The sequence below is a fragment of the Podarcis pityusensis genome, assembly GCF_964106645.2.
Source record: "Podarcis pityusensis genome assembly, chromosome: 3".
NCBI classification, from domain to species: Eukaryota; Metazoa; Chordata; class Lepidosauria; order Squamata; family Lacertidae; genus Podarcis; species Podarcis pityusensis.
The window spans coordinates 41,949,000-42,021,088 of record NC_138026.1 but is presented as its reverse complement, the minus strand read 5'-3'; the positions used below and the strand labels follow the sequence as shown (position 1 = coordinate 42,021,088).

General features: G+C 43.0%; 1 long non-coding RNA gene across 2 annotated transcripts; it reads right to left on the bottom strand.

The window, feature by feature from the left end:
* Positions 1–27,599: 27,599 nt before the first annotated feature.
* Positions 27,600–57,819, bottom strand: LOC308473992. 2 transcript variants are annotated; one of them, XR_013984443.1, is made up of 5 exons: positions 57,537–57,819; positions 47,862–47,947; positions 44,467–44,572; positions 28,498–28,562; positions 27,600–27,661 (listed from the first exon to the last, which is right to left on the bottom strand). It is a non-coding gene; the product is annotated as an uncharacterized lncRNA (long non-coding RNA). The 2 variants fall into 2 exon arrangements; XR_013984444.1 differs by lacking the exon at positions 28,498–28,562.
* Between the last annotated feature and the right edge of the window lie 14,270 nt (positions 57,820–72,089).

The following is a 72,089-nucleotide window of genomic DNA, read 5'->3' as shown; positions in this document are numbered from 1 at the left end:
TGGCAGGCAAAACCCAAACGGCAACAGCCAATCAACCAAGTGGGGAAAATTCCTGCCATGCCCATCCCAACGACACACGACATACGACACACAACGGCATAGCTAGGTCAAGTGCAACAAGCCCTAAAAGTAGGGTGAGGTGGGCAGGTGTTCCGAATGCACGCACCAAAAGAGGAAGCTCTGGGTCACGTGCATGGGTATAAATAGGTCCCTCGAACCGTTTGGACTGCATCCCATTGGCCAGATTTCACCCAGCTTCGAGGGATCTACCAATCGGGTGTTGTGGCTAACCAATCGTACCCACCCACAACACAGGGTGTCGGTTGTCCAGGTCTCACCGCAATACGTGCCCCCTTTAAGGGAGGACTCGATTTGGGCAGACTCTCCTCTTGTGGAGGCAGGCAGGGCAGGGTGGAGGAACATCGTGTGTCGTCTGTCGTTGGGATAGGGGCACGGCAGGAATTTTCCCCACCTGGCTGATTGGCTGTTGCCATTTGGGTTTTGCCTGACCTAAACCCAGCTTTGCCACTGAGACAGAGATGCTGCATCACCTGAGGCTCCCTTGTAGCTCATGGAGAAGACTCCCTTGCTAGGCTCTTCTACATTTGGCTAGCTTCCCCTCACTGCTAATGCTGCCAACGAGATCAAGAGGCGTGATTCAAACACTAGAGTTTGAAGCTGAAAGGGGATGGATTTCATATAATCATAAAATCATGGAATTGTAGAGTTGGAAGGAACCACAAGGGTCAACTCCCTGCAATGCAGTAATATTTTTGCCCAACGTGGGGCTGGAACCAACAGCCCTGAGATTAAGAGTCTCATGGCGTACCAACTGAGCTAAATGGGCTTCCTCTGCCTTCATATGATCAACACTACAAGAAGTTGGAGGAAGCCTGTTTCAAAGGATACGCTTGCTATGTGTATACAGTGGCATCCATTTCCATGAAAGGAACACAAGCAGAAAGAGATCTGCAGATCTGAGTATTTCTAAGCTGCATGAGGATACCTGCATTTTTAAGCTGCATTGGTCCAACTGGGATCAAAAGTCACTTGACAATGAACCCCAGTTAACACCATAGAAATCCAGTTTTCAGCATAGATACCAGTAAACACATGATAGCAATGCTCTCTGATGCCCCAAGTTTGATATTTCACAAAGTAGTCCCATGAAAAATCAAATAGCCACATTATTTGTTATCCTCCTAGTCATTTGGTCTCTCTCTCTCTCTCTCTCTCCCTCTCCATTTCTCTCTCTCTCTCTGTATGTATTTAAATTCAGGTAGGGAGCCGTGTTGGTCTGACGCAGTAGAAATAAATAAAAAGAATTAAAAAATTGTCCAGTAGCACCTTAGAGACCAATTAAGTTTGTTCTTGGTATGAGCTTCAGATACCTATCTGAAGAAGTGTGCATGCACACAAAAGCTCATACCAAGAACAAGCTTAGTTGGTCTCTAAGGTGCTACTGGACAATTTTTAAATATTTTTATATATTTCTATGTATTTAAAGATTGTCATCATCTGAGCCATGAACTGGAAAAAAACATTGAGCCGAAGTGATTGATTCCCTAAAGCAACAAGCCATCAAACTGGAAAGCCCCAGCAACCCTTGAGATGAAACTTGGATTATAAATTACTTAGTGAGTACAAATACAAAAAAATCCTGCTGGAGTACGGGGAGAAGCAGCATACAGAAACAGAGGTTTAGGCTGCAATCCTATGCAAACCTCCTTACTTCAAAGTGGACATGTCTAGAGGTTCAGGTGTAATTATACAAATCTGCAACAAACAGTTCCATCTTTGTCCAGGTGGTTCTCTGAACCTGGTGGTTCTGGGCCTAGTTCACGTGTAGGATAGCCAACCAAATATTCTTTTAGTGACCTCCGCTTTAAAAGTGTGTCACACCAGCAAACCGGGACCCAAAATACTGGGAGCTGAAAAGCCAAAAAGGTTCAATTTGGTCCAAAACAGACCTGCTGCTTCACTCCCTCCCTCCCTTGACTCTTTCTATGACCCAATTCCATCTTGCCTTTCCCTGGGTTCTGCTTTCTAACCTACCAGATTCTGCCAATCTTCATCAGCCACACACCAGCTTCCATCTGGGCTCTCTTGCTGCATCACTCAGGAGCCAAATGTTGGTTTCCTAAAACATCAAAGTCAACCCAAGTTATGCATGCTCCCTCTGAGGATGGGTGAATCTGTCAATTTCAGTTTCTCTGTTTCATTCTTCCAATCTTAAGTTCCAGTCTCCACATTTCCACATCAGTTTGTTTTTTAATTAGGACTTTTTTTAAAAAAACCAATCACCAGCATTTGAGTGTCGGTTTCTCCTAACAGACACATTTTTGCATGCAATATTACCTAAAATACACATTTTTCTTGCAAAGACATTTACCCGGCTATGATTACTCTAATATGTGGATTTTTTTTCTGCACATCTTAGCCTATTATTTGCATTTTTGCACACATTACTTGGCTGGAGAATTGCAGTGCAAAATTCAAAAAAGTATGAATTTCAAATAATGGCTGTGTTTCAGTTTGTATTTTAGAAAGCGTGAATTAGATAGGCCCACCTTTAATTGCCAGCTGAATTGAGCTTCTCCCCCATTCCTAGCCGCCACTCATGAAGTCACTAAGGGCCAAAGAAAGGTTTTCCTTAATAGAAAACACACAGCTATGTATCTTGTTTTTCTGTAAACAATTACAAGTACTTGTGAGCTCAATTCCTTCAGGGAATCTGTAGGGAATCTGCAGAAAGAAAAACATTCAAAGTAAAGTGAAGAAAGAAGCAGACTTTCACAGCATGCTGCATGCATCTGCATCAATTAACTAACTTCAGTGGTGAGCTTAGTCCGCCGTTCATTCCAATCACCTCACAACGTCTGTAGCCTCTTGGGTTTGTGATGGTAGCTGTGGAGAAGAATGAGAGGGATCGTTTAAAATCTTTCTTTTTAAAAATGTGAATGGGAGAATGTTCTTTGAAAGTTTGGGGATATTTTGAAGCTGTTACAGTTTTACTCAGTTGCCATCAACACCCACAAGATTCTCGAGATTCAATGGCAGAGAGAGCAGACTGTGTACCATCTGCTACAACATTGCCAAAATTAAATTACAGGCTCTGTTCATGGTTTGTGTGTTGGGGGGGAGCCCTCAAAATACTTTTAACGTGATTGTCAAGCTGATGGGGCTGTGCAGTTTCATGGAATCAATAGGAATGGGGACACGTGCCACTGATGAAAAAAAGAAAGAAAACTCTGTTAAAACAATAATACTATATTTAACAGATGCCATTCAGCAGAGCTCAAGACTCTTCCTTTCTCTCCACCCCTCCCCATGACATTTGAAGCAATCCAGAAGTTGTCTAGTATGCTTCGGTTTTGCTTTGGAATGTCTCATAGATTCATAAAGAAATGTCATATTACTTACCATAAGCGACTGATGAAGGCAACCCTAGATATTACATGTAACATTGGACCTAATATAGGGTTGACATATTTAAAAAAGTAAAAACCAGGACACCTCAAAAGTTGATGAGTTATTTTTAGGAAAAACTTTTTTTCAGCTTTTTTTTTTTAGGGAACCACTGGAATTGTTGAGCCCCCCCTTTTTTTACAAAAATGCCAACCCCCCCTCACAATTTTTCAATTGACTTGCCGGAGACAAGACAAAGTGCCACCTTTCAGAAATTCCCTCCAGACATCAATTCTACTTTTGAAATCCTGGTAATGTCCAGGAAAACGAATGGCAGCCCTAGACTAATAGCACCTTCAAAGAAAAAGGATAAGCTTCTTCTGGTGGAGCAGTTGCCCTGCGCAGAACTGGCAGAATTGAACTCTGACCATCAGTTGATGTTACCCACCCATTGGAGTGACGTCAGCTGATTGTAGACCTCCAACCCTTCCGTGCAGCTTAGCTCAGTGAGGACTGTCCTTCTGAATGTCCTTTGGGCCACCATCTCCCCCCCCCCTGCAGCCATCCATATATGGGCAAGCCTGCCTGCCTACAAGGATGTGCAGGGTTGCTAACCAAGTGGCAGTCCCCTGGGCACAGTGCCCCCCCCCCTTGTCCTGCCCATCCTCCAAGATCTCACAGCTGCTGGAGGTGTTGCAGCTTTTGTTTTATTGGTTCCACAGATAGGTTGACATGGGAGTCTTGTTGCTGCCTGTCTTTCATTATTAAACATGCCATTTTAATAGGAATTAGAAATAGATTTTGTTACCATAGGCTCAAGGCATTCACTTTTTGTAAAAGGCATCTGTAGTCATTTGCTATGAGTCATAACATTTATTAGATGTCTCTTAGGGGATTGAACTGCTATTGGCTTTTTAAAAATACTTTAAAAGCATTTGACTGACTTTTTCATATATATATATATATATATATAATCTCAAACATTAGGAAAACCTAATTATAAATTGTTCTTTATTTCACAAAATTGCCTGCTGCAACAGGCACACCAGGAGATGAAGCAGATTTCCAAATTCAGAGATTGTTAAAAAGGTGCTTTTAATAAAACACAACTAAATGGCTGGCTTAGGAAGCAAGATACCAATCAGGAGAAAATGAATCTCCTCTTGGAGACCCATAAAAGCTCTATGAGGCTATAGCCAACAATAGCCTCTATTTGCTTCACTCTGGCATACCATGGAAAAGGTTTGGACCAGGGGGAAGGGAGGCTGCATGGACAAGCTGATCCTCTGCTCTTGTATACTGGGTGTCCATGACAAGCAACAAATGTGGAAAGTGGAGCTAGAATCAGCAGTGTGGATGGAGCAGGAACATTAAGGAGCTCTGAAAGCCCAGCAAAGCTCCAGAACTGACTTCTATGATCACTGTCCCCCCATGGTCATCTTTCTGGTCACTGCCTGAGCCTGGGTGATGGTTTACAGCTAGGTTTTTCACTTTTCTCCTGAGTAGGTCCTTCTTTCCAGGTAGATCCTGTACCAACAGCCAAACAGAGGCTCCTCCTGCGACTCTGGGTTGCCACCATTGCTCCTGAGACCTCGGGGGTAGGGAGAAATAGGGTTCTAGGTTAGACATTTTAAATACCTGTGTTGCCAATGACCAGTTTGCAAATTAAGCTCCTATCTGGAAAATCAGCAGGATTCAAGGGCAAAAGCCTAGGACAAAATAATTGCTATCAAAGTATACAAGCATGGGCATTCCACAAGTGGTGGGGGGCATAAAGTAGAACCTCTCTCTGAGAAAGTTTAGACCCGTTTTCCTGTTTCTGTGGGGACATTAGAAACTCTGTAATCAGGAAAGTTTGAGGTTTTTCTGCCCTGTCTCTCCAAAGGAAGGGGTGGGAAGCTGCATAGAAGAAATGCAAGGATCCTACTTTGAGGCATGATTTCTACTTCCCTATGGAGCCCCCAACACCACCACTCCCTTCTTAACCTGCATAGGTCATTGCAGTCATTATTGTCCTGTAAAATGTTTTGTACGGTGGCTGCCTGTTTCTTAACTACAATGGCATATTTTGGGAACTGGCACTCAAATGTACATATGCCTTCTTCCTTTCTCACTCACAGTTGGGTTAATATGAACAACACAGTATTCGACTTAAGGCCTCTGGGTCTCCTTTCCTTCCAAGGATAATAGTGTTGTGTTGGACAGGGATGGAGACCCTTTAGCCCTCCAGTTGTTCCTAGACTACAACTCTCCATTATCCCTGACCATTGGACATCCTGTCAGGGGCTGGTGAGAGTTGGAGTCCAACCACATCTGCAGGGCCGCAGGTTCCTCAATCTGGGTGCAGGAACTTGTAAGGAAAGGAAGGGGGAGTTCTGTTTACCATCCATAGCACAAGAACCCCACAGAAATGCAGAAAAGTGAGGAGGCCAGTTCTTTGCAGAAGCTGTTTTCTTTTACCGTAGGCACGTTTCCAGCATCGTCTTTTGATGAAGAGAATGAATAACAGCCTGTTCTTTCATGTCTTTTCTTTGATCACATGCCAATTTCCATTATGATAATAGGGGAACCATCTCTCTTCTGCAGAGCAAATGACAGGATAGAGGAAAGGCGGAGGGGACAGGCAGCCCAAGAGGCACTTGAGCAACAAGACAGTCTACTTTGATATGGAGCCTGGTTGACCATTTTAGCAGCTAATGTGTTTTCAGAATTTCCGTACCTCTTGATAGGAATATATACAAGGACCATGCTACTTTAAACTAAGAGAGTTTATTCCAGGGTAGTTTGATCATCTGTATGGACTCCTGAGCCCATACTGGGCATTCATCTCTAATATGTAGGGGAAGAAATGGTGCCATGCTCACTACCCCACCCCCCATCCTCATCTCTCTGGCCTCACTGACTGCAGCCTCAGACCTTCACATGTAGCTTCCATTGAGAAAACGGCATGACAAACCTGTTCAGTGTACCTGTTCATATATCTGACTTTGTGTACATGTGTTGGAAGGCTATGCTTGGTTTAGGAAATTAGTATGGTGTCTTAGTAGTTAAAAGACTAAGCTGAGAACTGAAAAGTACTTGTTTTAAATCCCACTGATGACGACAGTTCAATGGATGGTGTTAGACAAGTCGATGTCTTTCAGTCATAGCAGTTGGTCCCTGTAACAGTGAACTCAGTTGCTGAATGCCAACAGAGCCAAAATAGTGCCACTGAAAAAATGAGAGAGACTGAGAGAGGTAACAGGGTGCTCAAGAGAACCCTGAGATTGCCAGTGTAAAATAAAAATTAAAAATACCAACAACTAAGAGGACCAAAGGTCAATGAGGATTCAGCATATTTAGGAGTTGAGTACAAAACTGTGTGTAGGGATAGTAGGCGGAATGACCTGTTTGAGTGCCTTACATCTTGTGTGCCAAGGCCCGATGACCCGAAGTTCCTAGTGGATAATAAACACACACGGACATGAGTATTTAGGTTTATGGGTTCAAATAGGCCACAACTTTATTGAATACAGATGTAAGCGGTTTGGCTTAGGCATTGGGTGAAGCCAGGCTATATCTTGACTCTGCCTGTCTGCAGGGAGTCCATCTAAGGGTAAACCACCGATAGGGTGAGCCCTATGACTTACATCAAATAAGGGCACTCCGAGGGGTCCCCGTTGGGGTCATGGCATGGCCCTAGCCCACTTCTGGGCATCAGACAGAATCCACACTCCTGCATCCCTTTAACTGGATACCCTTAATGAGGAGGAGCAGGCAGACGCTACAACCTCCCCTCCATACAAACAAAGGCTAACCCAATGCCTAACCACTGAGAGGAGGGCTCCCCTGCCACACGGCCGTTTATATTTCCCTTGGCCACACCTCCCGCTGGCACTGATTGGACAATGGGACCATCCCTGAGTGGGGCCCCACCCAGCACCAGCAACGCCGCCCACCAGAAAAGGTGAGCGGGCTTACAGTGTCCTGAGAATTGAAACAAAGCCATTTTACAAAATTCACACTTCTCTGAACTTCATGATACAGTTCTCTAATCAACCATTGTTTGCAAAAAATCACGTATTAGGGGAAAGTGTGCATAAGAATGCACATGCTAGTGAAAATAGCATTAAAATGCATTATATTAAGGAAAATGGCTTGCAAAAACATTACTGAAAGCTGCATTTAAGAGGTTTAATTAAAAGAAATTTGCACTAAGATGCTGGTGATTTTTTGTAAATAGCTGCAGAAATGTGGAGAACTTAATATAAGAGTGGAAAAATGAGACCATAAGAGAACCAAAATGGATAGGTCCCTCCACCCCAAGTCATAAGAAGTGCAGAATTGTCTATATACATGCTAAATATTATAACTGACCTTGGGTTTCCAAGTGAACTTTCCACATGTGCAAACAAAACCCTCACATAATTAGACGTGATGTATGCACAAATTTCATGCAAAACCCTACATGTGAATTACTGTGGTGTTGGTAATCTTTAACATGTGAAGCAACCATTGGCTGATATTGTTATGTACATTCCTCCAGTTGTCTAACTGTCCCTGGTTATTTCTATTAAAATTCACACAAACCTTTCGTAATACTGTACAACTTTGTCTGAATTTCTTCTTTATTGTGGTTGGCAAAGTATAGGTTTTTATTACTATATTCTCCCCTGTCCTGGGAATAAACACTGCTTATTTTGTGCTCTCTTGTATTAATGCAGATTTCCATTATTTCCATGGAGACTTGGCTGGTGTTTGTTTTTACCTAAGAGAGAAAGGAAGAAAGCCACAGGCAGACCTTATTCATGTTCATGCTGTTCCACAAAGGACAGGAGGGAATTCTGTGCACTTTCAAGTTGAAGACTCAAAAGTAACAAAAAAAACCAACAGATTTTCATTTCCAGCAATAAGATTAGAAGTGAGTATTGTTGGGCAGAGCAAAAACATTTGTTTTAAAAGCAGTTTTGCATTCAGGCTCCATGTGCCAGGCTTGGCAACTGGCAATCTATCATATTTTGAGGCTTTTAGAGAAATGTGCTTTTCTGTTCTGGCAGACTAAGCTCTGATTTGTCTAAATCCTGCTGAAAAGTGTTTTTTAAACTAGTGAAACGCCCACAGCTGATACCACCTTCGCTAAAGCAAAATTCAGAGCAATGCTTCCATTCAGTCATTATATCCCCCCATAAAAAAATCAATCTTTATGTGACAGTTGTACACACAGAAAGAATAGTTTTATTATTTTTGAAGTAGTAGCAGGCAATCTTTCATCATAGCATCTATCTCCCGACTTGTTTATCTAGCTTATTCCTTCCTAGTTTCTGTGTTGTCTTGTATTAATGCAGATTCCCATTACTGTTGATTCCGGCGTATTAGGCGACTGGACGTATTAGACGACCCCCCAAATTGGCAGCTGCAATTTGGGGGTTCGTCTTATAAGCCCAGTTGCCTAATATGCTGGGCAGCTCCATGTCGGGAGAAAGCCGCCTGTCGCGGAGCGGAGCCCGCCACTCCTGCTGCTGCTTCCAAAGCAGCAGTGGGCAGGCTCCGTGGCGGGCGGCTCTCTCCCGGCGCGAAGCGGAGTCCGCTGCTGCTGTGGCTGCGGCTGCTTTGGAGCCGCCGCCGCAGCAGCGGGGGGCAGATACCCGGCGTATAAGACGACCCCCGACTTTTTAACCTCTTTCCCGGGGTTAAAAATTCGTCTTATACGCCGGAATTTACGGTATTTCCAATTTTACAAGCATTGGCAAGATTGGGGGATGCAGCAGTTGCCCAAGTTTGTCTTTCCTTTGGAAGGAGGTCACTGGAAGTTTACAGTGTAAATGTAGTATTTTAGTTAATTTGCAAATAAACTGATTGCTTGTAAGTGAAGGCACAGCTTAAACTCTTCAGCAGACCACCAGAGGATGTAGCCAGCATCCCAGAATGCTTTTAGCTCACAGAAGCCATACTCAGCTCTCTCTCGCTCTCTCTGTCAGACTATAATCAGGGGTCAGCAAACCTTTTCAGCAGGGGGCCAGTCCACTGTCCCTCAGACCTTGTGGGGGGCCAGACTATATTTTTTTTGGGGGGGGGAAATGAACAAATTCCTATGCCCCACAAATAACCCAGAGATGCATTTTAAATAAAATCACACATTCTACCCATGTAAAAACATTCTGATTCCCGGACAGTCTGCGGGCCAGATTTAGAAGGCGATTGGGCCGGATTAGGCCCCTGGGCCTTAGTTTGCCCACCCATGGACTAGATCTTACTTTAGCTCCATAAGTGCACCCTCAAGTTTAGGGTGTTGTTGTTTATGCAAATTATCAGTGCTACCCCAACCCCGTGCATATTAGGATTCTAGCATGGAGGGAGGTAATAAATCTAAGGAGGCAATCATATAAATTAGTATATGTAAGTTTTATGTGAACCTGTGCTTTCTATTGTGCTTTTTGCAGCAATGCAACCCTGTCCACAACACAAATATCTGTCTCTTTCTCTCAGATATGCATACACACAGACACACACCCACACCCACACACCAGGAGGATTGAATTAATACACTGAATGTGTGCATTTTGTGAAGAGGGAAGATGCAGATTGCATGCTATCTGTACACTGGCCAGAAAGCACTGGAAATACGGGTTTTTATTAATTCATCATATGTGCCTGAATAATCAAGGCATATACAGCAGCCACTGCTAATTAAAGGAAGCTGTTAACTTTCAATACTGGGCAGGAAAGAAGTTACTTATTAAAGGTCGCATAAAAGAGCTATCGGAAGCATAAAGTAAAAAATCACAAAATCCAGATCAAATGGCCAATACTGAATCAAATTAATTATCTGAAAACACTTGGTGTTTACAGAATTTAGGGAATTTACATTTCTGATTTCATAACTAAGGAATAAGAAAATAATGTCTCCAGGCAGCCCTCCATTTACCTTATTTTTGGCCCCATAGGACGCACCGCCCCATAGGACGCACCTAGTGTTTTTTGGGGGGAAATATAGGGGGAAAAATTATTTCCCCTCCAGACATGGGGCTGGCGCGGGGGAAGCCCGAGCTTCCCCCCGACCCCAGCCCCCAGAACAGCCTGCTATCCGCAAGCCTAAGGAGCCGCACCGGTCTCCCCAGGCTTGCGGAGAGCTGCGCGAAGCCCAGGTGCGCTCTTCAGCGCGCCCCAGGCTTCGGAATGCAGGCAGCTCTGAGCAACCCTCGGGAGCCCGGCGTGGCTTCATGCTGGGCTCCAGAGGGTTGTGCAGAGCTGCACCAAGCCCAGGAGCTGCACCAAGCCCAGGAGCTGCGCTGAACCTGGGAGTGCAGGCAGCTCTGCGCAACCCTCGGGAGCCCGGCACAGCTTTGCGCCGGGCTCCCTAGGGTTGCGCAGAGCTTCCTGAAGCCTGGAGAGCGAGAGGGGTCGGTGCGCACCGACCCTTCTCGCTCTCCAGGCTTCAGCGAAAGCCTGTATTCACCCCATAGGATGCACACACATTTCCCCTTCATTTTTGGAGGGGAAAAAGTGCGTCCTATAGAGCAAAAAATACGGTAAGTACGAATATTCCGTTGGTCATGTTTGTGATAATTTTAGGTCAGGGATATACATCCACAAACTAACATATGTACAAACAGGATAGTTTCAAAAACTTTAGCTTCAAAATCCCTGACAATTATATTAAGACATAAAGAAATTAAAGTATATGGTTCAATTTGTTTTTGATATGTATTAATAAAATAAAAAAAAATGAGGATGGGAGAGAAAGGCAAATCACACTTCGATCTTGCTAGAGAAAACATTAGGACTGAGTCATGAGAAGGGAATGACTTTTTTTAAAGGATTTTATTTGCACTTTTCATAATACATTGCAATAACATACAAACTAATCTGAGCAAAAATAAAAATGCAAAGTCCTCTCTCTCAGGTAGATCTTTACCCTTGTCCCACAAAGAAAGAAGTGAACCTTCCCAGCTCTCACCTGGGATCTTCAAGGAGAAGAAGATTTGTGTTATGTACTGAAGTTCTCACCCTGGGCCAGCAGGGGGATACTGTAGATAGTTTTCACTCAGGTCCACATATGCAAATAAGGGATTGAAAGTGACGTTCAGTGATTGGATAGTTACAGGAATTTGTTACAGTTGTGTTGTAGTGGAGGTCTATATAAGCAGGCTGGCTGAACCCTTCAGTTCAGTTCTGTTCTGGCCTGTGAATAAACAAGAGCTATTTGAAGAATCGCTGTGTCATCTTATATGTTCACCCACAACTTAACAATTTGAAAGCTGAGTTAGAACCAAAAGGAGTTAAAAGGAGCAAGGAAAAACGAAATATTTCAATAACTGGGGGGAAGGGGAGGACATGCCACCATTGGATGGGTAATACATTTCAAAGGTCACTGTTGGTAAATATATGTACTGAATCATACATGATAAGTGAAGGTATATGAAGGAAAACAATAGCATGGGGAAGCTTAATATCTGTATAATTTTAGATTATGATTAAAATGTCTTAATGGCAAATGTATCTCTCTTAATATGAATGGCTTACATCATTCAGTCATGAGGAACAAGATCTCCTGGCAGATAAAAAGACAAGAAGCAAGTGGTGTATGTCCAGAGTAAATACACATAGCATAGAAAGACAGTCATTTATTGGGAAGATTCATAAAAGTCAGCTATATCATTCATGTGCGTATAATAAAACCAAAGGAGTTGCTATGGTGGTCTTGCGGGAGCAGGATATGGGAATGTAAAGATCAATACAGAAAGATTGAAGGAAGATATTTGACAAAAGAAAGGATCACTGGACTCTTGGGGCTAATTCAGACTGTGTTTTATTTCAGGTGTGTTTTGACCCATATTTTTGACACAATAATAGTGCATTAGTGGTAGATTTATTTTGCTTTTATTAGTTTTTCTGTGATGCTGCCCCAATGCTTCTACATTATTGCCCTCCGGGGGGTGGGGGCCAATGATGCAACAAAAGTGGGACAAAAATAAACCAGAACGTTTGTGGTATAAAAAGTTACAGGATACAGCAGAAAGGATATTGCCTTATTAAAAATGAAGCAGTGTGACCTGCGTCAAAAGAACCAAACAGTATTGACACTGTTTGTGACCATACCAATAGTATCATGAGCACATGTAGGGTGGCAATTGATACAAATCACCTGTCTGGGGTAATTAATAAAAGAATTGGCTGGATCCCTAAATTCAAAGTGTGGTGCTAAACACACTCTCCAGCAAGAGAGAACCCTCTAGCAGAGTTTAAAAGTCACAAAAGCAAGCAGCAATGTAGCATAGGAATAATAGGCTGTTAGACCTTTTTAATATGCCATTTTAGTCCTCCTACAGTGTTTCCCTTCTCTACCCCTCTCACAAGGAAGAGACCACAGCATTAGTAAGTTTAAATGCTTTACTTGCAAACTACAAAGGTCAGATTCATGTGTTATTTCATGCAGCAGCAAGTAAACACAAGCAAAATTCTAGGGATACAAAATATAATGAAATAATTCTACGTACACGGTCTGAGCTTGTAGCGAGCAGCCTCAGGCACATCCTAGCTTGGTGAGTTTACATGGTAGACTGTGAGTGAACAAAGAAGTTTCACTTCCTTCTTCATTGGAGATAAGCGGGTGTGACCTAGTCAAGTCTAGCAAAAACAGTTTACTCTGTGGTCTTAACCCCTTCATGCATTAACTAGAGCTACACATGCTAGTTATATGAGACTGCAATTTATCCCACAGTTTATGGATTTCTCTGTTGTAGCTGTGTATGCACCAAATCATTTAGTAGCATTTTTCCCCCACTAGTTAACCAAAGATATGTAGAAATTTGTAAGAGGGGAAATGATAATGGCAAGAGATTTCAATATGGTTTTGGATTCACATTAGTATAAATCTGTTGTAAGAGGTAGAAATATACGGTATGATATGAATCCTAATAAAAAGGATTATATTTCAAATTCAATAAAAAGTAACGCATATTAAAGGATGTACTATTTATATACTTTATGTATTATATATGTATTTGTACTGTAGATGTACTATAGATGTATCTATAGTTTGCCTTTCCAATGTTTCCAAGCAAAACTAATATTAAATTTATTTCATGCCCCAGTGAATATTGAGTGGTGTATTGGAAACAACTCGTATGATAACAGAAATTACAGTGATAAGATTAAGTCCTAAACTGATTTTATTTAATTAGATTGAAGCTGATATCCCAAAGGGCATGATATCCTTAATTAATTTATTAATTTCAGCAAAAAAATAATAATCCGAGATAGGTAAATTAATATATATGATAAACAGGAGAAATGATAGTATCAAGAATAATATGCTTGTTGAAATGTGGAATAGGTCTTATGAAATTTTATGGTTCAATAGGGGTTTGTGTAAATAGTGGAATGTATAATATTGATTAATGTACCTCTTCCACCAGGCTTTTGGATGAGAGAAACTGTTTAGTAATCTATTAATATTTTGACGCTGCAACTATTGAGTTACAACTGAGTTGCATTCAGCATAGTCCCATTGGGACAAGGACTTCCACTTGCACAACTGAACTACCATTCCCTCTTCTCTCCCCGCACACACCCACATACCCCACACCCCAATTTTTCTTCAGAATCTTGGGTAACCCCCAGAATGGATTTGGCGACTGCATAAGGGGATCAGAGGAAGGGGAAGTGCAAACAAAAGCCTTTGAGCAAATGGAACACCTTCTCTAGATACAACCCATTGTTTGTATTGTTTTTTCTATGTTATTAAATGCCTTCTGACCTTTTGGCAAAGAGCAATATATGCATTTCCTGAAAAACAAGCAAGCAAACAAACATTTTATGGAAAACTAACAGTAATGTGCAGGGTTTTTTGTTTTATTTCTAATTCATTAAGTGCCTGATTAAGTTAATGGCACTTCCAGATAACCTTTTAATTGAGGATGCATCCTGGTTTGGAGATTAGGTGATGTTGGCTATTTAATGAGCATGCACTCTGATGCGCTTGTGGGGAAGTTAGGTGACGTTGCATCAAGGCAAGTGCTACCCCACACATTCCTTACCCATTACTTACCTTGTCGCAAAAAGCTTGACCTTTTTGGAGAAGTGGGTTTGTTACACAAGGCCTTCCAATTGCACAATCTGAATTTGCCAGTATGTGATTGGATCCCACCCAAAAATAGTGACATTCTGGAAGCATCCTTCCTTTTACTGACCACTGCTGTTTAAATAGTGCAAAATATTACCCACATATATAGTCTTCCCAGAGCTTCTGAACTGTCTTTTGAGTTGCAAGATGCTTCTGGAATAGTTGTGATTGAAATTGCTCAGAACAAATCAATTCTTTTGGTGCTTCATAAAACATCTATCTTTCTAGCCTAATTCAGTTAAGTATTAGACAGTAAACAAATTTGCCCTGGCTTGGCAGAATACCTAGCAGTCTTTAACAAAGGCCAGACCAGCTGATGTCAAAACAATTTCCACATTAGCAGTTTATTCAGTGACTGGAATGAAGCCTGAAAAGGGGGGCGGGGCTGAATTTCACACCCCATATTAAGTTTATTATACCTCACTAGTCACCACTTTTGATGTACATTTTACGTTTTGATTCGTTCTGACAGACTCGAAGCTGAAACTATGGAATTATGGCAGATGGTCTTCTGAATTACTTAATAGAATTGGAAAAACACTGAAACTTTTGGGAAGCTTTCCTCTATAGCTACTCAAGCTTCTAAAGGTATTGTTTTCTTGCTTCCTCATATTTATGTCTCTACATGCTTAGAATATGTTCAAAGATATATGCATTATTATTATTTTTGCTATTTTATACTCCAATGTGAATATTAAAACTTTACTGCTGGGCTTCAAACACCAACAGAAAAAGTACTTTGGACAAGGGTGTGTGGGAAAAGAGAGGTGACAGGGGGAAAGCTCTCTCTTCCACCATTTCTCTTCCATTCTGTCAGAAGAGGGGCTGCCTTGCAGGTGTCAGGAGCGGGTCAGCAATAACTCACACGGTGTCAGTGAAGTTAATTCTTTATTGAAGGAAGTGAAGTCTGCTCAGGAGGCCTGGCCTAGTAAGTACAGCAACCTGTCCCAGTAGATTTTGGCCCTATGAGGCAGTTGTGGGGACTGAAGGTTGGCATCTTCCCACAGTTGCCTAAATCTCCTCCTGTGTCCTTCCCAAGCAATCTGAGACTTGGTCGCCATGCCTGTTATTGCTCCTCCCACTTCATACCTCTTTTTGTTCTGGGAGACCAGGGGAGAGGGAAATTGGTTGTAGCAGGAAGGGGAAACACCCTGGCTTCTTCACCAGCCCGACTCATCCCTGCTTCCTAGCCCCTCTCCTTTCCAGCCTCTGCTCTTGCCTCTGCCTCTAGACTGCTCTCTGCCACAGACTCTTCCTGCTCACTCAACCCTTCAGCTTCCAACACCTCCTCCTCCAGTTGTCTTCTTCTCCCTCTGACCACACTTCACCAATCCCCTAGCCTTGACCTAAACACCAAGTGCTAAGATTGGAGATAGGAGATCTCTTCTCTCCAATTTCAGTGCTCAGCATCATAGTGTTAAAATCAGAGATAAGCCTCTACTTGCATCCGGATAAAAGGCAGTTGTAGTCCCCAATCCTCTTATTGTGAGATGATCTCTCACTTGACTTTGGTCACCTCCAGACTGTCAGTATTTTGCAGGAGGCAAAATTTAGGTTTGTAATTTAGGTTTGTGCAATTGAGGTAAGTTCATGTGGGGTTTTTTGTGCATTTTGTCACCCTAATGCAACAAATCCACTAAAAAAAAAACCACCCACATGAACTTTTTGTGGTTAGCAAAGTGGCATGGAAATGCACTGAAAAATTAATCAGAAGACTTACAAACACCACACAAACTTATCAGAATGAATGCTGTATAAAGACTGGCTATAGTTTAAGTTCCACATAAGCTTTGTGCATGCAAATCAGGATGAGTGCTCAACAACAGGTCTTCTGGAGGATATCTTTGCTTTCAGGCTCTTAGAAGATGCTGCTTATTCCTGCCTTTGTCTCCTTCTACTCCATTCTTGACCACCCACAGTCCAGCTTCTGCCACTCTGCCTTCAGTATGCCACTGAAACTGCCCTTGCTAAAATCACAGGTGACCTTTTCACCAGATCTAGAAGCCTCTACCCTGTCCTTATTTCCCTTTACTCTTATACTCTTTACAGTAAACCATTCTCTAATGCTTCATGCCTCCTGTACTTTAGGTTCCTATGACTGTTCCCACAAGCTGATTATATTTCTATCTGCCAGATAATTCATGTAACATTTCGGCGAGAGGGGATTTCCTCCTCAGCCTAGTTATTCAGCTTCTCTGACCTTTTGACCCATATGCCTCAATACTGTCTCATAGAAAATCAAATTGCTCATCAGGGTGTGTGTGTTCAAGTTCAAGTACTTCATTATGGTCATAGACCAGCATACAGGGTGTGTGTGTGTGCTCAGCATTGAGGACGTCTGCTTTGTTTGCAGAACGCCCCATGTTCTTGAGCACTTTCCCCATCCTCTGGCAACAACATCACCCCTCACACTGAACAGAAGCTTTGGTATACTGCAGGGGAGGGGAACCAAAGGTAGCAGAAAGAAGCAAGTTAGCTCGCCTGTTCCAAGCTGACTGATATTAAGAAGAAGCTGCAATCCTAAAATAATAGCAGTCCCCTCACCTACTCACCCACACAAATATGAGCAATAGCTTTCTGACAATAAATATAATTGCCTTTCTGGGGGATATCTCTGTTTACAGCTTTTAGAAAAGTAATTATTGTTAGCTTAGACTCTATTGACTAAACCTACTCAGGGCAACTTTTTATTTCGGTGAATATAAAACCATTATGTAACTGACTTAGCTGAGACAAATAAGAGCTTAAATATACTGAGTTGGATCCTGTGTCAAGGACGCATAACAGAAGTGGTAGAAGCTGACACCTTTGCCCCCCCCCCAATGTCACCTCCTGCCTGTGTGAGTTTCCTCCACCTGATTTTAGGGTGGGGTGTCCCTGTCATCTCCCATGTCTTAGTCCACTCCATTTATATGTTTCCCCCACTTAGCATTGAGGGAGGTGTTGAAGGCTACTGTGTGGAGGATGGGAAGTCCCCACACCCTCTTTACGCATGCTTAACTCTGGATTAAGCCTGCTGTGCTTTGAACGGACAGCTTCCTAACTGCAGGGGTCCTTCACCAGAGCGCCAGTCACTGGTGAGGGTGATTTGTGAATTTGAGGAGAGCAGACACAACCAATGGGATGGTCAATGCCATGGTAGATGGACTGGTAGATTCAGAACAGTGCTTGGTTTATTTAGGCCACCCATGTCTGACGTATTCAGGGAGGTTTAGCACTTGGTTTAGGGAGGTTGCACACCTATTCACTCAGCCCTGATTTGGGGTTGCCATGTGATGTCAGAAAAGGATTTTTATTGGAGTGGGGTCTGCATCCTCAGAATGGCTTAGAGGGTATAGGTTTGTCACCTTCTCTGACTGACCCTCAGGGCTATCATGTGGTATTTGAGTACAATTGCAGTTTGTACTCCATCTTGAAGCTTCTCAGAATCCCAGCATGGAGAGGGTCAGATCTTAATCCCCTGTTTTTTTCTGTTCTCCCAGAGAAAATGTGATAATCAAGATTTATAACTTAGCTATCATTAATCACCACATAATTATCTCTTGTTGACAGAGTGTCAAGAAGAGACATCTAGTCCGCCATCTTTCCTTTCTGGAATTCCAAAATTGAGTGACTGCTGATAAGTGATCATGCACACAACACCGACTTGGAAATATCATTCTTCCTGGCAAAGGCTAAGAATTTAGATTTCAGTGTCTTTCTCTTGATTAAGAAATGATTAACATTCCATATTGGATGGAAATTCAGGAGTATTTTGTGTTTTCTTTTTTTTTTCTTTTTTAAACAATTTATTGGGTTTTACAATAGAAATAAACATAATAAACAATATAACATTTGTCTTAACAAAATTTCACATTTTCTTTGGACTTCCTCACATCTCCCGCACCCACTTTCATCGTTATAACATTTTGTCAGCAATTTATCATCTTATTTAGATTCTTATATCCCTTCTATGTTTCATAATCTTATAGTTCTCGAAAGGAGTTAAATTTTCACAGTCTTACTTATTTTCTTAAAAACCTCTAAATTTTAGTGGTGCTCAGTTATTTTGGTCTAGCATCTTATTTAGCATTCACTCAAATTACAATGTTTTTGTAAATAATTCTTAAATTTCTTCCAGTCCTCCTCAATCCTCTCTTCTCCCAGGTCACGAATTCTGCCGGTCATTTCAGCCAGTTCCATGTAGTCTATCAGTTGCATCTGCCATTCTTCCAGTGTGGGTAGATCTTGAGTTTTCCAGTGTTTTGCGAGAAGTATCCTTGCTGCTGTTGTTGCATACATAAAAAATGTCTGGTCCTTCTTTACCACCCCTTGGCCGACAATACCCAAAAGGAAAGCCTCTGGTTTCTTAGTGAAGGTATATTTAAATACCTTTTTCAATTCATTATAAATCATTTCCCAGAACGCCTTCACTTTAGGGCAAGTCCACCAGAGGTGGAAGAACGTTCCCTCACACTCTTTACATTTCCAACACTTATTATCAGATAGGTGGTAAATTTTTGCAAGTTTGACTGGGGTCATATACCATCTATAAATCATTTTCATTACATTTTCTTTCAAAGCGTTACATGCAGTAAATTTCAATCCATTACTCCACAGCCTTTCCCAGTCCTCAAACATGATATTATACCCAATGTCCTGTGCCCACCTTATCATAGCCGATTTAACCGTTTCATCTTGTGTATTCCATTTTAACAGCAAGTTATACATCCTTGAAAGTACCTTAATCTTTGGTTCTAACAATTCTGTTTCTAGTTTCGATTTCTCCACCTGGAACCCTAGTTTCTTATCATTTTTAAAAACTTCTTTAATCTGAGCGTAATGTAACCAATCTCGCACTTTGTCTTTCATTTTCTCCAAACTCTGCAATTTCCAATTATCTCCATCCTTTTCTAGTATTTCCCAGTATTTTGGCCATTTAGCCTCCATATTGGGTCTTTTTCGGGCCTTAGCTTCCAGAGGTGAAAGCCACCTTGGTGTTTTATTTTCCAGCAAGTCTTTATATTTTGTCCAGACATTAAACAGTGATTTTCTGACAATATGGTTCTTAAAGGCCTTATTTGCTTTAACCTTGTCATACCATAAATATGCATGCCATCCAAAAGTATTGTTAAACCCTTCCAGATCCAACACATCAGTGTCTTCAAGAAGTAGTCAGTCTTTTAGCCAGCAGAACGCTGCGGCTTCATAATACAACTTTAGGTCTGGCAGGGCAAAGCCCCCTCTTTGTTTTGCGTCAGTTAGTATCTTAAACTTAATTCTGGGCTTTTTGCCCTGCCAGACAAACTTAGAAATATCTCTCTGCCACTTCTGAAAGCACTCCTTTTTGTCCAAAACCTGAAGTGTTTGAAATAAAAACAACATCCTTGGCAATACATTCATCTTGATAGCAGCAATTCGGCCTAACAAAGAAAGTTTCAATTTTGACCAACTATCTAAGTCTCTCTTAATTTCTACCCAACATTTTTCATAATTATCCTTAAATAGACTTAGGTTTTTTGCTGTTATGTTTACCCCTAGGTATTTTACTTTCTTAACCACATTAAGTTCCATCTCATTCTGAAACCGTTCTGACTCTGTATCTGTCAAATTTTTCCCCAAGACCTTAGTTTTCTGTTTATTTAATTTAAATCCAGCCACCCGACCAAAGTCATTAATCAGTTGTAATACTCTTTTCGTACTAGGCTCTGGCTTCTGCAGGGTCAAAACCAGGTCATCTGCAAAAGCTTTTAATTTGTATTGTTTCTGTCCGACCTGAATTCCTTCCACCAACCGATCCCCTCTAATCATGTTCAATAGCACTTCCAGAACCGAAATGAATAACAAAGGGGAGATAGGGCAACCTTGTCGTGTCCCTTTTTCAATTTTGAACTCTTCTGTAACCACATTATTAACTATCAATTTAGCTTTCTGTTCTGAATATATCGCCTCAATCCCATTCTCAAAACCCCGTCCCACTCCCATCTCTTTTAAATTTCCCATCATAAATTTCCAGGAGATATTGTCAAAGGCCTTCTCCGCATCTATAAAAATTAAAACTGCTTTTGTATTTATATCTGTTTGCAAAAGTTCCAAAATGTCAATAATGTTCCTTGTATTAGCAAACAGATGTCTACCTGGGAGAAAGCCGGCCTGGTCCTTATGAATTACTTCATTTAAAACTTTTTTAAATCTACTTGCCAAAATGTCTGCAAATATTTTGTAATCCACGTTTAAAAGGGAGATGGGACGATAGTTCTTAAGTTGTGTCTTTTCAGCTTCCGACTTTGGTATTAATGTGATGAACGCTTCCTTCCACGACTCCGGTGCCCTCCTCCCCTCCATAATTTCATTGCTGACCTCCATCAAGGGTTGTATCAAATAGTCTTTTAATGTCTTATAGTACTTGGAAGTCAGCCCATCTGGCCCTGGAGATTTGCCGAGTTGCATGTTCTGAATGGCTTGTTCAATCTCCTGTCGAGTTATTTTAGAATTCAGGATTGTCCTATTTTCTTGTGACAATTTAGATAGTCCATTTTTTGCCAAAAATTGTTTAATCTCAACTTCGTCTTGCGGCCCTTGGGTGTATAGTTTTTTGAAGTATCTCTGGAAACACTTTCTAATGTCCACTGGATTCTGAATGTTTTTTCCATCAACCTCTAAATTTGTAACCGTATTTAATCTTTGTCTTCTCTTCAACTGCCAAGCTAGCAGTTTTCCACATTTATTCGCCGACTCAAACGTTTTTTGTTTCATTAATTTGACCTTCCATTCGATTTCCTGATTTATCAGTTTGGAATATTGTGTTTGATAAAGTTTAATTTCTCTCAGAGTTGGCTGTGACTTCGGATTCACTCTTAATTTCTTCTCTAATTCTTTTATTTTATCCAAAATCTTATCTTTTTTCTCATTTTGTGTTCTTTTCTTTACTGCATTCTGTTGTATCAAGAATCCCCTCATTACAGCTTTGCTTGCGTCCCAGACGATTCTTTTTTCCACCGTAGTATTCATATTTATCTCAAAATAATCCTTCAAAACTTTTTGGGCCTTCTTAGTAATTTCCTGATCTCTGAACAAATTGTCATTCATCTTCCATCTGAAGGATCCGGTTGGGAGTAATGTCATATCCATCTTTACTGCATTATGGTCGGAACAGGTCTTTGGGCAGATTTCCACTTTTCTGACCTTAGGTGCCAGGCCTCTAGAAATCCATATTTGGTCGATTCTTGTCCAGGTCAGTTGGGCTTCAGAAAAGAATGTTCCCTCTCTTCCTAGTGGGTTCTTTGTCCTCCAAACATCAATCAAATCCATATTGTCTATCATTTCAAAAAAAGTTTTAGGTAGTCTGCCGTCTTTTGTAACATTTTGACTTTGTGACTTGTCCATGTTAGTTGATACGACCCCATTCATGTCTCCCATCATTATGATGTTGTTGTAGTCCAGATAATCCAGCATTGTCTCCTGCAGCTTCTTGTAAAATTCCGATTTCCCTTCATTAGGTGCATAGATTCCTAATATCAACAGTTTCTCTCCTTGATATTGTATTTCAATAGCCAAAATTCTTCCATGTTCATCTTTAAATAAGAATTTGGGTGACAGGCTCTCTTTTGCATATATCACCACGCCTCTCTTCTTGACTTTATCCGACGATACAAATTCCTGGCCCAATCTTTTATTTATTAACACTTTTCTGTGGAGCCTCGTCACATGTGTTTCTTGTAGACAGATAATGTCCAATTGTTCTTTTTTTAATATGTGAAATATTTTCTTCCTTTTTTCCGGAATGTTACAACCATTAATATTCCAACTCAGCAATTGCAGAGACATCCTGAATTAATCTGGTTATTTCTCCAGGGGTGGTATCTTCTCTGAATCTTCAGGTTCCCCAGGTGCTGGTGTTGATGCTGGCGTTGCCCCAGGCCCAGAAGGTAATTCAATTCCTTTTTGAAGGTCCTCTCCGTATGTAGCCAAAAATTTGTCTCTCTCTTCCAATGTTCTGATTTTAACCTTTCTCCCTCTAAAGGTAAAAGATATTCCTTGGGGAAATTCCCACCTGAATGGAATTGCGTTGCTCCTTAGTAGTTTAGCAAGTTCAGAGTAGGCGGCTCTAAGATGTATTTTGTGTTTTCTTGAACATCTGATGCAACATGAAATTGATATTGGATGCTACTAAAACTCATTTTGGGGGCCGGGGCCTTTTAGGGTGAGATCTTTCATAACTCAACAAGAAGAAAAACAACTTTTTGTAAAAGAATGATACCCCCTCCCCGAGATAACACCCAAACACTCACTACATAGTTATCTGAACATATATAAGAACTGGACACATATAGAAATCTTATTGATCTTCTGAATACACAGGAGGCTGATAAAGCCTTGACATTTACAAAGCACAAATATTTTCAAAAGGACAACAAAGCCAATATGTTATTAGCTCACAAATCAGCATGGGAACAGAAAAGTAGATTAATACTAACAATCGGGGGGGGGGGTGTGAGAGGACAGGGGGAGAAAGACTGCTACTAATAATGAATGGAATTGTGTTAGAATTTGTTGCACTTCATAAATCTCCAGATCAACCCTCAAAAGTTAGAATTAATTAATGAGTTTCTTGGCAAGCATCATATTCCTAAACTTTCTAAACAAGATCAGCAACAGTTAAGTGCTACCATTTGCAAGAATGAAATACAATAGGTCATCTAAAACCTGAAGCCAAATAAATCTCCAAGATTAGATGGCTTTCCTGCTGAGTTTTATAGACCATTTGCCAACCTGCTACTGAATTTGCTACAGACTCTTTGTAATGAATGTTTTGACCTCTTCTGAAAGGCCAGATTCATGGAATGAGGCTGTAATTATTATGCTTCATAAGAAAGATAAAGATCCTAAGTTGACAGCTTCATGTCATCCAGAATCTTTATTAAATCAATATTATAAGGTCTTGGCAGCCATTTATGCTAAAAGGATAAATACTATAATTGCAAGCTATATCCACAACTCATCAAGCTTCATTAGAGAACAATTACTCTTAGGAAGCAGTACAAAAGCTGTCCGTATTGTCAGTGAGTGTGGTCATAGTAAAGAAATTCTTTTGGCTTTTATTGATGCACATAACCCTTCAATCATGTCAAGTGACCAAAACTTAGAAGTTGGAACATCTTTGTTTGGCATATTTAGTTTTGGATTATCAAGATTATGCAGGGTATTGTTTTACCGACGTAATTTTAAAAGCAAGGAAGAGTCACTTCTTTTAGCTTGTGCCCAAGCCAGACATTGAGCAAAACAGTGCGCTATACTTGTTTTTACATAGCTCAGTGTTTGGGAAGCAGATATGGCAGCATAATTGGTGTTATAATTATATGCTTTAAGACCAATCTGAGAAGTTCAAGGTATCCAAGTCCTGAAAGGGATGCCTAGCTACATTTGGGGGTGCACTTTTTCTAATTGCAATGTGAACTGTTGACTGGGGACAGTAGTGCATCATTTTGTTACTACCTATCTTGTGTATCATTTGAAAAAGAAAGGAAGGAAGGAAGGAAGGAAGGAAGGAAGGAAGGAAGGAAGGAAGGAATGTTTATTTGGTTGTCTTGATTACTGTGAATCAGCTGAGCACTTGGCAGCTAAGGGGTGGCCAAGACTTAACAAAATAACATTAATGTTCCTTGATGGCTGTGGAAATGTCTTTTCCTGGCCTCTGGAAGGTGACATCTATCAGAATTTGGAAGAGAAAGCTGAACAAATTAGATTTATGCCATGCTTATATATTAGGGGAGCGGTTTTTAGCTATGGTAACTAAATGGAACCTTTGTGCTTAGAGACAGTATAGCTTTGACTGCCAGTTGAAGGGAGACAAAACCATACTGGAGGAGCCAGAAGAGCTGTTCATTTTGAGCACCTTGGAGGCATCTGGTTGGCACCACTGATGACAGGATCCTAGACTAGATGGTACTTTAGTCTGGGACAGCAGAGACGCTTTCACCTGCTTTTTTTATGCAGTGTTTTTTGACGCAAACCTTTTCTTCAAAAAACAAAGCATAGCCTGCATATCCACAGTAACAGCAAAAAATAATAATTTAAACCTATATATAAAACCATCAAGATACCATCTGCAACAAAGACAATTAAATAAATGTCATACGAAGCAAGCTGCGGACCAGTGAAAAGGTGGAGTAAGGTGAACAGTTTCAAAATGAAAGTAAAGTTTCCTTAATCTGAGATATCTTATTTATTTGCCAGGGATGGCAAATGATAAAGTTGCTTCCTATGATTTTTTTTGTGTTTTGTCTCTTATTGAGAAGTAAGTAGTCTCTCTGAACTTGACTAATATATAGAATCATAGAATTGTAGAGTTGTAAGGGACCCTGAGGATCATCAGTTCTAGTTCAACCCTCTGCAATTCAGGAATAAGCAGCTGTCCCACACGGGGAATCAAACCTGCAACCTTGGCCTTATCAGCACCACGCTGTAAGCAACTGAGCTATCCTGGCTGTCCTAAGTAAAAGCTACTAAACCCAGTGGGATCCGCTTTTGAATAAGCTTGCATTGGCTTGTGCTCTCAGCCAGCAGCTGAAAATGACGGTGCTTTAATGAAGCAGCAGCTGATGTGGTGTTCTCCATCAGCCCGAAGCTAGCATGGGTAATGGTTAGAGATGATGGGAGTTGGTAGTCCATAACACCTAGATGGCAGCACATGCTTTAATGGGTATAGTTTTGTATTTTGTGAGGCTGTGCTGCTAATCTATCTTTGGTATGCTGAAGGAAAGGACATGAATAATGTAATATGCAAGGCTGTAGCTTGACATACTGGCCACCGGGCAGAGCACTGTGGGAGATTAAACATGGCAAAGCAGCCACTTGGCTCGCATTCCATTACACCACTGCCAACACCACTGAGTAGGCCCACCCAGGGGGATGAGGTGATTGGCAGCTAGCAACTGTGCTGCGGGGGGGGGGGGGCATGTGGCAGCAAGCACACATGCCCATTGTGGGGAGCAATGATGTCCTAGTGGGCTGACTCTGGGCCTGCTAAGATATCACATATCCTACTATAACCAGATGACTTGCTTTATATTTTGTTAAGCTCACAAGGTCAGCCACTATGGAATCATTATCCAATCCTCTCTGAATGCTGTTCTTTGATTGTATTAGAGAAGTTCCTGAAATCCGTATTCTGAGTAGCAGCAGCTGCCTTTCATCTCCCCATGGTTGGTTTGAAGGGCCCATCAGCAAAATGCCCTCTGGTGTGCCCTGCTTTTCTACTTTGATTTCCCACAATGCCCCAGAGCAATGCTGTAGGGCATCATGGGAAATGTAAATGAATGCCCACCATTACTGCCATGAGGTAAACACACAGATGGACGTCCAGGGTGCTGGTTGGCCCTGTGGTCTTGGCAGCTTCCTTAGGTGGCCCAAAGGGCTGCTACATAAGGGGTATTGTGGGAAATTTAAACGGCCACCCTTCACTGCCACCATGAGGTACCTGGGGACCAAGGGTGCTGAAGCACTGGCATCTCCCATAGATGACCAAAGTCTTGCCCAGTTCAGCACTATGCTGACAAGTCCCAATTATATATCTAAGCTGTAGGCTGGTTAGTTGATTTGCTAAGCAAACCAGTCTCTTAAGCTTAAGCCAAGAAAGAGTATTCTCTATAAGACTGAATATCAATATATGTATCAAGACTTTGAGATTAGACCACTGAAGAAGCACAGAAAACTATCTTGGGAGTGTGCTATCTGCAAGCCCCAGTTAAAGGGCCCCATTGGGGGCGAACAGCGGCCTTTTGATTACTTGGACTGCCAGGGTGAAACAGGTGCAAAATGCTGGCACCCTGTCTCTGTCTACAACTCTACTAGCATCTCTCGGTATTGTGAATATCACCGAACTTAGCTTTCATTGGTATCTTCATGAACTTATCTAAAAGACTGAGTTAAGCATTTGAAAAATCTATTGAAACCAGACATTATAAGTTCATTTTAGGCTGGGTAGTTCACAAGTCTTTGTGGCTTTGTTTAATGTTTTGTATTTTTCTCAGAAGGTTGATAAAATATGTGTAATTATTGTTCTCTGTGTATTAATTGCCAACGTGTTGCATGAGTTGCACTCCTCCACTTCCTCAGCAACTTTTTAAAAATTCTTACATTGTTGCTTATAGCCAGCTTTTCTGTTGATCGTGCAGCTATTCCACTACTATAGGAGCTAAACCAGAGCATTCCACAAACACCCGTGCATTTATTACTGTCTGGAGAAAAACAGGCATAATTAAACAGTAGGGAAGACTTGTATTGTCCTCTATTGGTAGACTCTGCAACAAAACCTTTAATTCAGGCTTGGGGATTCCAGATACTGAGGGAATGTTGGCTGGCTTTTCCCACTAGGCACTTCAAGCTGAGTGGCTTAATTAGTTTAAATGCTGCTCTGTAATAATGTGGGAGACTTAATGGCTCTCAGAGACAGCTTTCATTTATCGGGCTGCCAAAAGATGGCAGTGGTGGGTGAAGAGCTGTTTACAAAACCACCACCTCGGGTGCGGGGGTGGAAATCCACCAGATAACCAACCATGAGAACAATGAATTTTGATTTCTAATTCACAAAAGTAGCTTAATGAGCATTTGTGTGTGTGTGTCCAAGCATGTGTTTTAAAAACCACAAAACTTACCTGCTAAGGTTTTTTTGGTTTTTTTAAAGCATACAATTATGCACGACTCTTTCTGGAAAACATTTTCATTGTTTTTGTGCCAGTTTGTTGTCTGGTCTAGGGCTGTTCTAAAAATCTTCCTCCTGCAGCAACAACCTAAATCAGGATCAGTACCAGGGTGCTTTTTCACTTGGGTATCAGCAAAAAAAATAAAAATGACAAAAAAATAGGTCAAAAGAAGACACAGATTTGCATCACGTCTGCAAATGCTGATTGATATGTATAGATGTATTTTTTTTAAAAAAATCACTTTAATTTATATGGCTATACAGTATATCACGCCATATAGCAAAAGGCTGACCCCGTGTTCTCATTGTTTACAGGAATCTTCAAGGCTTCTGCAGCTCTCCCTTCTTACAATTCTTCAATTTTAAACCAGATTTGGTCTGGGCAGCTCTTCAAACAGTCTAATCCAATTCTATGATTCTGTGGTTGCATAAGGTGCAAGGCATTCCAAGGATGCAAGTCTGGGCTCCTTTGGAAGAGTGGGACAGAAATTTAATAAATGAATAATTTTTTTATTATTATTACATTTATTTGTCAGCTGCTACAAAAGTGTCCCTAAGCGACTTACAAAAAAAATACATAACACATACAGAATTAAAAATACATTTTAAAAAAAGATAAATTAGCTGAACATGCTCTTCTTGCAATAACAAATCCTACCCCATCCTACTAAAGATGACCACCATCCATACAGGCTATAACCATACCCAACTCTTCAAATATATTACTGCGATCAGGGTTGGTAAGATGGAAGGAGTTAATTTCTCCCAGATGTGAACTCCTGGAGTACTTGCACTTTTAGTTAAAAAATATATATCCCCACCTTTCAGTGCAAGGAGCTTACAAATATTTCCACCAATATCAGTATCAAATAACTTAATAACAGTGGTGCAGTTGTGGGGTTTTTTTTAAGAAAAAAAATACTTCTTGCTCTTTTCCTTTTGCTAATGATATTTCAGTGATATAAATCTCACCCTTCCTATTATATTGTATAATTGCTTTAGTAGTATTATATTACATAACTTGTTTGTTCTTATTAGTTGTGCTCCAAAGAAGAAGTATATTTTGAAACATGTAGCGCTAAGGATATTTTGTATTTTTGTGCACCCTTGAGATTTCATCTCCTTCTTTCTTTCTTTCTTTCTTTCTTTCTTTCTTTCTTTCTTATCAGTGTTCTCAACTTCCCACCTCTGGTTTCTCTGCCAATAGTAGCAGGAGCAAAATAATTTATTAAAATAGGGACAAGTGCCTTTAGGCTTCTAATTTTACAGAAACCTTATTTATGGGATGAATTTATGTACTCACATTAACATAAATGTATGAGTCAGAATTCAGCCAAAGTTAAAGCACTTTTAAAGTTCCATTGAGTTCTGTAGAAGAAAATTAGGCAGTTGCTTAATTCTGCTGTTGACTTCGATGCAACTTTAAAAAGTTCCCCTTTGGCTAGGTCGTGACCACTCATTTCACGTTAAATATATCATCTATGTATATTATTAAACTGAAGTTTTAAATCCTGCCTTCATGCATTTTCACTGCTAAAGGATGTAAGACTGTAAACGTAAAGGTTGTGCACTGGATTTGTCTGAGGCCTGAGCAAAGCTAGGCATCTTCAGAGGGAACCAGGCATTGGACCAATAAGGTTCAAACGACCACAGATTGCTAAAGGTCAGGTTAGATGGAACAGGACAATCCGTGGCTGTGAGAGGGTGGGGCATCACGTAAGAAAGAGGCCCAGAAAACCCAGTGAAAAAGCCAATATCTACCTCTGATCCAGGGCTGGGCTGGCCATGCTGCAAACTGTGGCAGCTGCCTTAGGTGACAGAATCCGAGGTATACCACCACATCATCCTGTCATCCTGTCCCCCACTGCTGCCACTGAAGAAGTGAGATGTGCCTGTGGTGGCTTCCAGCTTCTGGCAAGATCTTGTGAGACCCATGCCTTTCACCGATCCACCCTAATGTCAGATGAGGACTGTCAGATGAGGACTGTGAAGGTTTCCACCATGGCAGGGTGTAAGGACCTACAAGAACCTCTCTGCCCTTGGAGAGGGAGATCTGTTTTATCCTATCACCTCTGGGACACCTACCCAGTGACCATATCATCATCATCATCATCATCAGTAGTAGTTGTAGTAGTAGTAGTACCCTGCCTGTCTGACTGGGTTGCCTCAGTATTTTGTCTGAGAGTTATGTACCAATCTCTTCCTCATGCTGGCAATCTAGTACTGGAAAAAGGGAGCTGTGTTTTGGAATGACATAGCTTATGAATTGTTTTTTTAAAAAAACTGTACAAAGTTTGTTTTATTTAGACCAATATGCTTATATTTCTTAGCTAATATAAGGTATACACATTCCACTCATTAAAACCAAAGCATGTGCACCATAATTTCGTTAATTGTCATGCAAATTCTAGGTGTAGCATCAGTTATTGGAAGAGCACTCATTAGTTCTGAGATGCACTGGAGCTACATTACTTCTTCAATTGCTGAAATTTTAAATGCAGAGCATCTGGTGTACGCTGAATTGACTTGCACTAACACAACATATCTTTCGCTGAATACTGCTTATTTACTTTAAATATTTTCTCTCCTTATCGCTTCCAGCATGACTGTAGCAATCTAATTGTTGTTACTTTTCATGAACTCAGGATATGCCCATCATATGGTGGAAAGCATGTATGTTTACGCTAAGGCAGGAGGGCAGAACCTCAGGCCTAAGGACCAAATGTGGCCTTTCAGGCCTATCTAGTCGGCCTTCGGGAGTCTCCTCAGAGCCCAAATCCCTTTCCAGACTGCACCCTTCACTAGGCTTCACTAGCCAATCATACAAAAGCCAGAGGCACATCAGTAGCTGTACCGAATTCTTGCCTCTAGCCACACTTGCCCCTGGTACGTCATCCCCAGAAGGTTGCTGTTGAGGGAATGCCACCTTCATGCTGAGAAAGGCTTCCCACTCCTGTGCTATTGGTGGGCAGAATGAAGACTGGGATCTACTATTAGGCCCTTGGGTTATTTGCATTAGATTGGCCAGGGTTTCCAACACTCAATTCTTTAATAACAGCATCAGCAAAATGACCTAAGCTTGGGTGCTGAAATGGAAAGCAGAAGTGGGCATTTGTGTGGATGGGCCCCTGGAATACTTTGGTTTTTGGTGTCCATGAAATCCACACATGTAATGTTTTCCTAGATTGTAAGCATGACTGTAACTATTTACATATAAACTTTCAGTCTTCTGTTGCTTATACAAAAAAAATCTGCTTGCTTCAAAAATGGCATCGTTTTCCTTCCACCTGAGGATAAGCAAGAGAATGTCTCCTCCCCCAACTCCTTCACTGTACAAAGCACTGTGTTTAGTCTACTCTGATTTCTGGTGCTTGACAGACTATGCAGACTTGTGCTCACACATGACATCTTGCCAGTCACACGGGTGCAATGAGCCACTAACAAAGCTGTCTCTTTCACTGCATTCTAATCAGATCACATCCCCCTTTCACCAACCTTGTCTGGCTGGTAGAACAGCTAGCCTCGGAATGTCGGGAATTGAAATTCAATTTGCTTCTGAAATATTCGACAGAGCCTCAGAGCCCTGCTGAGACTCAGAATAATGTACATTAATAGATGTATTGAGTCGGGTGGTTTTTTTTTTTTTTAAAGGGTAAGATTTCAGTTATAAAATTGGATGTCCTAATACTGTGAAGATACTGCCTCACAACAATGGGTCGGTGTATACAATGGCGGTGGCTTTGCCTTAGTGAAAACTGTTTCATGTAAGCAACAGCATCCATTTTTTTCCTGATTCTGCCACCCACCCCCTTCTGCTGCAGTCTGTTGCACCATCACCCATTCTGTTGCAGAGAGTTCTACAGTTCTCAGGAGTTTGGGGTGGGCAAAGTAGGAGGGATGAGTGAAAAACAGGGGCCCTAACTCACCCAAGTGGAAGTGTGTTCCCCTATGGCAGAGGTTCTCAACCTGTGGGTCCCCAGATGGCCTTGCTAGCTAGGGGTGATGGGAGTTGTAGTTCAACAACATCTGGGGACCCACAGGTTGAGAAAGGCTGCCCTAAGGCAAGCCTGGAGAACTTACTGCCCTCCAGATCTTTCTGGACTGCACGTTTTGTCACCCCTTACCTACTGGCCATGTGGCTGATGAGAGTCCAACAACATATGGAAGGCCACAGGTTGCTCAGCCGTTCCCTAAGGCAGGGGTTCCCAAACTTGGTTCTCTAGCTGTTTTTGGAATACAGTTCCCTGATCACTGGTCCGGCTAGCTAGGGATGATGGGAGTTGTTGTACAAAAACAGCTGGAGAACCAAGTTTGGGAACCCCTGCCTTAAGGCAAAGGCAGTGTTGGACACAACCCCACACTTTAGCTAAGCATTTCATCACAGAGGGGGAAATTGGAGGACAAAGTTAAAATAGCTTGTATGTGTGTCTTTAAGGTATGAGACAAGCAGAGGTGAGGGTGCGCCCTCCCTGTTGCAGGGAGGGGGAATGAATTGGACTGGTTGGAATCCTGCAACTTTTGGTAGGGAAACTTTCTCTTTTCCCACATGCCAAAGTCCCATTTGAGAGGGCTGAAGCCCTGCACAGGATCAGGAGTTTGGTTACGTTACAGATCCTGCTTGTCTAAGAGGAAATCTAACTGTGTTTCTCCAGTCAAGCAGAACTATGTATGAGGCACCTCTCCCCAGTATTAATTTTTATTCCTGCATGTGGTTCTCTTAAAGGAAGAAAAAAATGCTGCCCATTCCCAATTCAAATACCAGTAGGTGGAAATTTCCCTTTTTAAAAGTGTTTGAGGTGGGGTGGGGAGGGAAAACATCAAAACCAGCTTTGCAAAAGCTAGGTGAACAATGGAGTCCGACAATGTGCAATAACAGTACAGTTATAGATAAGGTCTCCAGATTGGAATTAATGACTTGGCACACAACTGAATGTAATTCCAGGAGGGGTTTGTGATTGTTCCTTATATTCGGCTGTATAATGATAGCTTTGAAACGGCTGTTCTCTGTCATTTTCTGATCTACAAAAGAAAGCAAAAAAGCCACAAAACAACCCCTGGTATCTACTATGATTATTTCATCCTGAAGCTAGCCTTCTCCTTTGTAATTATTGGAGTTTGTGACTAACACAGCATCCTGGAGCATATTTGGAGGAGAGGCAAAATCCAAGGCCAGCCTAACCATTAAGCAACTTTAGCTGGGGATTTAGAGCACTAGATTTATGCCGCAGCATATTTTCCTGTGCTTCCTTGAGATACCTGCTTCTGCAGCTTAAAGGTAGACAGAACAGAGGGTCTAATTATGTATTTGAACAAAACCAGAAAAAGTAAGAAAATAAGTGGGGGCATCATGGCTCAGCAACGGAGCACATGCTCTCTATGCAAAAGGTTATGAGTTCCATCCTCCACATCTCAAGCAAGGTTGAAAGAGACCCCAGTCTGAAACCCCCAGTGTAGTTTGGTAGACCAACAGTCTGATTCAGCATAAGGAAGCTTCCTATGTTCTGAAACAGCACATCGGTTGAGATGTCCAGTGAACCTTACCCTGAAATTCACAAACTGAGGTGAAAATGTGGAGAACATGAACTTAAGATTGAAAAAACGAGAAGCTGAAATTGACAGACACCTCCATCCCTATCTTATCAACAGGTAGCTGAGACTAAACCATACTGAGCACAATGGGACTTTCTTCCAAATAAACAGCAGAGGGTTCTACTGTAAGCTAGAATCCCCAGGTTCATGCTAGGAAAAGAAAAAGTAGCAGACACAATATCATAATAAAAGTGATATCTTTTAAAAAAACAACAACACCATGACGGTTTATTCCACAAAAAGTCAATTTAAAATATCTTCTATGCCAATTACTTTCCACACACACACATGTGCCAGTTAGTAATTGTCAGGGGTTCAGGGACAGAGGCACAGGGTAGGCAGGAGATGGAGAGCGATGGGGATGAATCCCAGGACAGCGAGGAAGAGGATGACAATGACTCAAGAGATTCCATGAGTCTTTCCAGCGAACCAGAGGATTCCCAGAAGGGGGCGCCGGTGGTCAAGGCCAGGGGAGCCCCAGGGGGGACGTGTCAGGAGCAGGGGGCCAGCGGGGGATCCCAAAGTGGCAGCTGGGCGTCAGGACCAGCCTCCCCGCCAGAGTGCAGCGAAGGGGGTGGAGGTTTCAGTGTATCAGGGGAAGCGGCTCCGGCAGCAGAGAAAGGAGGGAGGTCGGAGCAAGCCACCCTCCCGGAAGGGGAGGGGAGTAGTGAAGGGAGTAGTGTAGCTGTTAAAAGGAAGGTTAGAGGTTGGGCGCGCGCGCCAAGTTCAAATGTAGAGGCGCGCGGAAGTACAGGGAGCCCGGAGGAGGGGCCAGGTCCCAAAGCCCGCAGGAGGGGGCAAGAGCAGTCTGATTCCGCGTCAGGGGAATCCAGGAGGGGCGAAACCCCAGCGGGCAGAAAGACCCTGCGGAAAAGGAAAGAGAGAAAGAGGTGGAGCAGCGCAAGCTTCTTAAACTGGTGCAGGGGAGGGACGGATTCAGAGGGGACTTCAGCGGTCTAAGCCTAGCAGACATAGGGCTGCGCGCCTCGGATGTGAAGCAAACAATGAACTGCAATAAACACTTTTGTATATAAGAAGAGATAGGCGTTGGTCTTTTGTGAGCTGAGACTTGAGGCAGCCTTGACAGTAAGTCCCCTCTCCTGCACCGCAAAATTTTATTTTTTTTTGCAAAGCTCACGAAGTTTGGCAGACATGACTACTGAGGAGCAGATAACGACCCTGCAAAACGCAGTCGCTGAACTCTCCGTTGCAGTACGGGTCTCTCAGAAGACAGTTGCCGAAGCAGAAGTGCGATGCCAGGATCTGCAAGCCAGGTGGGATCAGGCGTGCAAACAGGGGTTCCCGGAGTCCAGATCAGAGGGAATCGGGCTCGGACGGAGAGGGGGCAATTTAGTAGCCCACTTCGATGGGAACCTGAAGCATTATCCCAATTTCAGAGCAGACGTCGTATACGCGCTGCATTTGCTTCGAAAAGACTTCAAAGATGAGGAGGAGAAAGTAGGCTTTATTGTGTCCCATTTGCATGGGGAAGCTAGAACCTGGTTACGCAATTTGTGGCGCGAAGATGGTCTTGCCCGCAGGGACTCTGACGAATTTATCAAAGCCATGGACGCTTGCTTCCAATCTACCGTTGACGTTGATGTGGCGCGCCAGGAGATGCATGGATTGCGGCAGGGCAAGGCTACAGTGCGTCAGTACCATTCTCGCTTTTTTGCATTGCTGAATGTGCTGGGCTGGGAAAAGGACTCCCTGGCAGTGAGAGACTTGTTCTGGGAGGGGCTTCATGGCTCAGTAAAAGATGAGCTGGCTAGGGGAGACAGACCTCAAACCCTAGCAGACGTCGTGCAGAGGGCACTCACGATAGGGGTGCGCCACGAAGAACGCCCTTGGCACAGTGAGGAGGGGCGTCACGTCCGCCCACCAGCTAGAGCGCCTCCTTTTCTTCCCAGGGACCTGGGACGTACAAATCCCTCGCCTATGCTGAAGGGAGGGGAGGAACCAATGGAGCTGGGTGGTGCAAAGGCTCAGACAGCTGCCGGAGCCTCAGCGTCCGGAGCAGTCAAGGCGAAGCCTCCTAGAGGGACCAGGAAGTGTTACATCTGTGACAGTGGACAGCACATGGCTAAAGAGTGTCCCCAGAGGCTTCAGAAGCACACTGCAGCCTTAGCAACAGTAACAGGGGAAGCGTTCCAAGGAGAACAGTTTCAGGGAAACGAGAATGCCTGGCTGGAAGCAGAGATGCTGGGGCTCCGCCAGGCAAGTCAGTGAAGCAGTCCCCAGCGCTTTTACAGCCTACAGACCCCTTACCACCCAAGCCAGTGGTGCAGCTCACTGCTACTCTCCAGCTACCTAATGGACTCACCCTGGAAGTCCCCATTACGATTGACTCAGGGAGCAACGCAGACTTCGTGGGGATGCAGTTCATCAAGCAGCATCGCATAGCGCTACTACCAGCCACGCTGCCTCTGAACGTCGTCACGGTAGATGGCAGGAAGTTGCTGGGTGGGCAAGTGGTACAACAGACGCCACCCATGCTGCTGAAAATTGGGAATCATCGCGAGGTCATCAGTTTCAATGTCACCCAACTGTCAGACACGCCTACAGTGTTAGGCATGAGTTGGCTGGATAGACACAGCCCATCCTTAGCGTGGTACCAGCGGCAGCTCACCTTTGGCTCGTCCTACTGCGCACAACATTGCATCCAGACCGGCCAGGAGGAGGAGGGCCAGGAGGAAGGGCAACAGTTGCATCTAGGCATGGTGCAGGCAGTGCCCCACAAGTACAAGGGGTTTTTGGAGGTCTTCTGCGAAAAGGAAGCTGACCAATTACCACCCCACCGGCCCTACGACTGTGCAATTGACCTCTTACCAGGGGCGACGCTGCCGACTGCGAAGCTGTATTCCATGTCTGAAGATGAGATGCAGGAACTCAGGGAGTTCATAGATCACAATTTGAAGCGGGGATTCATCCGAGAATCCAAGGCAGTGGGGGGCAGTCCTGTGTTTTTCGTGAAGAAGGAGGACACGCCCCAAAAAAGGCTCATTGTGGACTATAGGGCCATAAACTCGATGACAAAGCCCAAGGCCTTCCCCATGCCCAAGATTGACGACCTGCTCGCGACGGTGAGGAAGGGAAGGATCTTCACCAAGTTGGATCTACGCGGAGCATACAATCTAATACGCATGAGGGAAGGTGACGAGTGGAAGACGGCCATGTTCACGCCGCTGGGCACCTATGAATACAGAGTTATGCCGTTTGGTCTCCAAAATGGCTCCCACTGTTTCCAAGCATTCATGCACCACGTGCTAGCAGGACTCCTCTACAAGAAGTGCGTATGCTTCCTCGACGACATTCTGATCTTCTCAGAATCGCAGGAGACTCACGAGAGAGACGTAAAGGAGGTCCTGCAGAGGCTACGGGAGCACAGACTCTACGCCAAACTGGAGAAGTGCCAGTTCAACGTGACGGAGGTGGATTTCCTGGGCTACCGGCTGTCCGACAAGGGACTAGCCATGGACAGCGCCAAAGTCCGCGCGGTGTTGGACTGGAATAGCCCGCGCAATCGGAAGGAGGTCCAGAGGTTCGTCGGCTTCGCCAACTTTTACCGCAAGTTCATCAGGGGTTTCGCGAAAGAGACGGCAGCTATCACGGACACCCTCAGTTCCAAGAAGAAAAAGTTCACCTGGACGGACCAGGCGGAGCAGTCCTTCAGGAGACTTAAGAGTCTCTTCGCGTCCGAAGACCAGCTGCTACACGTGAATCCCGGCAGGCCCATGCGGGTTGAGACTGACGCATCTGACAGAGCAGTGGGGGCCGTCCTCTTGCAGGAAGATCCACAAGGGAACTGGATGCCCTGCGCTTTCTATTCCCGGAAGCTCAGCAAGTCGGAACAGAACTACACCATCTGGGACAGGGAGTTGTTGGCCATCCACGCGGCTTTCAAGGCGTGGCGGCACTTCCTCATCGGAGCCAAGCACACCGTGCAGGTCCGTACGGACCACAAGAACCTAGAGTATTGGCGCACGGCGAAGCTCCAGAGCCAGAGGCACATGAGATGGGCGGAGTTCTTTGCAGATTTCGATTTCCGGATAGAGTATATCCCGGGAGACAACAACGTCATAGCGGATGCGCTCTCCAGGAAACCGCAGTATCTCGAGGAAGCGGCACCAGTGGCAGCCAGGCACATTTTCGCACCGCAAGCGTGGGCGTGCGCTTCCGCCGCCGTGGACCTGGATGCGGTACGACGCGCGCTACAGACGGATCCGTTCGCACAATCCAAGATGGAGGAGGTGCGACGAGGGACAGCAAAGGACGGCGAATTCCAGATACGCGACGGCCTGCTGACCCGCAAAGGTGCTCTCTACGTGCCGGGAGACGATCTCCGCGCGAAGGTTTTACAGCAGTTACACGACGCACCCAGCGCGGGTCACTTCGGCAAAGAAAAGACGGCGGACTTAGTAGCCAGAGACTTTTGGTGGCCCCAGATGCGGGGAGAGGTCGCGGATTACGTCGCCAGGTGTGACACTTGTCAGAGGTCCAAGCCAGTGCACAAGAAGCCAGCGGGATTGCTAGAACCGCTGGAGACGCCACTACAGCCGTGGGAAAGGGTGGCGCTGGACTTTGTTACTGATCTGCCCAGTTCGCGGGGCAAGACGGCGGTGCTTGTGGTTGTAGATCTGTTCACCAAGATGGCGCACTTCATTCCTTGCGCGAAGGTGGCAACAGCGGAACAGACCGCCAAGCTGTTCATAGACCACGTGTTCCGGGTGCACGGCTTACCGCGGTCCATCCTGTCCGACCGGGGTCGCCAATTCATTTCCAGTTTCTGGCAGAAGCTCCTGGGCATCCTGAATGTCAAGATCAACTTAGCGTCGGCGAGACACCCGCAAACCAACGGCCAAGCGGAGAGGGTCAACGCCATCATGCAGCAGTACCTGCGATGTTACGCCAATCAAAAGCCTGCAACTTGGGTGGACTACTTACCGATGGCCGAGTTTGCCTACAACAACACGAAGCACGCGTCAACGGGGGTGACACCGTTCTTCGCCAACAATGGGCGACATCCCAGAACTTTCCCGGCGTTGGAGACAACGACGCAGGGGGAGTCGCAGGGAGCTGAGCATTTAGCAGCAGAATTGCAGGAGGTCCACGAGGAGCTACGACGGCACTTGGAACTAGCTAAACACGCCTACAAAGTGCAGGCAGACAGGCACAGGAGGGCAGGAGAAGACATCCAGGTGGGGGACTGGGTATGGTTAGCAGCCCAGGCGGTGCCGGCCAAGTCGTTAGCTAAGAAGAAGCTAGGACACAAACAGCTAGGGCCATACCAAGTTGAGGGCAGGATCAATCCCGTAGCTTTTCGGTTGACCCTCCCAGAAGATTCCCGAATGCACCCGGTCTTTCATAGGTCGGTGCTTACACCCTACAAGGCCCCACACAGATTTCAGAAGCCAGGGACGGCACCAGACCCACGTAGAAAGTCACCAGGGGGGGGGGGAGTCACCGAGGACCCCGACACTCAACGAGGTCACAGAAATTCTGGACTCGAGATGGGGGGAGGAGGGAGTGGAATACCTCCTCGCCAGGGAGGGTACCCCGGCCAGCGCCAACAGTTGGGTGCCAGATTATGCTCTGGAGGAACCTCTTCTTAAAGACGAGTTCCATGCACTCTTCCCACACAGGCCCATGCCAGCGGAGTATTTTGACGACTGGCTTTTTACGCCCACACTTTCAGGCAGCACCTTCCGGGGGTTCTCCTCCGCAGAGGAGACCACGCCGGAATCGAGCCCTCCAAGGGGATCGTGCTCGGGGGTGGACACGGACCGCTCTTATTGGTGGGACGATCAACCAGAAGTGGGGTGGCGAAGGGGGCCTTGGCAAGCAGCATCGCCTGAAGTAACAGGGGGAGGGAAGGCTTTGGATGTGTTGGGGGAGGACCCCGGTTTCGAGCACTCATACACTGAACTGGAAGCAGAGGAGATCGACGTCGACGAACTGTATCCAGCATCTACCCCCGCTACAACGGAGCTCCCGGAACCTGCGCCCGAGCAGCGGGAGGGGGGAAGGGGGGGCTTCGAGGGGGGGATGGATGTCAGGGGTTCAGGGACAGAGGCACAGGGTAGGCAGGAGATGGAGAGCGATGGGGATGAATCCCAGGACAGCGAGGAAGAGGATGACAATGACTCAAGAGATTCCATGAGTCTTTCCAGCGAATCAGAGGATTCCCAGAAGGGGGCGCCGGTGGTCAAGGCCAGGGGAGCCCCAGGGGGGACGTGTCAGGAGCAGGGGGCCAGCGGGGGATCCCAAAGTGGCAGCTGGGCGTCAGGACCAGCCTCCCCGCCAGAGTGCAGCGAAGGGGGTGGAGGTTTCAGTGTATCAGGGGAAGCGGCTCCGGCAGCAGAGAAAGGAGGGAGGTCGGAGCAAGCCACCCTCCCGGAAGGGGAGGGGAGTAGTGAAGGGAGTAGTGTAGCTGTTAAAAGGAAGGTTAGAGGTTGGGCGTGCGCGCCAAGTTCAAATGTAGAGGCGCGCGGAAGTACAGGGAGCCCGGAGGAGGGGCCAGGTCCCAAAGCCCGCAGGAGGGGGCAAGAGCAGTCTGATTCCGCGTCAGGGGAATCCAGGAGGGGCGAAACCCCAGCGGGCAGAAAGACCCTGCGGAAAAGGAAAGAGAGAAAGAGGTGGAGCAGCGCAAGCCTCTTAAACTGGTGCAGGGGAGGGACGGATTCAGAGGGGACTTCAGCGGTCTAAGCCTAGCAGACGTAGGGCTGCGCGCCTCGGATGTGAAGCAAACAATGAACTGCAATAAACACTTTTGTATATAAGAAGAGATAGGCGTTGGTCTTTTGTGAGCTGAGACTTGAGGCAGCCTTGACAGTAATAATCTAATTTCATGTTGTGTCACTCAGCTGAAGGAAAAATAAACAAACAAACCTGAAGCAAATTCAGAGATTCCTTACACAAAGAACTTTGGTTTTAACTACCAACATAATGAGCCCCCAAATTGGGATGCACGTCTTCCTACCCGTGCTCCTGTGTGAGATCATAGAGCCCAAAAGACACACTTTCTTGGGGTTGTGCTCAAACAGCGCTCAAAAACACACATTTTGGGATGCCATGCAAGATAGCGGCCCCCCAGAAGTGCTTTTTTGGGGGGAGAGAATGACCACCATGCTCTCAGGCAAAAAGCTAGGATGTCCCTTTTTCCCGGAACACTTGTGGGGTATGTGTTATTTTTTATTTAAAATACAAATGTAAAAGCTATTTGTATCAGTGACATATTACATAATCTTACTTCAGAAGTGACCTTTGCTTATGCAAACATATAATATAGCTCTTTGTGTCTTGTCAATAAGGAAATTTGGTTGCTAGGTCTGAACCTCAGTCAACTATGCTGTTATTAGGTCTGAGTGAAAACTATATTTGTAATGTAATCTCATTATTACTTTTTGTTACTTATCAGGTTGCTGGCCAATGATAACACCCTTGTAATAGTGCATAATGTCTTTCTGGTTTCACAAATATTCTTCCTTGCAATGATCAATTCATATATAAAAAAAGAAGAAGAATGGGGGAGGGGAATACCAAAGAAGAATAAGAATTAGATAATGATTCAACCAAAGTGAAGCACTTTTAGATCTCATTGAGCCCAAGAAAAGAGCTAAATACACGCTTAATTATACCCAGTTGAAAGCTGTAGGAGTTACACACTTTTAACTTTCACTGAATCAGGTCTAAGGTTAGGCCTAAAGTTCAAAGACTTGCTAATGCTAACTGACAAAGTTTAACATGGTTATGGGATGCAAACTGTCTTTGGTCCTGAGCAAAGCAATGGGGAGACTGAGTTGCATCTCCCTGCTGACTCTCATGAGATCTCACAAGATTACAATCACCCCGTGGGATCTCACTCGGTGGAGAAATGACTAAGGACTTTGCAGGCCTCACCCACAAGTCCTTGGAGCCATTTCCCCCATGAGCTTCCCACCCACCCTCAAGTTAGAGTCTCACTGAGCTATTGGGGTTGCTGGCTGACAGGGACAACAAGGGATTTCCCCCCATAAACCTCAACTGGTCCTTGTTTGGTGGGCTTTTCACCTTTCCCTCAGTGAAATCTGGCTTCCTTGTGTTAGGCATTGGGTTCATTTTATTAGAACTGTGTCCAGAAATGGGAAGAAGTAGGAAAGGGATCCCACATAAGGGGCCTAGGAGGGGGCTTAGCCATCACATGCCCTAAGCTCAGGTCAGGGCCCCTGCCTTGCTGGAATCTCCCACCTTGGTCACACAGCAAGACCCTAGATGCTTGGTTTACACCATAACAGGATTCAACACTGGCCAACTCCCAGGGAAAGGGTTGGGTAGTTCCAACCCAACAGAGGGTTGAGTGGAGTGAGCAACTGATCCTTGCCCTACTGCCATGCCAACCCTGCTTACCTGCTGCTAGTCAATAAAGATTTGGTCTGATTATCACCCAACACCTGATGTTCTGTGTCAGTTATTTTACCACTCTCAAAGGATCACAAAATGAGCCTGCCTGGGCAAATTTCCTTTTGTTTCCAGCTCTATAAAACTACAGTAGTTTATAAGATTGTTGAGTGAAACAAAGAGAATAACCTTGATTGCCTTCTCCCCAAAGGCTAGTTGTTATTGCTGATGTCATTTGTATTAGATGTGATTGTTCCTAACCATGGCTCCCTCCTGTTTCTTCCATTCTGCTTTCTCCCCCATATATATATGTGTGTATATGGAAATGTTTGTAAGGCATCCTTTTCCAATCTGCTGTGTATTCCTTAAAATTCAGTAAAGATTTGATCCCAGCATACACTGAAAATGCTGAATATATTTTGAACTTGAAAGCATTTCACATATATTTAATTCATAGAAAGAAATAGAGTTGTAAGCAGAATATGGGCAAACATATGTAAGCACGCAGTGTGGGGGTGGGTCTGGATAATTTATGTTCATTGCGCAGTTGTGTTAAGAGTCATCAGTTTAATGTGCATAAAGGTGGGGGAATGGATTGCACTGGCACAGTGTTTACAGCCTAGGAAATGGTAGTAAAAGGGAAATGATCAAACATGTTTTTCTCATTTGAGCAATAAAGAACTGGCGAGAGGGAAATTTATTTTATTTTTTTATAGTTCAAAATGGATAAATATTTGATGATCAACAAATCTAACATAACCTGGACTCTAAATATAGCCCAGAGGAAACTTGAAGCTTGCATATCAGCAAGCTTAATGTATGCATTAAAATCCTTAACTCTCAGGTTTCAACTGATTGAATGATTACAGACTAGCTGAAGGTCCATCAAGTGTGACAGGTGGGAGAAGGGAAGCAAGGGAGAATCTCCATTCTTTCATCAATTCCACTTCTCCTCGTACTCTTCCTTTCTTACCCATCCATCCATCCATCACTGAAAAGAAGTGTGGTTTTCCCAAACCTACCTCTGTTCCACAGTACCCCTGCAATCAATACCAACCAAGGTCTTCACAGCTCATCAGGGTATGCGTCGTCCTCCAACCAAGAAGATGTCTGGGGCATGGGAGGAGGAAGTGCTCTTTACTGACCATCTTCCCAAGAATTTGAATCTTGGAGGGTGAGCGGAGATGTTTCAGGAACACATCGCCATTTCCTGCATCCTGGTTCTGGGTCACCCACTGTTGGTGGTGGTCAGGTTTGGCTCCACTAGTGTAGTGCCTCTAGTGCAGCACTTTACATTTCCCCACAGGAATGGATGACAGCTATTCATGTGTAGGGGAGAAAGTAAAGTTGTGGATCAGTCTGCTTCCTGCCTATGGAAACCATGGAACCAAGGCTGCTTTGATCTGCATAGCCTCATCTTGTGTTCTGCTTCTTTGACATGTTACAGCAGGGTTGGGGAACCTTGGGCCTAGGAACCAAATGCAGTGCTCTAGGCTTCTGTATCTGGTCCTGAGATGAATTGTAATTTTATGGATCATTTCTAGTTTGCTATCATTAAAATTGTGACATACTTCAGGGGAAACACGTATTTGTTTGACACGTTTATAGTTGGTAGATTTAAAAAAAACCAAGAAAGTATAGTTCATCTGTTTATTTGTTCAAAATGTTTTTAATGTTTGGCATTTTGGCATTTTACTGTGTTTTTATATGCATTGGAAGCTGCCCTGAGTGGCTGGGGCAACCCAGTCTGATGGGTGGGGTATAATTATTATTGTTGTTGTTGTTAAATGGGAAGGGAAAAGGAAAGTGGTCCCTAATCCTGAAGGGTCTCTAATCTTTAAGGAAAGAAAGAAGCGTAAGCAGCTACATCAAGAGAAGAGATGTTTTATTGTTAGAACCTTATCAGAAGTAAGAGTGGAAAGCAAATTAATCTCACCCTTGGCGTAATAAAGACTGAGGGAGCTTGTTTGAGTTTCATATCACTGTAATTTGAGATACGCCTGACAAATGTTACACACTATCTTTTCTTAGGAAAAAAAATACATATCAGCTGTTTTGTAGTGTGTTGATTGCTAAGGTGTCATTTTGGATGGTGATATTTACCGGTGAAATTGAATATAAAGAGCAGAGCAGATAGATGCAAGGGGCAGGGAGAAGGAATCCTGTCAGGCTGCAACATTCCACCTGCAGAAAACTTAACAGTCCATTCTATGCAAGTCTAACCCAAATAAACACAGCCATTGTTGTTTTCGGGAAATCTGTTTACTCTCTGAAATGTTCTCGTGACCATTTTCCAAAACAATGCAAATTTTATTGGCCAGTTCTAAAGTGACAGTTTTCTGTCTACACCAGTGCAGTAAAATTGCATTATTTCATTAGCTGGTGCCAGAACAATTTTTACAGTAATATGACTCCCGGTGACAGACAAGAACTGAGTGATTATATTTAAGTGGAAAACAGTCAATTCCTCCAACCAAGGCTATATAAATTAGGGGAAATCCTTTGCCTTACTGGAAGAGAAATATTTCATCCTCCAGCTTTATTCCAGACTTAAATTCACTAGAAAGGAGACAAAATTCCCTGCTCAAACATCCTATATACTCTGTGGGTAAGCATGTAGAAATCCAGTGCAGGAGGACTTCCCTGTTTATTTCAGTTTGGTGTACCTCCATTATGCAGTCTTCTTTGTGTAGAGAGATCATTGATTTGGATGAGGGGATTTGTGTAGGTGGACTTGCTCCAGAGACCCAACAAAACCCCTCTACACAGATCCCTAAATCTGGGATCTGGACGTTGAATCAGAGCTAAAGGAAAATGTGAGCTAAAGGGTTTTTGTTTTGTTTTTCCAACTGCCTGGAATGCTTGGCACAATTGACTGACACTCTCCTCATCATCTTCACTTGGTACAGAAAATGAGATCAAAGCTAGAAATTCATTTAAAAAAAATGAATGTGTGCCGGTTCTGCATTTGAAAGCCTGATGTCTCCATTTTGGAAAATGCAGACATGAAGAACTGCAAATGGAATCCTTGGAAGAAATTATATTTAATTATCCACCTGAACACGGAAGGTTTCTTGTGCCATTACTTTTTATAAAAATGTCATTTCAGTAGTTCATCTGGTTCAGTCTACAGAGCAAAATAAAATTAGAGGGAATTGACTCGGTGATAGCTGCCCAGCTCCTGAGGGTAAACATACAAGAGGAATTGATGGGGTGGAGGCATTCCAAACAATGAAGGGCCTGGAAGGGGCAGAGAGGGAGGCGAAATATAGAAAATGTTTGCCAAGCAAACAAAGAAAGCACTTACAGTACACGGATCCTGAAGATACACAGAATCGGGAAGCTCAGCAGGCATCATTATTGTCCTATACTGCACGCTGCTTTCCTGAGAGACGTGTGTGCTTTCTGAGGGCCTGTGGAACATAAGAATAGATAAAGCTGTCTTCTGCCGAGTCAGTACTGTGGCTCTATCTAACTCAGTGCTAGCAGCACAGACTAGCAGCAGGTTTTAGGCAGACCCCATTCCCAGCCCTATGTGGGGATTGAATTTGGGACCTTCTAAGCAGCTGCTCTACCACTAAGCTGTGGCTCTTCCTCAGCAGCCAATACATTATGTGCTTCAGCACCTCACCATATGCCGCTCCCTGCCAACAAGCAATTTGTATCCCTTTCTCCAGTTTTTCCATTCATCAAGGCTCTTCTTATGGCGGAACCACTGTGGAAGACAATATGGTGGAGCAGATGGGCCTTTGCTCTGATCCAGAAGGGCACTTCCTGTGTTCTTACATGGGTCATGCTGCTCCTTCAGTCTGGATCAAGAACATTTATGGCTTTAAACTTTTATAAAGGTCAAAAGCTGAGCTCTGAATTGGGCTCGGGTATTAACTGGGAGCCAAGTGCTCTGAGCACAGCTGAAATGTGCTCCCATGGGCCACATCCCTTTAATAATCTGGTTGCTGCACTCTAGACCAGGTAAATGGAGTGTGATAAAATGGTTTCTCTCGTGAGGAATGGAGATTGCTGTGGTTACCTGGCAACACTCTACCTCAGTGCAAGGCAGGTTGGCATGTGCATATATTTAAATGCATTGTAAAAGGTAACTAAAAGGTTGCCCCTTCATCACAAGCACTTCCAGGAGTACCTTTGACAGCTTTCTCACACATATCGGAGAAGACCTTTCCGAAACGTTATATGTATTTTGGGAGCAGCCGGAGGGGAGGCAGCAAAGGGCCCATTTATAGGAGATGGCACGATTAATGAGGTTCATAAAGACCTTTGGCGAAGTGCTGAGATATTACAAGATCAAAGCCAAGCTTCATCAGTGCATGAAGCTGGCCCAGAGGCTACGTGGCAGGCAGGAGTGGAGCATCTGATACTGGCAGTCAATCTGGCAGGTTCAAATTGTAATGGGATTTAGAGGTGCCACAGGATTGTTGTACAGGCCTTCCAACATAGTATAATTTTATGGCAACAGAGATAAGGTCAGAGGTGGATAGGCTCAAAGGAATCCAAAGGAAAAATTAATGACCGAAGACAGCTGGAAAACATGCAGAGGGAGACTCTTGTATATAGAGAGATCATTAACTTTTGCAACACGCAGCCCCAGGCAAGTAATGCCTATGAGAACCTTCTGACCCTAAACACATTTATGTGTGAATAAGTCTCACTGGGGTAGATGAAGCCCAGTTCCTGATAAGCGTGCTTAAGAATGCAGGATGAGTTTCCAGCAATCTTTTTTGACAACAAGAAGTAGTCACAAAGTGATTGTTTCACCATGGTGTGAAGGACTGGTGTGAAGGAAGCACTACATAGTCACACATTTCCTTGTGGGTAATATGTTGGGGGCCACTTGCTGGCAGTGGGCAGAGCTTGAGCCAAAAATGGCTGGGGCCAGAGCCATCAGTAGGCAAGACCTGAGTAAGGACTCTTACCTTGGTTCATAGGCAGGCATAGGCAACCTCGGCCCTCCAGCTGTTTTGGGACTACAACTCCCATCATCCCTGACCACTGGTCCTGTTAGCTAGGGATGATGGGAGTTCATAGGCTTGTGCCTTCTGGGTGTGGCCTCCACTTCTCCTCGCAGCCTGCACTATTCTCCAAATCAGGCCCTGTTTTTCAGTGTGATGGATGAGAGATGATTCTCCTTGGTGGATCATGTTATATCTCTGAAGATGTTGCTTCCCCCTACTCACTTTCTAAATTCTCGGGTGATAATGTAGCAAAAAAAGCAGTCCTTTGGAAGATAAAGCTTAGAGATTAACCAAAAAATGATGGTTCCAAATAGTGATGTAATTCCAGCTTGCCAGCACCTACATTGAACCTGAAGAATTCCAGGTAGAGAATTATGTAGAAATTATGCTTATGTAGAGAATTAAGCATAAATTCTGGTTTAATATGCTGGCTGTTTGCCATAATAAACATTGATTGATTGAATTCCAGAAAAGTCAGGCTGTCGGATTTGTCTGTCATATTTTGCAGCTCTGACAAAGGGTTTGTAGGCCTTCAAACTCAGAAGTGGGGGATACTTGGGTGAAATATACACAAGCATGTTGTGGGTGTGGGGAGAAGATCCTATGTCCAGTAACTAGAGCTACACACACAGTTGCCCTGGGATCAAAGTTACACATGCACTGCTAGAAAAATGTTTGGAACTGTTCACCTTGATAGTGCTGATCCCCTGTGGGTTTGTTTTTGTTTGTTTGTTTCATTTTGTTTTAAGCCAAGGTATGGTTTAATTAAAAAATCAGATAACAATCAACACCTGAATTAAAACTATCTTAACACAATACAGTGTTAAACAAAAAGCCCTGTAAAATATATGAAAAATGTATATACAGATGGGAAAGTGTCAATGTTGAAGGATGAACTGAGGGATGATCACTCCCTTCTGTTAACTACAGTGCTGTCATTGCAAAAGATACCAACTATCTGTTGCATTTGAGGATCTCTGTACCAGGGAACATGTTTCTGGAAGTGGCTAAGAAGTGGTAGAATATATGTAATTTTCTTACAGCAGTCACGTGTAGGAAAATGCTATTTTAAACAGCAGGGCATTTATAGGAAAATGTTGTTTCTGTAATGCATATTTGGGTTTTAATCATCCACTGTCATTTCATGATATCCAAAATCTGCTTGTTCTGTCTAATAATAGATTTAGCCCTGGTTATGGTTCCTATGTATTTTGCACTAGTTGTGTTTTCTGAAAAGCAGTTCTCCAAAGCAGCCCTGTGTAAGGGTGGGTGTGGAGCCTGAGTTCTTCCTGTTCCAGAACTGTGAAAGAGAGTTCCCTTAGACAGCTTTATTTCTGATCACACCACATTAATTTCTTGCCGTTTCCTGCTGATGACTGCACTGCATTGCTGTTGCTATTTTACAAGCATTTTTTCTACCACTGAGTATTAGCAGCAACCTCTTGGAACAATTTATAAACAACATTTTCAGCTCTTTCATTTCTAATAGCTGTCTGGGTTCAGAACATATTGTGCTGGGTTGAGGGGCCAGGGAAGCATCAACCAACCAATGCAGCTAGAAGCAACAAATAGATAATATGTTTGACCAGAACACTAACATTGTTAAAAGCACTGAACATGCTGAAATATAGAAAAATATGTTGACAGCTTGACATGACATCCTGTCCTGGCGGCTACAAATGTTTTTTACTATGAAATTTCAAAAGGAAATCTTGGCTGTTTCAAGCAGTACCTTTGTGGTGATGTGTCCAGAAAGAGCTGCATTTGTGATCTCTTATTGCATTGGTGATCTCTTACCCAGCAAAAACATGGCAGGATCTTTGGGTTTATAGGGAACAAACACCAAACACATGAGAAGACTGAAATTTTCAGATGCACAGATTTAGACATTTAAGAGTTTGCCTTCATTAAATAATGAAAAGAACAACTGTGCATAATCCACTTTGTTTATAAACTTGATACATTCCAAAAATGAACTTTTGCTAATTGACACTGTAACCTCTGGTTGTGTTTGGTACATGTACGGGGGGGGGGGGAGACTGACTGAAACATTAAGTTCATGACAGGGAAACATGACATGAACATAACATAACATTACTTTTATAAAACCCACAAAGTACAAATATTCAACTATACTCAGAACGCTCTGTCGGATGTGACATGCCAATATTATTTTCTTTAAATAGCAAGTTGATAAGCACATCAAAGAAAAGCTTTAGAGGAAAAATTAAAAAGTGAACTTATTAAAATAGAAGCAAGTAGCAATGTTGAATTAATAAGAATTTTAGGCTACAAAACAATACCCATTTATGCACACAAGCTGCACTGAGTGTTAAAATAACTGGATCTTTTAGCATTGGCAAGGCTTAAGCCCTTGGACAATGTCCACAAAATTTAAATCTCATTTCAAGCCCACCACCTGCTGCCCAGTGGAAGCCTGGGGTTGGGAGAGGATCCAATATATTATACCCTACACATTGAAGAAAAGGTACTGGCTGAAAACTACAGCTTGAGAGGGCTAGATGTTGCCCGTCCACCCAGTCTGGAGAACTCTGCATGTTTGGGGTGACATCCAATATAATGTTGATAACCTTGATAGTTGGTAGTGTCAGGAGCTCAGCCTACACTTGAGTAGGACCCTGGCAGAGACACATGCCCGACTGGCATGTTCCCTCCCTCCTGGTCGATAGTTTGGGAACTTCAAAAGCTTTCTTCAGCCCGAACATCACAGCAACTGATGCCAAGAGACATCGGCACACCTAGGGATCCGCAGAGTTTGCGCATCATGCATAACAGACCTCAGCAACTCAGCATTTTGGCTAATCTACTTTATTTACATATAAACACACACGGAGCACTGCAACATGGCTCCCTCTCTCTCTAGTATCAGACAGCAAAGAGAAAGAACAAAGGACAATAGTCCCACTTCACGGAACACAGTAACACAAACATCCTGTCTCCATCACTTCCCACTCTATGGAGACAAAACATACCATCATTTGATAGACAACAATCGCATGACTGCGATCACGGAGCAGGAATTCTAACAGGTAGAGCAAACAGTAGTACAAAAGCTTAACTGTCACCAAGGATAAGAATAATACTAGCATTTGTGCTAGGGGCTACTCAACCTCTTTCACCCACTGCATTTAGCTGCTGGGGCTCCCACTAGCACAGTGGTAATTAGTGCCCGTTAGGACTGGCAGGGTGGGAGGCAGGGAAACCAACAGTAGGTGAAGTCAGAACCAATGTCAAGCAGAGCCAACTAATTCTAATTTTGGCCCATTCTCCTACTGGCTGAGTTCCACAAGGGGCAATAGTGATTCTAAGGAGGACAGAGTTCACAGCCAGGGTTGGTGGCAGGCTGAAGTTGGTGGAGGTTGCCCTATTTGGCTGAGGTTGGCTGAGGTTGCCCTATTTGGACCATGTGGACCAGATGCTAAGTGAGATCGAAGCAGAGAAAAGGCAGCACCAGACTCAGTGCAGTATCATCTCTTGCATCCTTCAGTAAAAAGAGGCTTCCCTAGGAAAAAGAGGCTTCCCTAGGAAACCTCACTCAGTGCTAATTATATGTTACATAGGATGGGAGCAGAGGAGAGGGAGCAGGTCTGCTGAGCCCAGGAACCCCCATCCTTCCACTACTACCACCTCTGTGCACGCACACAACCCTAATGGTGGATCCATCTAAGTAGAGATGGGAGAAATTCAACTCAGTTCACATTTATAAGGGAACCTGCCTAAATTGCACTTTCCAAAGCAATATGCAAACCAACACGCAGTCATCCTTTGAAATTTCTCCAAATTTTACAGTGCAGTTCTCCAGCCAAGTAATGCATACAAAAATGCAACTACTAGGGCAAAATATCCATCAGAGCCAGCTCACCCATTAGGTAGAGTGAAGCAGCTGCCTCAGCTGGCAGAAATGCAAGAGGTAGCACCCTGCTTGCCCCAGCACTTCCACCACCACTGGAATGCCGCCCTGTCACCGAGTTTCAATGAGCACACAGGGGGTTCCACACGTGGGTATTGCCACTTGTCTTCCCTGCCCCTGGGGTGGAGAAGATGAGCACCAAGGTTCCTCTTGCAAGGTTTTGGCAAGGGGGGCATTATGATGACAGCAGAAGTAGTGGGGTGAGTGGGGCACAGCAGGGGACAAGAGACAACACATTCCTGTTTCACCTCAGGAAAAGAAATGGGACGAGCCACCCATGGTGTCCATAAAATGCATGTAATGGAGAAAACAACAGGAATAAATGTACAATATATGGGGGGAATGTGTGTTTTTCAAAAACGTATATATCAGGCAAAATTGCATGGAAATATGTATATTAGAAAAATACTGAACTAAAATGCCGCTGAATTTGCATGAAGACTTCTGTTTAAAATTGCAAACAGGTCTCAAAATGTGGAGAACTGAACTGAAGATTAGAAAAAGGGGGACCCAGAAATGGATAGATTTGCCCATTCCTATCAAACGATTCTTCCATATAGAGATGCTTAGTCTGCACCCCTCACCCTAGACTGCTTAGTACAGTGTGTATCACTGGAGCAGTTGGGCTGGTTGCTCCACCTTTTGTGCATTTTGATATCTTCATTATGGAATTCCGGGTGGCGATCATGGAATTCCCAGCCAGTGTCTCATCCAGGCATTGACCAGGCCCAGATCTGCTTAGGTTCTCCAGCAATGTGGCTCCATTAAGTGCCTCAGACCACACCTTGCGACCCATTTTGTTACCTGTCTGTGATACTTTTGTTTTGCTTTGCTAAAAATTAAGACTTTGGGTTCTTGTACATATTGTGGTAGAAAAAAGAAACAGGATATATCTCCCATGGTGTTGTCATTTCATCAAACTTTCACTCCCACAAGTGTTCCTGCCTGCCACTCGCTTTATTGAAATCTGTCCCTGGGAAAAAGATGTACCCATTCCTGAGGTTTCTTTAGCGTGCTTTCAGGGCTGGGGAAAATCTATTTCCCAAAAGTTCTCTCCTAGCTTGTAATGTTGGCACACACATGCTGATGGTGCCATATGCATGTGTCTTTCCACCTGCTTCCTGGGAATTGAAATTGCCTGCACAAGCCACAACAGGCAGCTCCTTGGAAACTCAAGCAGCTACTTCTGCAAACACGCTGGGGAACAAGACAGTTTCAGATGAAGATGGAGGAACCACCGCAACATAAAAATGTTTTTCAAGAAATGGTCAAAATAATAGATGGGCCAAAATAAACTAGACATAAGAAAAGGGTGGTTGATGATGGCCACATACTTCACGCCAATCAATTTGGGGGCTTAGCATTAAAGATCTTCTGAGCATGAGCATAGGAGGCAGCTGTCTTGATAGTGAGGATCACAGCAATCGATGCGAGCTTCAGGGGCCATGAAGGGATGAAAATCAAATAACTTGAGTCCATGTGCCTACAAAGACCTGGCTTGAGTGATTGGTCTGCTGGGTGCTAACAGTGAATGTGCAGGGGTCCTCGAGGTTTTGTTAAATATGATTAGAAAGGACCAAGAGGTTAAAGGTATGCAAGTGGGAGCTAAACAGTACAAACTGAAAGCATTTGCTGATGATTTAGTATTGACTCTACAGGAGCCAGAATCTAGTACTAAAAGGGTATTGGAACTGATTCAAGAATTCGGACAGGTAGAAGAAGAAGAAGAAGAGTTTGGATTTGATATCCCGCCTTTCACTCCGTTTAAGGAGTCTCAAAGCGGCTAACATTCTCCTTTCCCTTCCTCCCCCACAACAAACACTCTGTGAGGTGAGTGGGGCTGAGAGACTTCAAGGAAGTGTGACTGGCCCAAGGTCACCCAGCAGCTGCATGTGGAGGAGCGGAGACGCGAACCCGGTTCCCCAGATTACAAGACTACCGCTCTCAACCACTACACCACACTGGCTCTGGTAGCAGGTTTTAAGTTGAACAAGATGAAAACTAAGGTTTTAGAGAAGAACTTAACTGTGAATGAGAGAGAGAAATTTCAGAAGGAGACAGGACTAACATTGGTTAAGAAAGTGAAATACTTAGGGGTTAACATGACTGCAAAAAATGTGAATTTATTTAAGGATAATTATGAAAAATGTTGGACTGAAGTGAAAAAGGATTTAGAAATATGGACAAATTTGAAGTTATCATTGTTAGGCCGAATCGCTGTGATAAAAATGAATGTGCTGCCAAGGATGTTGTTTTTGTTTCAAACATTGCAAATTTTGGATAAGATGGATTGTTTCAAGAAGTGGCAGAAAGATATTTCCAGATTTGTTTGGCAGGGCAAGAAGCCTTGAATAAAATTTAAGATATTAACTGATGCTAAAGAAAGAGGTGGATTTGCCCTGCCAGACCTTAAACTTTATTATGAATCAGCTGCTTTTTGCTGGCTGTGAGAATGGCTGCTTCTTGAAAACACAGATGTGTTGGATTTAGAAGGTTTTAACAATGTATTTGGCTGGCATGCATATTTGTGGTACGATAAGGTAAAAGCACATAAAGCGTTTAAAAACCATATTGTAAGAAAAGCACTGTTTAATGTTTGGATAAGATATAAGGATTTGTTAGAAAAGAGAACTCCAAGATGGCTGTCACCAATGGAAGTGAAGGCACAGAAAAAACTCAATATGGAGGCCAAATGGCCGAAATATTGGGAAATATTGGAACAAGATGGAGACAGAATAAAATTGCAGAGCTTTGAAAAATTGAAAAACAAAGTGCGAGATTGGCTCCATTATTATCAAATAATATAGGCCTACAATTTGGACAAAAAAGTTGGTTTCCAGGTGGAAAAATAAAAATTGGAAACAGAATTGTTGGATCCAAAAATTAAGAATTTGTCAAGAATGTATAACTTGCTGTTGAAATGGAATACTCAGGATGAAACGGTGAAATCAGCTATGATTAAATGGGAACAAGATGTTGGACATAACATAATGATGGCTGACTTGGAACAGTTATGGACCACAGGTATGAAATTCACGGCATGTAATGCCTTAAGAGAAAATTTAATGAAAATGATTTATAGGTGGTACATGACACCAGTCAAGCTTGCAAAAATTTACCATTTGCCCGACAATAAATGTTGAAAATGTAATGAGACTGAAGGTACATTTTTTCACCTTTGGTGGACATGCCCAAGGATTAAGACATTCTGGGAGATGATTTATAACGAAATGAAAAAGATATTTAAATATACTTTTCTGAAGAAACCAGAGGCCTTTCTCCTGGGCATGGTCGGCCAATTGGTGCCAAAGAAGGATAGAACTTTTTTTATGTATGCAACAACAGCAGCAAGAATACTCATCGCGAAGTATTGGAAGACACAAGATTTACCCACCCAGGAAGAATGGCAGATGAAGTTGATGGACTATATGGAACTGGCGGAAATGACTGGCAGAATCCGAGACCAGGGAGAAGAATCAGTGGAAGAAGACTGGAAAAAGTTTAAAGACTATTTACAGAAATTCTGTAAAATTAATGAATGTTAGAAAAATGTTGGACTGAAGTTATATGGCTTTAGTAGAAATGTTATAAGGAATTAAGTATAGATAGAATAATAGAGTATTAAAGGGAAAAATAAGGTTAGAATGTGTTAAGATAATTATAGGATAGAAAACAGAGGAAGATGGAAAGGAATTGCTGAAACAATTAACAGAAGTGGAATACAAAAAGGGAGGTGTGAGGAGGTCGTGGAAATAAGTGAATGAAGGATAAGATATTGAAATTGGATTGTGTTTTAAATGGTTTTTGTTTTGTTTTGTTAGTTGTTTGTGTTAGTGTTTTGTAGTGTTTTCTGTATTATATTGTATTGTTGTATTTTGTTTTGTTTTGTTTTCTGTAGTGTTGTGTTTAAACTGTTGAAAAATTAATAAATATTATTTTTTTAAAAAAAACAACAGTGAATGTGCAGGGTCTCATTTGAGAATACAGTACAGTAGACCCTCTAGTTACGTACCGTTCTGGATACGTAACTTTCGGGTTACGAATGCGGCAAACCCAGAAGTATACTTCCAGGTTTTGCCCCGCGTGCATGCACAGAAGCGCTCAATCGCGCTGTGCGAGTGTACAGAAGCGACGCCTCTGCCTACAGACTTTTTGGGTTGCGGACAGACCCCCAAAGGGTCTGTCTGGAGGGTCTCTTAATTTTCCCCAGAGGGTTCATGTCTGGGGGGTCCACTGTAGATCAATTCTTAATATGGCCTAGCGTTACCAGGCGTACAAATTTGTATTCCGAACCAGGTCATTATGAACTTGGACACCATCACAACTTCCTCCGTGTCATCATCACAGGCATTTGCGAGCCCTGGGAAAGGTGCAAGCAAGCCCGACATCGTGTGAATGAAATTCACCAGGGATGCTGCCTTGCATTTCACATCTATTTTAGTGAAGGGGGAAATGGGGTTGGGTGGGAGGTCCGGAGATGATGTTGCTTGGCTTGACGAAGCGTGAGACATCTTAATAATGGCGTCATTAACTAATGAGAAGAAAAGGGAACGAGTGAGTCATTTTCATTTTAGGTAGTTTGTCTTTCTTTCTTACTGTGTGTGGGAAATGACAAAATTACCAAATGAATGCAAGTCCATTATGTATCCAAAGACTTATATTGAGGGATTGTGTACCTTCTTTTCTTCAGCAAGCTGGCAGATGTGTATGTGCATAGCTACTCCAGGCCATTTTTGCTCACTTCTCTTTCACCTGCCTTACTTTGATCGTGAGACACTTGTTGTCCTAGCTCTTCACTTTTACAGTGCTCTGAAATAGGGGGAAAACAAGTGGGACTTGCGACAGAGGGAGGGATTCAATGTAGCACTGTGGCAATTAGTCCCTCAGCACAAGTGCTGCAACTTGACAGATAAAACAATTACCCCCCGCCTCCCCTTGCACACTGTTCTGGGTGTTCTTCCACCTTCCAAGAGGCCTTTTGTGGGGTGCGAGGGGGTGGAGAAGGGGCAAAGCCTCATTGCACTAGTGGAAGTCCTTGTGTGGACTTTTGCTAGTAGGACTCACCAACTGAACCCTAATCTAATGCTAGCATGTGAGTGTCATTCCTTTCCCCTCATCCTGAATTCCATTTCTCTCTTCCCCTCAAAAAAGAAAGAAAGTCAGAATTGCATACCTACTGATCACATTCAGTTTTCATTGGGATGTTGGGGGGCTTTTCCTTCTAAGAGTTAGCTTTCTAAAGATTTTTGTACTTCCACAAACGCTGGGTATTCTTTCAGGCCTGTTTAGACCTCCCCTCTGGTGGCGGAGTTAGTGCCATTTTGATCACATAAGGATTAACACTCAAATGAGTCAAGTTTCCTGTTAGTATATGTGATATGTTCTAGCATCAAAATCACTGGCCCCAGCCTAGCTAGCAGAGGCCCCAAATGGGAGATGCACACCTTAGTATGTGAGAGTAATGGAGACCAAAGGAGCGCCAAAATGTACAACTCCAACTGCTGTATGCATGGGTCTGTTAGATTGGGCTCATGTTCAGCATGTATGGGAGGAAGTAAGAAGAGCCCAGCTGGACCGTGCCAAAGCCCATCTAGTCCAGTATCCTGTTCTCATGGAGGCCAACCAGATGCCTTTGGGAAACTTGCAAGCAGGCCCTGAGTGCAGTACAACTTTCCCACTCATGGTCCTCAACAGCTGGTATGCTTCCTCTAATATTGCAGGTAACATATAGCCATTACAACTAGTAGCCCCAGAAAGTCTTATAAAATAAGAGCGATTCCTTTGTTTTTATCCTATGCATCTGCCAAAAGGCACTGGCTATTCAAAAGCCTTGAAACTGAAGGGTACTTTGATTTTGAACAAATCTCAAAAGCGTGCTCTCAAAAACCAGTGTCTGCCACAAGCTGGATCTCTTTGTTAAATTCTACTAAATCAGAAAGGTGTATCAGCCAGCCAGGAACAGCAGCCATTGTCCCAAATGAGACAAAAGAGAAGTATGAGAGAGAGAGAGAGAGAGAGAGAGAGAGAGAGAGAGAGAGAGAGAGAGAGAGAATGAACATGAACGGCTTCATGCTTCTATATTGTAATTATCATAATTTAATTTTGAAAAACTCCTAGCACTTTCATCTTGCTTTGTAGGATTTGGTTGCTCAAGTGTCACAAGTGCTTCTTGAATGGAAGATTTCTGTATTGTTTTCTGAACCTTTTAAAGGTTTTACTACATTTTATAAATGTCTCTAATTTCTCTGGGGGCTGTGAAATATCTTACTCGGGAGCCACTCATCTAGTAAGCATTTTTTTGAAAAAGAGAAAGAAAAAAGAAAAGAAAAATTAAAGTGGGGGATGAATAGCAGGAAGCTGTCTGGTTCCCCACATCCTCCTGTAGTGGAGTGAACTGATAGAGCGGATGGGTGGTAGTCAGTGTTAGTTCTACTCAAACCCATTGAAGTCAATATACATGACTAATTTAGATTTCTGAATTTCAACAATGCAACGCCTTCTTTTAGTAACAGAGGTGCACAAAGTCATGCACCTAATGTAAGAAGAGTCTTCTCTGAGAAGATCAAGGGGCCACCCCAGTCCAGCATTCTGCTTTCCACAATGACCAGACAGATGCCTCCAGAAGTATTTAGAGACAGCCTGCCTCTGAATATGGCAGCCCAGAGGAGCCTTTCTAAAGCAAGGGAACAGGCTGCCCCACCTCATCAAGCCATCCCAACTGAGCTGGACAAGCAAACTTCCTCTGCCAGTGATATTGAGGCCACCAAATTCTTTGAATTGGTGTGTTGTCAACTACCTGGATCTCCTTCCTTAGATCCCTGGCACTGAAAAGATATTGAGTGTTTTGCCAAGCAAGCTTCACCAGGAAAGACAATCTCTGAGTCACCACAACTCTCCTTAGGGCCTTCTCCTTAGTCAGCACCTGCTTAGCCTCAGGTACTGAGGGAGTGGGGAGCTGGAGGGTGGGTCACTGAAAGGTTCAGGCAGGATCATGTGGAAAAGGTTGGTCCTTCTAATAGCTGAGTTCCAAGACATTTGGACCTTCATGGGTAATGACCAGCACTTCGAATTTTGCCTAGAGACAATAGAACCAGTGTAACTGTTTAAGAACTGGTGATATCCATTCAATGTGACTGGTTCTAGCTTAGCCCCATGCTGTGTACCAACTGATGATTCCAAGAAATCTTCAAAGGCAGCTCCAATGTATTGCAGCAGTCCAGCCTCAAAGTTCCAAGCCCATGGATAACAGTGACCAGACTATTACTGCGAGAAGGGATGTAACCAGAGGCAGCAGCCTAAGAAGATAAAAGACATTGTGTGCTGTGGAAATGGCTTGGTTCCATCTTATGTGGGATTCAACAGCAGCCATAAGCTACAAAAGCTGAGCCTTCAAGGCAACCCCATCCATAACAGCATGGCTACCACACACCCTCTGCCGGCCAGGTGAACCACCTTTCACCAGGGCATCTGACTTACCTAGAATCAACTTCCATTTGTTGGCCCTCTTCCCATCCATTACAGCTTCTACACACCGATTCCTCACTCTCCGTCAACTCAGCAGTTACATGTAGAAGAAGAAGAGTTTGGATTTGATATCCCGCATTATCACTACCCGAAGGAGTCTCAAAGCGGCTAACATTCTCCTTTCCCTTCCTCCCCCACAACAAACACTCTGTGAGGTGAGTGGGGCTGAGAGGCTTCAGAGAAGTGTGACTAGCCCAAGGTCACCCAGCAGCTGCATGTGGAGGAGCGGAGACGCGAACCCGGTTCCCAGATTACGAATCTACCGCTCTTAACCACTACACCACACTGGCTAGATGTTAAATAACATGGTCCCATTGCATTAATGTTATAGAGCTGAGCTGTAGGCCTCTTAGCATCACCTTCTAGAACAGGCCATCCAGATAGAAGTGCAATATAGTACGGTGCCTCTAGTCTCCAACAAGGATGGCCTATCCAGAATAATACCATAGCTGATGGTATCAAAAACCACAGGAGAATCAGCACATTGTGGCTATACTTGTCTTTCTCCTGACCATAATCTCATCACAAACAGACATATACACCTTGCTAAAATAGCAGAACTATTTAAGGCATGAGGCCTGAAGTTTGCATTTGTTTTAGGCTTATGTGTGAAATTGGATGCTACATTTTAGGTTCTGTCTAGGATTCTTCCCTTTCCTGTTGACTGTTGGAAAATTCTATTCCACCTTTAGTTATAAGACATGGAACTGTTGCATGTCACATGTCTGTTTACATTCCAGCACAGTCTGCTGGGAACTTCCATTGTGTGTATAGCTTTTGTTTTTCTCTGTCTCTCTGAGAAGACAGAGAAAGAGAAGACATGTTTCTTTGTCCTGATTTATGATTAATAAATCTGTAGCTGTAGTATGCTTCCATAAGCCTCACGCCTATTCTGTGTGTGCAGTTCGCTCTGCTGACATAGTGTGCCCTGGTTTTGAAGCCTGGGTTGCTGATTTACATCAGAGCAGAGGCCAATGGGTCTTCGCAGCGGGACGGCTGGAAAGAGACGACCCAGCTGGGGGTAGCCAGCTGGCCTTGTGGCCCTCTGTATGTCGACATTGACTACAGTGTTGTAGATGTTGACCTTCAGTGAGGTCAGATTGACTACCATGTTGAGATTTTGCTAGGTTGTTTTAATATTGGAGGATAAATCAGGGATAATCACTTAAGGTATTTTTCAAGCACAATATGTTTTTGGAAGGTGCTCAAATCCAGCTTACCTTAGCCACAGGTAATTAAATCTTCATGCAGCCATTTCCACTCAGCTTCTCTTTAATCACTGCCTTCATTCCATTGCCAAGAATCCTCTCCAACCTCCTTGCTCATATGCCTCTGCTTTCAGTCAAATGCCAGCAGCCTCTCCTGCACTGTCCTCTTCTGTTTTCTCTTGGGAAATCCAGAGTCATTAGCTTTGAGATCACAGAATGTTAATTTTTTTCAATGACAGATTAGTTCCCAGCTGGATATTGAAGACTTGCATGTTAAAGACAGGCAGTCCATGCTGAGTATTTATTTTGTATTCAACAAGAAGAGGAGAGAGGATAATCTATTTAGGCACAGGTGGGTTTACTTCATCTTCAATGCAATCCTTGAAAAGGTTTAGTGTGTTTAAGTGCTTATGTTGATTTCATTGGGTCTTATTTAAATGTATTTGAAAGGGGAAACCATCCTGTTATGCTGTCCTGCACCGTGAATTAACTGGGGCTTGTAAAACTACAATTTCCCAAATCCAGAGGAAATGGGAAGCTGCAGTTTGTAACAAACTATATCTAGACACTCTAAATCTCCTCCGTGTTTGAAGAGGGGAGGAAGACAAAGCTAGCCTGAGGCTTGCTGCAACACATCCTCATAATGCTAAATGGTTATATATAATTATGTCAGACAGCAGCCAATGTCTGATGAAAATATAAATATGCTTTCCATCAATGCTGTTGTATCATCACATGGTGCAGTAGCCAATCATGTGAAGTGGAAATAAAAAGCACAAGTGTTAGTTGGTTTACAACATGAGAAAAACCTTTGTGTGATTTGTATGTTCAATAGCATGCTGTTCTAGTGTTGAGAATTATGTAAGACAGCTCCAGAACTTTTCACAGCTGTCTAAAGTTCTGCTGAGAACAGCTTATGCTCCCATTTACAGATATTCAAACTAGGTCCAGGAAAATGAATTATGTTTGATAGAGTTGTGGTCAGTGGCAGATCTACATTTGGGGGGCCCTGAAACTTGAATTGTTGTGGAGGCCCCTTCGCAACCAGCAATGAGGTCTGGGTAATGACTGTTATCTTATTGTGTGGGTTTGTTCCACAACAGAGCACCACATTTTTGAAAAAATAGCTGCTACCTCTGATTTTGATTAAAATTGTTGTACTGGATTATCTCACATGTCAAAGTCGCTGGTGTGAATAAAAATTTCCTATGACTTATAGTTTTTGAGTTGAAGAAGAAGAAGAAGAGTAGTAGTTTGGATTTGATATCCCGCTTTATCACTACCCGAAGGAGTCTCAAAGCAGCTAACATTCTCCTTTCCCTTCCTCCCCCACAACAAACACTCTGTGAGGTGAGTGAGTCTGAGAGACTTCAGAGAAGTGTGACTGGCCCAAGGTCACCCAGCAGCTGCATGCGGAGGAGCGGGGAAGCGAACCCAGTTCACCAAATTACAAGTCTACCGCTCTTAACCACTACACCACACTGGCTCAGTTGATAGAGCATGAGACACTTAATCTTAGGGTCATGGGTTCAAGTCCCACACGGGGATAAATAGTCAGACTAGATGATCCTTGTGGTCCCTCCCAACTATTCTATCATTCTATTGTGGGGGGTGAAAATTAGGGAAATGTTTTTACAAAGTCACTTAAGCCCTGAAGCTGAAGCTTCATTAGTTTCATAGTAGATCCGCCCTGGTTGCGGTTCGTGTTCTTCATAGTTTATAGATCACATTTTAAATTCAGCCATGGCTTATATAACATTCTGCACTCGCTCTTTGAAGGAAAAGTTCTCCAAATAAGCTATGTCATTGCTGGAGCCTTCAGGATTTCTAATCAAATCTTGTAATGTTTTCAATTTATACCTACCTCAAGCTGCTAGATATGGTTTATGACCTATCAGCCCTTCAGAGAGAGGTAGCTCATTTACTCACCGCTGACTCTTCCTTCTCCTGACCAAAACTCATAATCATTTATCATTAAACAGAAAATTATTATCAAAGTGTATATTTTCTGTATTGTGAAGGAAGAAATTTGTTTTAAAATGGAGAGCATCCAGCATTAACCGTTTCTGTGCCTCACAAGTCAGCATGATACCTGAATACTTCATTAATATTTCCCTTAAGGAATTTTTGTCATAGATATACATGTACTTAAAATGGCATAGCAAAATATGGCTAGAGTCGCTTTTCACATTACATTTTGGCCATATGGGCCAACTTTCTGAGAGTCACACAAGAGTATGAAAATGTGTATCATTTTAGGGAGAAGACTAGTTTTGCTTAAGTAATGGTGGTTTGATTTTTAAGAATTTATATAGATTGCAGCAGCATGCTTAGCTTCCTGACATCAGTGCTCCTAAACACCAGTGCTTCCAAAGTAGCACAGGAGTCCCCTAGTCTGTGAGAGCCAAACACAGAAACAACATTTCTGAAATAGAAGAAGAAGAGTTTTGGATTTGATATCCCGCTTTATCACTACCCGAAGGAGTCTCAAAGCAGCTAACATTCTCCTTTCCCTTCCTCCCCCACAACAAACACTCTGTGAGGTGAGTGGGGCTGAGAGACTTCAGAGAAGTGTGACTAGCCCAAGGTCACCCAGCAGCTGCATGTGGAGGAGCGGAGACGCGAACCCGGTTCCCCAGATTACGAGTCTACCGCTCTTAACCACTACACCACACTGGCTCCTTCTTCTCCTGTATCATCCTGCCTGGATGAGACTCTCCCTTCCAGTTCTACAGTTCTATGATTCTATATACTTTCTAATTATGTTATACATTGTATGAGAAAAAAAATTATGTTTCTGCTTATGATGTATCATGTTTTATATAACCATATTTATTTATTTAAGACCTTTATATATACTGCCTAAATATCTTATTTCTAAGCAATGTGCATAAAAATAATCTACAGAAAATTCTGTAAACTATCCTGTGGTCATTTTTGGTGAAAGGTGGTATAGAACTACAGAACCAAATAAACTTGTGTGGCTTTTCAGGACCAGGGACAGCTCCCAGTGAGCCATTGTGGTCCAGCAAAGCATAATGTCAGCCCTTTTTTCTTTACTTTTCATTAACCACATTTGTAAAGGTGACAACACTAAAGCATTGCTATTTTGTTTTTCACTTCCAGTTCAATTGTTTCCCCATTCTTCAGCCCACCAGTGTCAACTGCTAATGCTAACCTGTCACCATTTCATTACTGTGACACTTTATTCTTCATAAATCTTTACCTGGACAAGCACACAGAGTCATTTTCCTGTCATTCTAAGTCTTATCAATGCTGCATGTTAAAACAAATCATCCCAATGGCAACACACTCAGCTCCCAGGAGTCAAGAGAGTTGCACACAAACTTTTTAAGATGTTCAGTTAAAGATGCTGCTTCTTTAGAGCAAATTGGGGAAACAAAAAACATCGCCTGAGTAATGTGCAAAAGCATATTGGGATGAACAAAATTCAGCAGATGGCTTCTGTTTACAAAGGATCTCAAGAGTAATTTTGTGTTGTTTGTTGTTGCTTTCTATCATGAAATGGGACTTGAAATATTCTTTCACACTAGGCATTTACTGCGGAATAGCCACACTATATTCATTCAGTTTTTTTGTGGGGGGTGGGGATCATTATCCAAACATCTCCCTAATGCTTTCGCTGTTCAAATTCCCAGATATTTCTATGTACTGCATCCTTCAATCCACTTTAGCAAGAAACATTATAAAAGAAACATTCCAAACAGGCAAAAGTGTGAAGTACAACTGGTACATTTGTCTTGTGAGCTGACAGTTCCCTCCATACATAAAACCCAAAGGTTATGCCCAGTATTAGTTGTATTTTGAGGTTTTCAAGGAATATAATAATGTGCTAAGAAAGAAGGTCAGATTAGAGAACTCACTGGATCCCTTATTCTCATTGTTTTAATCATCACCTCTAGTGGAATATTTTAAGTCAGAGGTAGGGAACATTTCCGAGCTTGAGGGCTTCATGCTTTCTATGTGCTCTACATTTTAATCTTATAAGCATACAGTGGTTGTAAATCGGGTTACAAACACCTCGGGTTACAAACTCCGCTAACCTGGAAGTAGTATCTCGGGTTAAGAACTTTACCTCAGGATGAGAACAGAAATCGTGTGCCGGTGGCGCAGCTAAAGTGGTACCTCAGGTTACCACTGAGGTAACCACTAGCTAAAGTGGTACCTCAGGTTAAGAACAGTTTCAGTTTAAGAATGGACCTCCGAAACAAATTAACTTTGTAACCCAAGGTACCACTGTATAGTATATGGTATTATTTATTTGGTTTTGAAGAAAACTGGTGATCTTTTAATTCTTTGAGTAACTGTAAAGAAAGATGCTAACACACACACACAAACACACACACAGACAAATTTAGCAGCTTATACAGGTAACATGTCTGACATTATTTCCTGAAGTATGGGTACCATAGAGAGATAACTGTTTCCAGATATGGTTCTATACCTTGCTGTGTTGCTTTTATTCTTAGTTCCTAGTCAAGTAAGCACAGTCAGCCTGTTCTCTTAAGCAGACTTCAAATAGATATGGTGGATTGTCATGCTGTCCCAGAAGTCTTGGCATGAATACATTGCATTTATTATGGTGCTTGTTATCACTCTGAAGCAGCTGTTGACCTCACAAAATAAAAGCAAGTTGCTCTTCAGGGAATACTGAGCACAGAGCTGACATCTATTCCCTAGTTCATGGTAGAAGTTTGTGCATGTGTATGTGTGAATTCAGCACAGAATCTCTCTCTCTCTCTCTCTCTCTCTGTGTGTGTGTGTGTCTCCTACACTATCAAGACTGAGACACTGTGGGGGTCACAATCATGCCATAAGATAGGGACCCTGAAATCCAAAGAGCTCCTTCATGCACACTGAAGAACCTAGGTGTGCCCACTATAATTTGCTACCTCTTCCCTCAAATGCCAAATCACAGACTTCTCTCTGAGTTTCTAAAGATGTTTGCCAAGAGGCACTCGGCATTACTTCTTGAGAAAGACAAGTTCCTTAGGCACATAGAACTAACCACGTTGTACTTTGGATCCAGCCTGGAGGATCACCAAGTCCAGCCCTACCATTGGGCAGAGTGAAGCAGCCATCTCAGGCATTGGTTGCTGGTGGAGGCAGGCAGCAAAGTTAAATATTTGAAGAATAGCGGTGAGATGCTGGAGGACAGAGCTGTCTGTGCCATGCAGCATCCCATTCACCCGCTAAACTACCCTCTTGTCCTTAGTTACAGCGAAGGATGCTGTCCATTGAAATTGGCTTCTGTATATGCCATGGCAAGGTGCCATCTTGTCCTTTGTCTTAGGCCAGTCCTGAGGAACGCATGCACTTGTTTGTTTGTTTACAAATGTTTCTATGCCACCCTTCAGTAAGGATTCTCAGTAAACACATAAAATATTGCGAAAATAAAACAGCAGAAGCAGCAATTAAAACATGCAATTAATCAGAATGGATAAAACCAAAATCTAGTTCAACTTACATTACATACCTAGCCAAATATAAAGGTCTTTTTCTGGCACTGAAATCACATCCAATTTGGCACCAGTGAACCTCTTTGCAGCAAGCATTCCACAGACTAGGCAACACATAGAATCTGCAGGACCAGGCAACACATAGAATCTGCAGGAAAAGTACAACAAGCTACAACATGAAATAGGTGGTTTAATCTTCTTCCTCTTTGCCCTCCCTACCCCACCCTTTGACTCTTTCATCATAGCCATTGGAAATTCAAAATATATTCAGATGTTGCACAGAAATATCATACATATACATGGCAAGGGTTCAAATGATTACCACTCACCCCCACATACATTTGCTAGTTACATGCTGGATGCAATTGGTTGTCTTTTTATTAAGAAATATTAAGTTATTTTATTAAGAATTTCCAACTGGGATGGGGGGAAACAAGACAGAGAGCAATTGAAGACCTTCACAAAGCCGTGCATATGTTATATATGCATATGTTCTGAGTTTTCAGAACTCTGACATCTCCAGACATTTTGCATCAAATCTATGATTGCTGTAAACAGTCATCTACTGCCTGACTGAAGTGAAAGATTGATAGATTATTAATTTTTTAAAAAAGAATGTACCTTGAACAAACAGCAAGCATTTCAAGGGGCTGATAATTCATTGGATAATTAAATACAGTTGCAGGAAAAAATGGATTTGCTTTCTCTGAATAGATGAAGACTTAAACATAACTATTTAGATTGGGCAGTTGTTTCCTTATGATCTCATTCCTAATGCATGTTAGTCCCTTTAGTGGACAAACTGTCACCTCAGACCTTCAGAGGTCATAAATAGCCTCAGATGGACTATCAGTCTAATATTGTTGCATGCACTGCTAGGCAAAATGGTGGATTAGTCTGAGATATGATTGAAGGGGGCAAGATCAAATCATCAGGATCAGAAGAAGAGAGGCTACCAGCCCTTGAAATGAGTCCATTTCATGACTTAGGACTTGCCCTCTCACACCCATAAGCATCATGTTTCAGCAGCCGCCTCTTAGATCTGCTTTGTTCCTCGCTTCTCCTTTACCTGGGCACTGGATCATGCAAAGCCAGGCATAAAAGATCTACAGTTCTCATGACCAATTATCATTCTCAGGGCATTGCCAGAGCTATGTAAAAAAAAAAAAAAATCTCTCCCATTTCCCTTTACAGTATTGCTTGGTGTCAATTGCTTTGATTTTGTATGCAATTACATTTCACCCTTTGCTTATTTTGCAGTGACGTGGGGTGCACCTCATACATTTGGAAAGTGAACAGTTCAGATAATTGGAAATGTTATTTTACATAAATTTATTTTATGTGGTGCTCTACGGAAGGGACATTGTGAATTCAGATCATGGTGCCACTGCACTGCATAAGCTTAATTTTCAATTTCAGTCTCCAAGGACTATTCCGCGCAATCCAAAACATGGTTTCCCACGGACAGTATACTCAATATGGGGAACAGTAGAATACACTATTTGCACAAATAGGTTTGTGGCAGTCTCTTGCATTACATTCTTAGGTGTACAGTGGGGGAAGGAGAGAACTTTGTAGCCCCTAGTGCATTGCACAAAATGCTGCACATCTTAACCCACAAATTAAACATATTGTCCCTTATTTCTGTTTTCTGAGTGGACAGGGAACTGTGATTGCCTCTCTCTACCTCATAATTATACTCTGCATGAACTAAGCTGGTAAAGAAAACTACAATAAAAAAACTGTCACATCAATTTGTTCACTAGGGCTGATTATTTTGCTTTGATTACACAGACCGCTGGGCTCAGCAGCCAACCTCTCCATCTTCGACCTTCTCCCCAGTTACCAAACGTAGCAAGTCAAGGTCAAGAGAGGCGTTCTTCAAACTTTCTAAGGGGCGTTTGGCATCTGACTGGGTAGGGAAATGGTCTAGTCAAACCACTGAAGCTGCTGGTGGGAAGAAATAGGATTGGGACCATGGCACTGGAGGAACAGCAATTTAACCTTTCCCCCGCTCCGTTTTCCCAATGAAAATAATCTCGTCTCAAGGTTGCTGTTTGCCTCATGACTGGCAGCAATCGGCCACCTAGTGATTTTGAAAGCATGATCTGCCAGGATTGGGATGAACTGGAGACAGGATCAAGAAAACAGACACCAAAATCAGGACCAAAGAGCAACTGAAGGATGCATATCCATACCAGAGCTCAGAAAGGCCTTGTTGCTGCAGAAGAGTCCAATGGGCAGTGCAGATGGGCAGGATCAGCCCAGGGCCTAAGGATACATAGCTCCCTGGGTGGATTCTGCAACCTGTCGTTCAGTGGCTTATCAAAAGAGGGCAGCTGCACACAGGCCTGAAGCTTCCACGTTTGAGCCCCAGCAGCTCCTGGCATGATAGCATAATAAATATGGCCTGTTCATCATTGTAATCTTCATCATTGGTGTCACAGAATGACTGCATGGCTGAGTGCTAAAAGGTAACTGCGAGCTGTTAGAATTTGAATACAACATATGATGGGCAGCTGTTGCTAAATTAAACTGGATAAGCCTTGCCTAAATGCCATGGGCTTTTGACTGACACATGGCAGGTGTGAATCAGTTGAGCAGTTCCCTGAGCCTTTAACTGGAAACAAACAAGCAGGCTTATCTCACTGAGAAGAGAAAAGAGCCATCTCTTTGAAATGGCAGCTGCTGAATAGGTCATTTAACATGTGCTGTTGCAGACGGTCACAAGGGAACAATATTTTGTATTAACTAGGAATAATTAGCAGCAGGTTAATAGTCATGTCAAGAGCTGCTGGTTGCCATACAGCATTCTTCAAATGACAGTGATGTCCCCCTAAGTGCTGCAAATGAAGGATGAATTGCTTTCCAGATTAGATGCAGGTCAGTAGCTGATATACTTACATGGGACCAGTTGCTAAATTCAAGGTCTGCCTGCCAATTTAGTCCACAAAATAATTTAGTCCAAAAAAATCAAACCCTACAACCAAGCTGTAGAAATAATTACACTGGCTGCATTCAGACGTGGGGCTTGTTGTGTTAGTTTTGCTGGTTATAAGGTTAGTGGTTCTGGAAATGCCAGTGTCGAACATTTCCTTTACCAGTCGTGTTATGGAACTGTGGCTTTTTTACCAATATGCTGCCATGATGCACTAAATTTTAAGTGACGGGAAATAATTGTCACCTGAACTTGAACTTTCTCTGCTCAGCCAGGGCTATGCCAATGTAAGTCCCTCACTTGACTGAGACAGACATGTGCTGGCATAAGTCTATCAACCTGGCTCAGCTGGTGGACCCTAAGACAGTGTAATTTAAGTTCCCCAAAAAGGGTGTTCTGAGGGCGGGGGCAGGAAGGAGTGAGGATGGGACCATGAAAAATTTATACCTCTTCCAGGCCCATTTCTGTTTGGTCATGGGACCTAACAATCCTGTGGAACGTAGCCCACAAAAAGAATGGTGCAAGTCAGAATCAGAATAATATTTATTTGCATCAGCCATAGCAAGGTGCAAGTCAAATTTCTCCTGGACAGAGTTTCAAATGGGGTGATTTATGCCACCCTAGAGTACATTGGCTTTCTATAGTTAGGATTGTTCTATAAGTGTGACCAAGTCTGGATACAGTCCAAGTGCATATGTCAGTGTTACTTTCATGGAACTCGGGACAGTTTACTTTTAAGTAAACACAGATAAGATTGAGCTGCAATTGCATAGGTTAGTTCTGAGAAATATTTTTTGCTGTTGTTGTTTTTACTCTTGAACTATGCGTGGAGCTGTTAATGTGCTAATTTTCCGTTGACTCAAATTTGTTACCTAGAGACTGGGTTCTAGGTTCATGGGAAGTCAGTTTTTCCTTTTATTTAGAACCTTTATAGAATGCTTGATTTTTAAAAAGAATGATCCAAACGGTGTATAATTTGAGAATAAGGGGCATAGTGCACAAGTTAAAATGGGAGGGTCAGGGAAATGAAATGTGGGTGTTTAAAAAAAATTAGAGAGAAGGCATGAGTGTGTGTTTGTGGTGTGTGTGTGTGTGCTCCCAAATTGTGTAGAGACTGAGATGCCTCTGCTGAACTACAGACTCAATTGCCCTTGTCAGCTAAGTTAAAAAAATTGTATCCATGAGGTTGGATCCAATGTCAGTCATACTCAAAGTAGACCCAAAGTAGACCCATACTCAAGTTAATTGACATGACTAACTTAGTTTCATTAATTATAATGGGTCTATTCATTGGATGCCATGCATGGTCTGGCCATATGCAACAATGCTCTGCTAATCTTCCCTTGCCCCTGATATGATGACTGCATTGTGTGTGCCGCCACCGCCGCCAGTATTCCATGTACAGAAGCCAAGCAGACTGGCAGATGAACATTACTTCAAGATTGGCAATGAAACAGTATCCCTACACCACACTGGAGGGCAGCAGGCTAACTTAGGGGGTTGAGGACACACTATGCAGTACAATCAACTCTGTTCTGTAATGCCTTGTTGCAACTCTCACCTGTATCTGCCGCTTGAGGCAGTCATCTCACTCTACCCAACAATAGGGCAGGCCATGTATGGTCTTCATAATCAGTTGTTGATAAATTTTACAGCAGTTGTCTGGCATCTGACTAAAGCTAATTGCTTTTCCTTTTGAAATACTGTCTTTGCCTTCAAATGTGTTTTCAGCTCCGATCTATAGCTAAGGCGGCAGCAGATATCTAAAAATAGTGTGGCTCATGCAGTTCTTAAGAAGCAGTTAAGTTTTTAACTATGGTGGCTCTGTCTAGAACAAATCACCTCTGACTAGTCACATTGCATGCAAATATTTATGCCCTTGAACAAACTGTTTGCATGTAATTACAAAACATGATTGCAATTACTAAAGTGTTTAATAAGACCCCAACTCTGTGCTCCAGGGATTCATGGGTGCACCAGTGACCTTGCCTGCTATTATAAATGAAAGCTCTCTTTTCCAGCATGAAACAATGTCACCTGCTAATGAAATAGTTTGACATTTTGTATGTATGTGTCTATCAGATGGCATTCTTTTGCCTTTTCACAGCCAATTAAATTACAAAGTAAGGATGAAATGAGCACAGCTTCCCATCTCTCCACAACTCTTTGAGTGTGTAGCTGGGCAGGGGGAATCTGATGTGATGTTGTTGTGTTTGTGTTTCCTAGCCAATAGAATAATGCAAAGAAAGAGCGAGTGTTAAAAAATGTAAATCCATGTGTTCACATCATAATACACTTTTTTCCCCCAACTCCACTTCTTGAGGAGATGAAGAGGGAGACTTGGGTCAGTGGTGCAAACATGCTCCCCAAATCATATAGTCTCAGCTGGCCAGATTTCAAGTATAGGATTCCACATCTACAGGTGATAGGTGCTATATATATATATATATATATATATATATATATACACACACACACACACCAGCAGATTGCAGCAAGACATGGTGGGGTAAAGGAGCAATGTTCTTTCTTAGAAAAAAAATCAGTTAGAGACCAAAGCATCCACAGAGAGACCAAACAGTTAACTCTACTGTGCACTTACAAAAAAACCTCCCCCATGAAATATCTCCCCCTCTGCAAAAAAAAAACAAAAAACAAGTATGAAAATAAAAGACCATAATATGTTTAACTTGTGAGTGCATTGCATTGAATTGATGAACTGCAGAGCTTTGCATAAGCAGCTGTATACATGACTGATCTTGCCATTTTCTCTACAAGCTCTCCATAAATTCAGACCTCCTGTTGGCACCAAACCGATGCCCTAAATGCACCATAAGTAATCTGCCATTTCAACAGTAGTAGCTGGGCATTAAGTAGCAGGGGATTCTGTCAAGCGTTCCCTAATGACAGTCAGTAGCGTTCTCGTTCACATCATTTACAAGATTAAGGAGCACACTTCCAAGTTTACTCGTGTCAAATGATGGAGAAAATATATACAAATAATCCTCGTTACTCTACTTTCTGAAACTGACAGCTTAATCAGTTACAGCTGCCATTTGAAGAAGTTTGTTAGGAATTCATAGCAATTCATTTTCTGACAAGACAAACAACACCTTGTTGGTAGGAACAAGAGAGATATTTAAGTCGCTTGTATTGGTGAGGTATAGTAGCTAGAGGCCACAGGGCCAAATTCAGCCCTCTAAGGGGTGCCAACTCCCCTCTATAGTTCAGGGAGAGGAGTACTTGTTTAAAAGCACATGGTTCATTATGATTAAATTCAGCATTCCCATCGGGGATACCATAGAAGTTTATTAACAGTATTAGTACATTGATTAAAAATATCCATTAACCATTCAAAAACTTAGCCTGGTTATTTGCTTCATATTGTTGACTACACACACACACAGAGAGAGAGAGAGAGAGAGAGAGAGAGAGAGAGAGAGAGCAATTGAATACTCCCATTACAGTGTTGGGAGTACACACAGCCACTTTGCTTGACAGCATTCAACCTAGGAAGGGAAAAACACAATCAGAAAATACAGGTATGATATAAGGACAGACACATCATCAGCGTTCCTGGAAGCTGCACCAGCACCCATGAGGCCACATGCCACCCATACATAGAGGGAGACAATGAACACACAGTGGTTGGGACAGATCCTCAACATGTGCTCCTGTATCACCACAAAATGTGTATCAGGCGTTTTATAAAGGCATGTTACTATTTCATAAAACATTTCCCTGTAACATTCTGAGGTGTTCCCCCCACCGCCATCTTTGCTCCTTTGTATTTGGTGAGGCATCCTCTCCTGTCTCCTTAATTGTGAGCGCAAGCCAGTATCTTTTAGGTAGGTAGCCCAAGATACCCTTCTGCCTAATCGGATAGACTTGTTCCCCAGTTCCATCAATTATTACCCCACTGGATCCATGCAAAATGAATCCTGCCGAGATGGTTCAGAGGCTGAGCTCATCTTTTTTTAAAAAAACACGATTCCCATTTCAAAAGAGCTAAAGCAATAGGATTAATAATATTCCTCTGTTTCCCTAATGCACCAGCTCGTCCGTGGAAGATATTTAAGAAACATTTCAGCATCTACTTGCTTGTAAACATGCCTGGCTGGTTTGTTTCCTTCTCTAGTCCATTCTGTGAAGGAAGTCTTCCCCAACCAGGTTCTTCATCCCTGACCATTGGCTATGCTGATTGGGGCTGGTGGAAGTTTGAATCTAAGAACAATGGGAAGCCACAGCTTCTCCACCCCTGCTGTGTAATGTACTACATTCAACAGGGGTGTGGAACTGTTTTCTGCCCGAGGACCACATTCCCTTATGAGTAGCCTTCCAGAGGCTACATTCCGACAGGGGGGTGGAGTCAGAGGGAAAAATGGGCGGAGCAATGGATGTAAATCTTACCTTGCACAGTAGACTACATTCTATCTGCATGGAAGCATCCCGAAGTTCCCTATCCCTGCTTACAAGATCTTTTTATTCCTAAAAAAGAGAAGAATGTTCTCAGAATCCTTCCTAGCCATAAACATAAAGCAGTGAAAGCCGTCGCAGTTATTGGGTAAGTGGCAGAAACCAAAAGAATATTTTCACTCTGGTGAGAAAAAGCAGAGAGTTAACCACCAGACACAAATTTGTCACAGGAAAAGGGCGGCTTGACATTTCAGATATTAAACATTATTATGAAGCAACACAGCGCCAGGCTTTAGCACAACCTTCCTTAGCCTGGTAACCTCCAGATGTGTGTGAGTTGTTGTTTTTTAATCTTCAATACTAGCTATATCTAGAGTTCCAAAGGTTGCCCATGCCTATTATACAGAACGTATGAGAGGGGAAATGATATGCCCCTTTTGGCTGATCTATGGCAATGAGTAAG